Here is a 60,948-nt window from a genome sequence, read left to right on the forward strand (position 1 = left end):
TATTTCAGTAGGAGCTACATTAGTTATCTGCATGTAATTTCCAGAATATTTTATTCATATCTTGTTTGTAGAAAGACTGAAAAAAGAGGTCTATATGCACTTTGATGGCTTTCTCTTTAAAAAGTAAGAATATTTACATGCCATATCTGATTTAAAATGTACCCATTAGTAATATTGAATTGGGAAAATTTAAATATCGTTTCAAGGCAAGATACATGAGGAATACATAGAGGTAAGTTAAGAGCAAACCTGTTGCAAGCAAAATCAATAAAAAATATTCATTAAAAGCCTTGGCTGCTAATGGTTCTCTTAGAAGGCTCTCAAACACCTTAAGGGGAAGATAATGCACAACGAAGACATTTAATTAACCTTAACTCTGACCCCCTTAGCAATAGTATTCACATATCTTGCAATCATTATTTCTTCCCTACCTGATATGCGCCTCTGAGAGCACACTTTCTCATCACCTCCTCATCACATGGATCTTTCTTTGCTCTTCTAAATTTCTCCAAGATAAGCATAAGGGACACTTAATGAAATCACAAAAGGAATCATAGGCAGTGGAATGAGATTAACGATAAGCATAGCTGGAGATCATCTCTTCTGCTGGGAAGGGAAAATCTTCAAGATATGAGAAGATGATCTGTATTGATGCAAATGCAGCTGTTCCTCTCTCCTGGCTGCATCACAACAGGAGTTCCATGAAGAGAGGGGAAGACTTATAGGGAGAGACAATCTTCTTTTTGACAGAAAAAAAGAAACTACATGATTCTGGGAGTGAGGAATGCTGCCAAACCACCCTGTTATCTTGATTCCCTGTTTGTAAGAAATAATAATCATGGCTTTCTCATGGGCACCAAAGCAGCAAGCCCTTTGGAGGTAAGATGAAGGATGGGAGGAAGAGACTGGTCCAGGTTCCTTCTCAGAAAACTTCCCAGGTCTCTGCTAACACTGTGGGATTCCCCCTCCCTCAACACTGTAAGCAAGATTAGGACCTCAGACTGCAAATTGTTAGAGACTTACTCTCGAAAACTTTTTAACGCAGTTTCCAAATGCACAGCTAATTCACAGAAGAGTGTAAAGACCTCCTGAAAAAAAAAAACATTTGGAAAAAGGAAAAGACTGAGGATTTTAAAGATGTGAATAAGAAACACCTGATTTACACACAGACCTCTCAGTTTTCAGGGGGTCTATGAGGGCACACAGGTTTAATGGAAAAGGGAAAGAAACCCCATACTTTACAGAAATCCCTGCTGTGGGGGGTGATATAAGAAAAGCGTCATTTCCTTGCCCCACAGAGAATAGTCACAAAGGAAGTCAAGCAGATCTTAAAAAGGCAGATCTGCTAAAGGTCAACGTACATTAAGCCTTCAGCTGCGCTGGATGAGGAGCAAAAAACACAACTGAAAGATGTATTTGAAAGTTATTTGAGAAGAAAAGAACTATCTGTTCTGCACAATTACAAAATAGACATCCTAATATAGCAGTTATTTGAAATAGTTCCAAAAAAACAAGAATGCAGACTATTTAGGAAAGTAAAATTCAGTCTAATATGGGTTATTTTTCCTTGACTTGTAAAGGCAGTAGACTTTAACTATATCAAGTATTAACTGTGAACCCAAAAATCCTCTTAAGTCAACAAAGAGCCTGCCATTTCCTTTATCAGACCATAAATCCAGTCCCAAAGAAGATAAGTGCAATGTGTCATTGACAAATGATGGAAGTGAGGAGAGTTATTTTCCTGCCATAACCAGTTCCTTCAATCCTGAAAGCCTTGTCCTCTGAAGCACAGCCTCTGCCAGGGCAGCACACGGGCCTTTTAAACAGAGCAGCATAACCCACTGTGGAGAGGAAAGCAGCTCAGGCACTCACACATGGGCCAGGAGCAGGTACCATGCTCTAGGAACCCTGGTGCATCCCCTAGCTAGCCCATGGCTGCCCAGAAGTGTACGGGCATGTTTTAACAGCTGGAAATATCGGAACAAATGTGCTTGCCTAGCCCCTCCCAGGCTGCTCAGGACCAGGAATTTGGTCTCAGGAGAGATTATATGGCTCCGGCAACCACCAGACCCACTTCCTTGGAAGATGCTAAGATGAAGTCAGCCTAGAGGGATGTGGACAGGCTGGGACAAGGTCAACTGTGTGAGGTTCAACAAAGGGAAGTGAAGGGTCCTGCACCTGGGTCACACAACCCCACACAGCAGAGTGGGGGGCAGAGTGGCTGGAAATCAGCCCAGGGGAAAAGGACCTGGAGGAGCTGGTCAACAGCAGCAGAACATGAGCCAGGTGTGCCCAGGTGGCCAAGAAGACCACAGGCACTGGGTCTGTATCAGAAGTGGAGTGCCCAGCAGGAGCAGGGCAGTGATTGCCCACTATGCTCAGCACCAGTGAGGCCAGACCTTGAATACTGCGTTCAGTTTTGGGCTCCTGGCTGCAAGAAAGACACTGAGGTGCTGGAGAGTGTCCAGAGAAGGGCAGCAGAGCTGGTGAAGGGTCTGGAGCACAAGTCCTGTGAGGAGCAGCTGGGGGAGCTGGGGTTGTTTAGCCTGCAGAAAAGAAAATTCAGAGTAGACCTTACAACTCTCAGAAAAAGGAGGGTGTAGTGAAGCCTAGTTCAGTCCCTTCTCCCAAGTAACAAGCAATAGACAAGGTCTTAAGATTGTCAGGGTAGGCTTAGATTGGATATTAGGAAAAAAATTCTTCACCAAAAGGGTTGTGAGGCACTGGAACAGGCTGCCAAGGGAAATGGTGGAGTCAACACCCCTGGAGTTATTTAAAAGAAATATAGATGTGGCACTTAGGGACAAGTCAATTGTGGACCCGGCAGTGCTGGGTTAGTGGTTGGACATGACTGTCTTAGAGGTCTTCTTCAATCTAAACAACTGCTGATTCTATGATTCAATCCTGTTTCATTTATGAGATTTGATGAAGATAGGCCAACTTAGCCAACCTGAGGACAGTGGCCTTTTGCACCCATATGCAAAGCAAAATATCTGAAGTCATTACCTGCTGGAGCAGACAGCCTCTGTTATGCTATGCCATCGTACAGATTGTCAAAATAAATGGCTTTGAAAGATCTCGTAAGAGATACCAGGGGAGAGGCAGACAGATGGCTGAGATGGGAAAAGACAAACTTCATCAGAGCTCTGATTTGAGCTCACAGTGTCTTGATTGTTCCCTTGGACCTGGCTTTTCAAGGGCTTGCAGACCCTGCATAGACAGCCTGACCTGCCTGCAGGTGAGCTGAGATAGCATGAACAGAGTTCCAGACCCTGTCTGAGAAAGCTGCTACATCACTACTCTTGTTTCCCTGGTAGAAACTCAGCCCTAGGTGTAGCTCCAGCACCCAGGCTTTCACTGTGCCTGCTAAGAGTGAGTCTGGTGGCACCTTGCAGCAGCAAGCTTAGTCTTTTATTTTGAACCAGATATGGAAGGGACAGGAAACACCCTTGGCCTGGATAATCCCCACTTGAGCACCATCCATGTGTCCTGGGTGTTAGATCAAAACACAGGGACTTTTTGTTTGAACTGCAGAAGAAACTCTCTGGCAGCAGATATGAATGACTTTGTGATAAATAATTCCTTCCCTGCCCTTTGAAATCCATATGCTGCTGATAACTCAGCTATTGAGTCATATCGGAAAAGAGTGGAGACCTTTTGCTCTGTCAGCTCTTGTTTTAAGCCTAACTGCTAGTTCAATGCAGCCATGAATTTTTGCCTCCTTGCATACAATATTTTCCTATCTAAAGCAGGAAAGGCGTGAGGGGAAAAATAACCCCTCAACCTAGAAGGAAATTGGCATCCAGCAGCCTAATAACCCATTCTCTGCATCACATGCAGGGTGGTGTAATTAAAGCCATAAAATATTCAGAATTGATCTCCCCATTTGGAAGATACACTTGCAACAAAACTAATGATGGCTGCTGCTGTATGCCTAGGAGAGGATATCTTCCCCAAAAGGCTGCTCCCTCTGGGAAGCCTGCTGCTTCTGTCCTGCCTTTCCCAGGGGAGATGAAGCTTGGGTAACCCAGGCAGCGAAATCCATTCAGTTCCTGCCCAGCCCCAGCTCAAGGAGTCACAGCTCAATGCTTCAAAGTTTGAGGTGGGCTGTTCTTCTGCACAAAGCTCCTGGAGCACAAAGCTCCCAGTGCACACCCAAGGCCAGCAGCACATCCTGCACAGCACAAAGCTCCCAGTGCACACCAAAGCCCAACAGCACGTCCTGCACAGCACAAAGCTCCCAGTGCACACCAAAGCCCAGCAGCACGTCCTGCACAGCACAAAGCTCCCAGTGCACACCAAAGCCCAGCAGAACATCCTGCACAGCACAAAGCTCCCAGTGCACACCAAAGCCCAACAGCACGTCCTGCACAGCACAAAGCTCCCAGTGCACACCCAAGGCCAGCAGCACGTCCTGCACAGCACAAAGCTCCTATTGCACACCAAAGCCCAGCAGCACATCCTGCACAGCACAAAGCTCCTATTGCACACCAAAGCCCAGCAGAACATCCTGCACAGCACAAAGCTCCTATTGCACACCCAAGGCCAGCAGCACGTCCTGCACAGCACAAAGCTCCCAGTGCACACCAAAGCCCAGCAGCACGTCCTGCACAGCACAAAGCTCCCAGTGCACACCCAAGGCCAGCAGAATGTCCTGCACAGCACAAAGCTCCTATTGCACACAAAGCCCAACAGCAAGTCCTGCACAGCACAAAGCTCCCAGTGCACACCCAAGGCCAGAAGAACATCCTGCACAGCACAAAGCTCCCAGTGCGCACCAAAGCCCAGCAGCACATCCTGCACAGCACAAAGCTCCCAGTGCACACCAAAGCCCAGCAGAACATCCTGCACAGCACAAAGCTCCTATTGCACACCAAAGCCCAGCAGAACATCCTGCACAGCACAAAGCTCCTATTGCACACCAAAGCCCAGCAGAACATCCTGCGCAGCACAAAGCTCCTATTGCACACCAAAGCCCAGCAGAACATCCTGCACAGCACAAAGCTCCCAGTGCACACCAAAGCCCAGCAGAACATCCTGCACAGCAGTCACCAGCCCCTGCTCACCCCTCAGCAGTGACAGAACCTGTCATCAAAGCAAGGGGCACCCAGGCCTGGCAGGTTAGTGACTCCTGCCCACAGATCTGCAGTGCTTGTGGAATTGGCCCCAGTTCTCACGAGGCTGATGATTTACCAGTGCACCCCACAGCACAGTGACATTTGCAGGTCTCCTCTCACCCTGCCAGCACCAGGGCTGCATTAAAATTCCTGCCTGTGACTTCTGCTAGACAAAAAAACACTGCCCCAATCAAGGATTTTGGTTTGATGGTCTTGGTTTCATTCTGTAAGTGCAAAGGTCTCTTCAAGCCTGTTATGTTCCCTTTAGAAGCAGGACAAATTTCCTAATTTAGAAAGTTTTAAAAGAAGGATGAGAAGTCAAGACAAAAATCCTTTTAAGCAGAGTTCATTGATAATAGTGGTTTCAACAGAACAGTAAACAGAAAGTATCTGATCTGCTTTAAGAAGACATCTTGAAAGTCTGTATTACATTTTTGTTCTCTGCTTTCTACCCCTCTTTCAGCCACTGCAGTGACAGCTTTGCCATGTCTCTTCATGCTTCAGAGGAGGGTTGTGAAACCAGTGCTCTCCTTGTAAAACCAAGTGTCTCAGAACCCTTTGGTAGGACATCTCCACACTGATGCCTCCTGCCAAGTCTCCATCCACCTCATCCCAAGAAATAAGCTGAGGAGTCCTGTATCCAAGCCCATCTCTGCTGCACTAGACCTGCTGCAAAATAGCACTTATCCCAACCTATTACATGGAACAAAACCCATTACTAAAACCCTGGACATCAGAGCCAGTAACTGCATGAATTTACATTATAACCCAGTAGCTTCTCCCACTGCATTCCATTCTGAGAACCAGATATTCTTCTGGCATGTGTAGCTAAGGGAGAAGATGCAGCCTGAGATCCACCCTGCAGCCAGCTCTGAGCTAGAAGAAAACTATTCCCACAATTCAGCTTAATTTTTCTTCTTGTCTCTTTCAAAAAAATAAAAACCTCTCTTGTAGAAAACGTCAGATGACTCCCCTTGATTTTCAGCTGGAGCCTTTAGGAGATGTAAGAAGTAATTATGATGTACTTCTTAAATGTCTTGCTTCTGAAAGCCAAAAGCAATCTGAATAAAAAATTAATTGATCAATATTCTCCCACCATTTTTCGCCAATTAAGCCTGTAAGTGAGTGCACCTTAAATAATGTGCCAGAGCAAAGGTTTCATGGGCTCAGCCTTGGTTGATCACCTCTAAAAATTAAATATGCTCAATTTTTATGTGATAACAAATATGTAACTTATTTTTGGAAGTAAATAATTCAGCACAGATGGGAGTCACAACACAGAAGAAGGGACTGTGCCTGAGTTTTGCCTACTGATAAGGGACAGTTTTGCTGTCCCTTTGAATGCCTGCAGGACCAGCATTAAGCTCTGCAAGCATCTTGAGAGAGAAATATAAAATAGCCCTCCCAGCAAAGCTAAATTCCACGGCCAACTGACATTTGTTTCTTTTTTATCTATACATTTGTCTAATTAAGAAGATACAGTGCCGTTTTAATTTTCATATAAACTCTTAACTTCAATGGGGATGCATTCTGCAAACCAAACAAGGATTTATTAAGATAATAAAGCAAGCACTTCATAAAAATTTTAATGCCTGCTCTGAGCATCTCTTTTTTGTGGAGCTGAGAGGCCAAACTGGGGGAAGGATCTGCAGCAAACCACTTCAGCGAGCTCATGGCCAGGCGCATGTGTGAAGTCTGTGTGTGCAAGGTGGCTTCCCATATCCGAGGCCACTTGCCCCCACAATACCTAGACTTCAGCAAGACTTTTAGCTGTGCATCAGCTTTGCACCTTTTCAAGCACAGGGGTGCCCTGGTTGAAATTAATAGATCCATTTACAGGACCTTGGCTGGGGGGAAGGCATATTAGTTTCCCTTGCTTGTGCTGCATCGTCTGTTTATAACAACACAGTTAATCAAAGGAAGGGGAGATGAAGATCTTTTTTTGCCAGTGTGGCAGGAAAGACCGTGAAGCTTTAATTGACCCCTCGAGAGACAAAGTGAAAAGCTTGTGGAATGAGTTGAATTTTTAACACAAGGGCATGTTTTCCTTCCAGTTCTGCTCTAGAGACTAAAAGGAAGGGTCGTGCTCCCAGCTCCCTGCTGCCCTGGGTGCAGCTGCTGCACCACCTCCTTACCTGAATCGTTTCAGAAGCAATGCAGCTATTAATACCTCAGGGTAATGACTCACAGTAATCCCTTAAACCCCGTAATTGAAAAAAAAATGGCCACTGCCGACTAATGATTTTGAGGCTGGGGTGTAATTAATTGACTTCTGGATAAGGTGCCTGAGGATTTTAGAGTGATTGGTAGCTCTGCCTCACTTGTCTGGGCTCTGCAAGCTGTTCCCAAAGGCAACGTGCCCTGGATCAGCCAGGCAAAATGGTATCCAGGTCCTTTGAGACCCGAGTTGGGGGGGACAAGGCTCTTCCATGTGCTGTGTCCTCCACCCCTCCAATACATGGAGGCACCAAGGTGGATTTAGAAGTCACAGCAGGCTCCTAGCAGGGTGGGTGAGGAGGGATCATGGTCATCGTGACTGAATCAAGACTCTGCAAAATTAAAGAGAGACGGGACCATACAGCGCATTTGATTGTTTGGGGTTTTGTTAAGGAGGGCTGAAAAATTCCAAACTCAGCATTTGGAAAGATGGGGGAAGAGGAAAGGACTCTCAGAAATACTCAAAATGTGATGAGATGTTCCTGCAGAGAACCGGTGAAGTGTGCCTGCTCTTCCACAGGCTTTTACCTGGCAAACTCTTCCAGTTACCTCTACAAAATCAGGTTTTCCCCCCCTCCACTTTATTTCTGGATGGGCAGAGAGACCAAGAGGATGAAAATACATGTTACAACACAGGGAATAAAAGGACAAGCTTCCTACTCTCTCCTCCTTTCCTGGCCGTGACTTACAGCAAGACTGAACAAAACTGAGGACAGGCAGGGATTAGCTGGCTGGCCAGATGAGGAAAGATGTGCTCAGGGGTTGTTTGTTATAGCAAGACCTGACCATGTTGGCCCTCAGCAAAATGGACAGCAGGTTCCAGTGGTGAAGGTCACTGAGGATTGCTACAATTTGTTCCCAGTTCTGCATGTGAGCTCTGCATCTTCTTTCTTTCCACTCTCCTGGTAAATCTGGAGTGCAGAATCAGCATTTTCCTCAGGGGACCCAGCAGTCAATAGGCTACCACAAGTTCCAGCTGATAATTGATGTTTTAACACATGGAAATCCCTGGAGGAGATAAGCCTATAGCTTTCAAATGCTATATTGAGGAATCACTCTAGCCAAAAAAAGCAGATGATCCGCTTGCAATTTGCACAATCACTCTGCAGATGTGGACATCTATGTGAAAACAATGAAAAAAAGTGGGTTTAGATAGAGTCAATGGCTTCTTTACAACTAAAACCTTTTACTTCTTCTAAAAATCTGCTCTTCTCTCCATACCACTGCAGCTCCAACAGTACTATCATAAATAATAAACATCATAAGCCATGTGGCAAGAAAATCTAAACAGCACCATAACTGCTCATCACTTCACTTAAAGTATTCTAGATGGATTTTCTTTCTGCTGTAACAAAAATTATATTTTTCCTCTTCTTCTCGAATAACTGTGACAAGACCACAATGCAAAAAAGTTCCCTGCAAGCCCCCAGCATTATGCAGCCTCGTTAGGAGCTTTGATTATTTATTTGGCACATCTCCAGCTAGCCCGAGTGGCTGTGAGTCTGTCAGTCCTGCGAGCTGATTCACATCGCCAGTGGTTAATGCAGTTCAAGTGCCAAAGGCAAGCCAAAGGGCAAAGTCAAAATAGGCAATAGCATCAGCTGGGAAAAGTAACCAATGCATGTAATGTCAGTGACCTCATGATGACCCCACTGAGCTGTTTTTTTATTTAATGGGAGGCACTGAAAATAAAGATTTCATTCCTAGGGATGTATTGATAACTTCATGGAAATGACCACAGCCCCACACTCTTCTTCTGTCTGTTGTCCTTTTAATGATTGCTAATCTTGTTTTAAGACCAAGGAAAACTGCAATTTGCTTGAATGCTCTGGGTCTACAGGGAGGTTTCATTTCATTCTTCTCTTCCTTCCTCTGAAGCACCAGATGCTACACAGGATTAGACAGCAGTTTGAATTAGAATGTAAAAAGATAGCCTTAAGAAACATTCGCATTGCCTTAAAAGTCCTCTTGGAACCAGACATCCAGATTTTGGTCCTCATTTGAACCAGCCATTTTTTCCTTCACTGCAGCAGTGTTAAGGAGGTTGACTGAAAGTCAGTAAAGTTCTCTTACATATAATGATAATGCCCCTGGGACAACTGACCAATGACCCATTGACCATCTCCAGGTTTGAGTGAGCAGGACAGAAACATACCTTCAGCCTCGTCTGGAAATGCCCAGTTTTGATCTCTTTATCTTACACTAGAGGAAAAAGAAATCCCAGTCTTCATTTTGTAGGAATCAGTTTTTGTAGAGGCATTCCCTCTGACTTTTCAGATCAAATCCTCACCTAGAAATTCTTCCCAGTATGCCAAAATATAAGTGATGAATATTATTGCCAAAGGAAGCAACAGAGGAATAAATAATAGCTTTATTTTCAACAGATCCTTAATAAAAAAAAAAAAAAAGCTGTCCCACAGGAGTTATACTTTACCACCACTGGGTAAATAGAGATTTTTCTAGAGGTTTGTGAACCCCAAATCATTCATATTCATGTCAAACACACAGAGTTCCTGTCAAAAAGGCTTCAATCAGACACAAAGGAGAATGTAGGTTACTCTTCCACCAATAGCTCTTGATACGGTGATCTAAAAAATGTCATAGCAACCAGTCCTGCAATGGGCTGGATTTTCCCCGAGTTCTGTCAACAACTCAAATCATGTCTTGGGCTTCAGGGCCAGAGCAAGGAACCAGCCCCAGGCACTGCTAGCACCCTTCTCTTCAAGCTGATAAGTTCCTCAGTTGTCTTATAAGAGGAGAAAAAAGACATGAAGTAAGAAAAAACCCAGGAGGAATTTGGACTCAAAATGTTCTTTCTACGGGTGTTAAGAAGTACTTGAAAGCTGGAGCATTATGTTCAGGATCCAGCCTTTGAGAAGCCAAGTTCTCCACTCCATGGGGTTTGCTGGGTGGGATTTGGCTCCAGGTACAACATCCTTCCTAGCTGTCAGACTGCCTAGCACACTTAAAGACTAGCTGGCTGTGCTGTGACCTTCCCAACATACCAGCTTGTAACGGGAGAGACATACCCAGACCAAGCTACACTCCTCCAGCCCACCAAAGCCTTTGAGGGATCAGCACCAGAGAAATCTCCACCTGGAGGGTCATGACCTGGACATTTCAGTAGTGCTAGAAATGTTTGTGCTTCATACAGCCCACGATGTGGCCTCAGACGGAGAAGCCCAGGTGCTCTCCAGCCACAGAGCATCCCACAGCAAGGAGCAGTGTTATGGCTCCCACCACGTCTTCAAGAAGCACTCTGGGGCTCCACTGCCCTTCAGCTGGCAGCTCCAGCACCCAGGCAAAGCAGCTTTTCCCACACTGAGTTTCCCTGTGTTTCCTCCCAAGTCTCCTTCACACTGCGATCAGCCTTCAGACACCCCTCATCTCCTTGAAACTCAGATTCCCGTCTCTTCACATGCACACCATGTACTCCTTGTACTCTGCTGGGGACAAGGAGAAAAGCGGAAGGGGTCCTATCCCCCTTCAGGAAATGCTAATTAGATTATTTCAACATGCTCCCTTCAAAATGTACTGTTATGGACCAATAAATTGCACACCCAGAGGTGACATTCCCCAAATAAACGATTACTTAAGGATTAGTCACGCAGCTGTACCGAAGGCATATGGCTGGCTTTGCAGGAAGGATTATTGCAGCACAGATGAATACAGATGACTCAAGCAGCCAGGGCAGGGACCTGTCCTTCCACTTCAGCTGGGTGTAAAACTTCAGGTTTCAGGTTTGTCTGCCTGTATTTGGCATCTCCTAGGCACACCTACAACACTGCAGCCGGTAATTGTGAAAGAAAGGAAATCCTTCACAAAAAGAAAGAGTGACAAAGTGAAAAAAGTGTTTGGCTTCCTGAAAAGATCTTGATCAATGCACTTAAAATTCTTCCCCCTCCAGCTGGCAGTTTCTGAAGGACAGTGGAAAGACAAGAACTTTCTGAAGCATTTTCAGAAGCAGAATTCACAGGGATACCCAGGGAGCTCTTGGAGCAGCCTGAGCACACGGCCCTCAGGCTGCACAGCAAACTCCTCTCCAAAGGGCCATTCTCAGAGAGAGCTGGAGCTGGGGAGTTTGTGTTCTCCTTCAAAACCAGGAGCTGCACTCCCTCTAAGAAAACGCTGCTTTCTGCAAGTGCATAATTCATATTTTAACCTTGATGGTGTGAAAGAAAATGCTACAGCTGACTTCACTGAAGGTTTCAAATCCACCCCATTAACTGTTACATTAATAATTGCAGTTTTTAGCATAGCGAAGCCCAGGAGTTTCTTAGGATGCAGCAGATGCCCTTTGATTGCCCTGCTTTTCTTCCTATTGCTAATTTAGGGTAATGGTTGGACTTGAAGATCTTAGAAATCATTTCCAGCCTTAATGATTTTATGATTCTATTTATTACATCCAGGACATTGATGGGACATTTCTTCCCTTTTTTTGGAGGGACAGGTTGGAGACAGGTACGACACTCGCTGAGACACCAGCATAGCAGAGGCAGATGCTGTTCTCCAAGCAAAGAGACCTACCCCTTGCATCCACCTAAACCCACAATCACTCCCTACTTGTGTCTTAGGGCCCACAAAATCATTAATAAGTCTTACAGAACAAGCTTGGTAGCAACAGGCCTTAGCCTTATCAAGACTATCCTACCGTCATAATTTCAAACACTTCGTCAACAAAAACTGCTGAAAAACCAGCAGGTGACGGGGGAAACTTGATTATTCGCCGTTTCCTTTCTGCCTCATCTGTTTTTCCTTCGTCCACAGGTCTTTCCCACATTGGCTCGCTCCCGCAGGACACGGGTGATGCTTCCCCGGCCGGCAGCTCCCCATGGCCGATCCGAGGGGTCCCTCTGCCGATGGGAAGCGGCGCCGGCCGGAGCGGAGCGGAGCGGGGATGCTCCTGAGCTTCCCCTGCCCGGAGCTGCCCCGCCAGCCCGGGATGGGCTGGATCTCAGACAGCTCCGGGTACCCCGCACCCTGCCCGGGATGCTCTGGATCTCAGACAGCCCCGGGTACCCCGCACCCTTCCCGGGATGCGCTGGATCTCAGACAGCCCCGGGCACCCCGCACCCTGCTCGGGATGCGCTGGATCTCAGACAGCCCCGGCACCCCGCACCCTGCCCGGGATGCGCTGGATCTCAGACAGCCCCGGGTACCCCGCACCCTTCCCGGGATGCGCTGGATCTCAGACAGCCCCGGGTACCCCGCACCCTGCTCGGGATGCGCTGGATCTCAGACAGCTCCGGGCACCCCGCACCCTGCTCGGGATGCGCTGGGTTCCGGACAGCCCCGGGCACCCGCACCCTGCCCGGGATGCGCTGGGTTCCGGACAGCCCCGGGTACCCCGCACCCTGCCCGGGATGCGCTGGATCTCAGACAGCCCCGGGCACCCCGCACCCTGCCCGGGATGCTCTGGATCTCAGACAGCCCCGGGTACCCCGCACCCTGCCCGGGATGCGCTGGATCTCAGACAGCCCCGGGCACCCCGCACCCTGCCCGGGATGCTCTGGATCTCAGACAGCCCCGGGCACCCCGCACCCTGCCCGGGATGCTCTGGATCTCAGACAGCCCCGGGTACCCCGCACCCTGCCCGGGATGCGCTGGATCTCAGACAGCCCCGGGTACCCCGCACCCTGCCCGGGATACGCTGGATCTCAGACAGCCCCGGGTACCCCGCACCCTGCCCGGGATGCGCTGGATCTCAGACAGCCCCGGGTACCCCGCACCCTGCCCGGGATGCTCTGGATCTCAGACAGCTCCGGGCACCCCGCACCCTGCCCGGGATGCGCTGGATCTCAGACAGCCCCGGGTACCCCGCACCCTGCTCGGGATGCGCTGGATCTCAGACAGCCCCGGGCACCCCGCACCCTGCCCGGGATGCGCTGGATCCCGGACAGCCCCGGGCACCCCGCACCCTGCCCGGGATGCGCTGGATCTCAGACAGCCCCGGGTACCCCGCACCCTGCCCGGGATGCGCTGGATCTCAGACAGCCCGGGTACCCTGCACCCTGCCCGGGATGCGCTGGATCCCGGACAGCCCCGGGCACCCCGCACCCTGCTCGGGATGCGCTGGATCTCAGACAGCTCCGGGCACCCCGCACCCTGCTCGGGATGCGCTGGATCTCAGACAGCCCCGGGTACCCCGCACCCTGCCCAGGATGCGCTCGGATACCCCGATCAGCCCAGCAACGCCGGACCCCATTCTCTACTCTGGGTTTTGTACTTGTTTTCAGTACTAGAAGAACATTGAGGTGTTGGAGTGTGTGCAGAGGACAGCGAAGCTGGTGAAGGGTCTAGAGCACACATCATATGAGGAGTGGCTGAGGGAGCTGGGGGTGCTTCGCCTGGAGAAAATGAGGCTCGGGGGAGACCATGCAGGTCTCTACAACTCCCAGAAAGGAGGGCGTAGCCAGACGAAGATCAGCTTCCTCTCCCAGGTAACAAGTGGACAGGGTGAGAGGAAACAGCTTCTGGTTGCACCAGGCAAGATTTAGATTGGATATTAGGAAGAATTTCTCTGCCGAAGGGGTGGTCAGGCATTGGAGTAAGAGCCCAGGGAAGTGGTGGTGTCACCATCCCCGGAGGCGTTTAAAAGAAGTGTAGATGTGGTGATTAGGGTCAGGGTGTAGATGCGGTGATTATGGTCATGGTGTAGTGGTGGTCTTGGCAGTGATGGATAAATGGTTGGACCCAATGATCTCAGAGGTTTTCTCCAACCTGAACAGTTTTATGATTCTACGATTTTAGGATGGGGTTTTTACCCGTGGCTGTCTGGGATCTGATCCCATGGTGGTGCACAGCCCACTGGAGCAGGCAGAAAAAGTACCAAGACAGTGCTGATACTCCTCATATCCAGGGCCATAGGATTACTTGTTCCTACAGTAATGCAGGTGTGGCCCCACAGCACCCTTTCCTCCACCTCAGAGCAGGGAGGGGATCAGCAGGTCACAACCCAAACACAAAACAAGGCACTGCCTGCACTCCGGTATTCAAACTGCCAAATAATCTGAACTTTCATGAATGGAAAACACTATTCCTCCCCAGCCTTAGGGAAATGACTGTGTAAGTCCTCCCCTCAACAGGGACATGAACACAAATCCCAAATTCCCACACAGGAAGAGAAGGCAGAATGGGGGAAGGATGAATGATCTTAGTGCAGAGAGCGGAGGATGGACCAACAGCAATTTTCATGAGTTCAGCAGCTCATACCCAACAAATTGTCTTCAAATACTTTTCTCACAAATCATTTACAGCACATTCCCACCGACGTAGTCCAAAATAATGAAATCTTACTTAGAACACTATTTACATTCTAAGTGCCCCAAATCACTGTACTGAAGATATGGATGATCCACCATCTCTAATGACCTGTCAAACCTGGGGGAAGGAGGTCAGAACCAAGGAGGTTTTTCTAAACTCCCCCGGCTTAGTGGAAACCATAGCAATTCTGCTAAGTGGAAAATAATTTGGTGCTGGTCCCAATCCTTCTTTCACACTCATTTAGCCAGGTGCAAAGCTGTCAATAGCAGTGGCAATACACTGCTCTAACACCGGTATAATTTAGCAGAGGGTCATGTCTGCTTTTTTCCCTGAAGAGCCTTTAGAAAAAGCAATCTGTCAGACCTTCCTATTCAGGTCATTCCCAAGTCGTGTTCTGCAATGCAGTTCATAGAGTATAATGTAGAGTGTTTTCACTTTAAAGTGTGATTATAAAAGAATACCTGGTTGCCAGTGGGAAAGGGGTGAGAGGAGTTCTTCCAACTCCTCTGGGGGTCTGACATTACATACTCCTGAGACAAGTAAGTCATTAAGTTGCTTTGTTGACATCCTTTAGTGGGGAGCAGAACTAAGTGCAAACCCAAGTCCCAAGTATTTCAGATTTCATTCCTTGGTTTGCCATATTAGCTTTTTCCAGCTCTCATAACAGGTGTTTATCACCTGAGTAGCTCAGCTTTAATGGACGAATAAAAGTCCTCACGTTTGCTGAATACAGATGTTTGCAGCTGCACCTTTCCTAGGGGCAGTGTGCCAGCTTTCTGCCAGTGCTCTAAGGCAGCAGTAAGACATAAACCAGGGAGGATGGCAGCTCAGGAAACTCAGGCCACACAAACAGAGCTGCTGTGTTCCAGGAGTGACACACTCCAGAAAGGTCCCATCTTAATATCCTGATGGTGGCAGTGACCCCTCATTCCCACTGACACCTGGACTGTCTAAGAGCTCAGTCTTAGCCCCTGGTGTGGGACTGGATGCTTTGCTCCACCATAGCTCTTTGCAGTATGTTCACAGCTAATGGGCAGAACTGGCCTCGTGACCAGGTCTGCTGCAGAACACAGACATCTCTGCACACAAGCAGTTTCCTTTGCAAAGGCACTTACACATCCCTAAGCCATTTTTAGCCTAACAGAGAGGAGTTACAGGTGCCATCCTGAGAATGCTTTGCTCTTCTTATTACTTATCAGCAGAAGGTATTACTGCAGTCTTACAGTGCACTCATGCTTAGTGCTTCCTCTGCCTGGAAAAAGAGCACTAAGAGGAAATTTTACACTGCAATTTATTCCTATTTTACCTTCTTCTCATCAAAACTGCTCCAGGTCCAGCTTATAATGACAGTCTTATTCCCCAGCAAGGCAATCCTCCTACCCTCAGAGATGCACTTCCCTCCACAATTCTCACAGTTAGTAATGAAACTCCACTTTCTTGCCACCCTTCACCACCGAGCACTTTGGAGGCGTGCCTGTGCCCTGCTGAAGTGTGTTTGTTGAACTGACAAACACGCTCCCTCTGATTCTGATGGGCTCAGGTTAGCCTACAGGTTCAGCCCCAAGTAGCTCCATCTGCAATGGACTCAAGTTCTTTGCCTGATTTGCAGAGGGCAAAAGCATTCAATAAGCTTCTTGCAAGAAGATTTGAAGATTCAAATGTGAAATCAGTATTATGGATTGATACCAGGTTTTACACAACAATGTTTTAATTGCCTGTTGTCCCTTTTCGCGACCCAGGCTGGGAAAGAAAAATAGGTTTGTTTCACAAGCAGTACCATGCCAAAGAAGAAGCAGTGAGGACCTGGCACTTCAGAAGCTGTCTGTCAGCTTTGGCGCTGCCAAGAAATTTTGAGGGATTTCAAGACTTTGCAAGTTCAGCACATTGCAGTGCATTGCACAAAGAAGCCATAAGCTCTTTTCTGCATCCAGCCCTGAGACAAGGATCCATTTCCTTTTGAGGTCCACCAAAACTTTCCCATTAGCTCGGATGAGGTTTGAGTTGCACCCAGAAAATATTTCCTAAAGAGTCACCCAGATTTTGATAAGGTCCAGCATGTAAGGATGTGAGGTATTTCTTCCTGTTTTGTGGATTTAAGATGTGTCTATTGTATAAATACCAGGGACATCCAAACCTTTAATTTTTAACTGCCAGGAGTGGGAGGACAGGGGTGGAAGGCAGGAGAGCAGTGGCTGGATGCAGCTTCCCAACCCAAATGGCAGAGAGAGCTCACCATCCCCTGGCCTTGCCAAATGAAGCTCTATTTTGGCACCTAGGTAAAGGACAAACTTTCCAAAATCACACCCTACTGTGGCTCTTGAAGAAAGAGAATATGCCCAAAGCAAAACCAGGATACAGACACGTGTAATGTGACACTGAAGGCTTATGGTACATTTATGATGTCTCAAACTCCATTAACAAGTTGATTTCTTTTCCAGAAGGGTTCAGTCCTGTTTCATACTTAGGGAAAGGGACAGGGGATGAGAGTTCACAGTACCTAACTTCAAGCTTCCCTAAGAAACCCCTCTCTTTTTCCCCCAACAGGAAGCGAGGGCAGGCAAGGTCTCCCACTTCTCTAGCACAGGTGGATAAATTAGTGCCCAGGTGTCTAAAGGTGCAATTATCACAGATTTCATGAGCTTCAAGACTTAAAGATGTTAAATTTAACTCTGACTGGTTTTGGTAGACTATGTATACAGGGATATACTCATCCTGTCCAGAAAAAAACAAAGCCAAGAACATATCAGGACAACCCAGCCTTAGCACACCCATGGCAGGAAAAATTAGTGGGTGGTGCACGATATTAATTCAGCTCCTTACCCCTGTGTGCCAGGATGCTGCCTTTAATTAAATTAGCATAAGCTATCTCTTTGACATTCTGATTTAATATTATAGACTCGAGGTTTTATCCCGGCAAATGCATACAATGTGAATGCATCCCTGGGTCATTTTTTCATGTTTCTCTCTACGCTCGCTGTTTTTGTTTTCTTAATGACCTAGTTTGTCTTTGCCAGCTGGAATCTGTGTGTTACAGACCAAGCCAAGGTTTGCTCCTCAGAAGTGGAGGGCGAAACACTACAGTGGTTTCTTTATTGCAGCCAGGGTGGAGGGGGTCCCCAATGGGATGGAGGAGACATCTGCCTGCCACCTTCCCAAAAATCACGCTGAGCCTGAGGAACAAGCAGTAACTGAGACCAGTTTGTGCCTGGCTTGAATCTCCTGCTGCCCCATTCACCAGGGCAGAGCTCACAGACACCCCTTGATCACTCCCCAGCAAATTATGAGGGCTATGGGGAGGCTCCTCTCCTCGGGCTGCTTCCTCTCTTTTAAGAGCACTTTGGCACTGTCACATCCCAGATAGCTGAGAGTCACGTTCAATATGCAATATACACAGCAGGGCTGGCTCACTCTGCCCTCCTCCTCCAAGGAGATCCCCTGCACTCTGTTTGGGTAGGATTTGCTTCAGGCCCCTGTGCACAAAGTCTCTGCACCACCGTGTCCCACCTGGCCAGGCTAAATCCAGCTCACAGCCCAGCACCCTCCTGGATGGGTTTTTGCCACCCAGGGGCCAACCCAAACCCCATCCTGGACTCCCCCTTGGTATCAGCACTTTTCCTTTGGGCTGTGTTCTCTATCCCTGAGTGCAGGAGGTTTGCTCTGGGGTGGTGAACCCAGGGGAACCAAGGAACCGAACTCTGGCTCTGCAGCACGTGATCTGTTGCTTCCACACAGCCTTCACCTTTGCTTGTTACTGAATTAATCACTTTAAATTAATGCTTGCTGGTTTTCTCATCTCAATAAACGTTCTGAATGCAAAGCAGTGTCATCCTTACGGGGACTATTTCTAGCTCTACAGCAGATTAAAACTAAATTAGCTGATGTTTCAAAACTGGCAAAACCATGTATCTGCTGTGCAATTTGTAATGCTGGCAGACTGTTATTAATGGTGGGATGGCTTGTATTAAAAATTCCATGTTTATGAAATGCACTTTTCTGTTCTGTAGCAGCAGAACACTCCCTTGCTTTGTTCTTTAAAGGTAAAGGGAACTTGCTCTACTCAGGGTCATTACCAGGTAGGTTGTGACTCTGCTGCTTCTCTGGTGCCATTGCATGTCTCCTCTTGATTCAGCAGCTGGAATTCATCTGAATTTTTACAGTTTTTCCACTCTATGTTGGGAACTCTTTTCTCCTGCTACAGGTCAAACTTAATCCCTGATATTTCACCCTGCAAAGAATATCTGAGCTGTGATTGAGTGATGCTCCTCTCCACACAGAGAACTGAATAAATGGAGCTGGAACACCTTCTAGACAGCCTCCTCTGTCCTAGTATTTGGACTTTTCTCTTGAAAGAAAGCCTCCTACTTTTTCAGGAGCTTTCACATTTATCCAGATCTTACATGACAGCCTGTGATCACACACATCGCATGATTAATTTCATATCTTCAGGCTCAAGGGAAAGATGGGTGTCTCAACCATTGTTATGATGGCTTTCACAGCTCAGGAGGAAGAACACAGGCAGGAGAGGATGGGTGAGCCCTGCCCTGGAGCTCGTCCTCCATCCCAGAGCAGGAGTGGCAGGACATAGCAGGTCACGTTGATAAAACTGGGAATGCTCCTGGACAAGGCTGTTCCCTGGGGACAGCCCATATTTGCACAGTGTCAACAGCATTTCCTAGAGTGCTGAATTCACATTATCTCCACTTTTTGTTAAATGAGACAGACGGGCACTGTGCCATCCTCCCCGAGACCGCAGCAGAGAGCTCAGGGTGCTCAGCTGGAGATTAAAGCGAGATCCATGCAATTTTACAGCTGGGAGGATTCAAGGTTTATTTTTACTGAGAGCTGACACTCAAAAGCAACATTAATTTAAGGCTGTCAGCTTTTCCTGCCAGTTGCCATCGCTGCTCTCCACCCTGGTGTCGGGGCCCACACTGCCCCCTCTTTAATGCTGGCATCTCCCTGGTGCTCAGCTGGGGCTGCTCGCAGGATCCAGAGCTGATAAGAAATTATAGCCTGTGCTGCAGGAGCAGGAGAGAGCAGGCAGAAAAGCTGCCTCTACTGATATTTCACAAAGAAAAATTGAGTCCCACAGAGCCTCCCTGTAGCTATGCAGAACCTTTAATATAAAATGGGTTTGCAACTTTTGGTGGAAAGACCCTATGAGGCAAAGGTGAGGGAGCTGGATATCTCTCATCAGGCTGCTCACATTAGCACAATGCTTTCTGAGGAGTTTTTGCAGGAGATACTGTATTTCAGCCTGCTGACATGAGGGGCTAGTTGTCCCAAAATAGCCACAGTCTTGCCTGTTGCTTCCTGCCCAGGAGGAGGTTTGTGTCACTGAGTCTCTGATTATTGGGGTTGAACACGAGTTCACCCTTCTCGGTGGTATGGAAACACACAGCTTTGCTCCTGTGGTAATAATAAAACCAGTGCACTTGTGAAGAGGGGCTATTTTGTAAACAGTGGCCCAGACACCTGCCTCCCACCACCTCCACTCTGCAGCAGAAGCAAAGCAAACTACATGAGACATCTCCATCCCCTGCCCTGCACCAGGAGGTGTGCAGGTACCCACGGCCTTCAGCAAGGGAAATGCACAAGCACCAGCGCCCAGGGTTATTTGTGTCGCCAAGCAGAAACATTTGGCCTTACTCCCCTCTGGGAAACCCAAAGACAGTAACAGCACCTGCTGCCTCTGCCCCTTTGAAAGGGTGGGGAGCCCTTTCAAGCTGCCTCGCCGTAACCTGGGCGAGAGCTCAGACAAAACACCTGCTGCCATAGCTCAGGGGTGCAGTTTGCTCGCGGGTCTGGGCTGGCACAGGGTGCTGGATGCTCACAGATCCCACAGCAGCTCCCAGCATCAGCAGGGATGCCCAAAGTGCTGCTGGCCACAAGCACGGTGCAGCCAGCTGCTCTCCTGGTGAGCTGCTCCTCGTGCAAACACAGGGTCACAGCCCCGACAGGATGAACCCGCACTCGGACGTCCCGGCTCATGCTCCTCTTCCTCAGCAATGCAATCCCTCCAGCAGTTTTTCAGCAAAATGTTTTACTTCAGGGGCTTCTTTTTTTTTATGCTTTTGTGTTTCTTATCTGAGAAGTTCAAGTTCTGCAGAATTCAGCCCGCACAGGAGTTTAGGGCCAGGTTTCATCAGGTTCATGTCAAAAAGTATTTTAGCACTGTTTCAAAAAATGTCAGACTACCTTGTTCCAACAAATTCTAAATGGAAAACCTCTAACTAAATTTTTTTTTCTATTGCTTCAAAAACTAATCCAATCTTTTCAGTTTGGTTAGAATAGTCAGTATTTACAAAACATCTTTATAACATTAAAAATTAAAATATTTGATGGATGTGACTCTTTCAGCTCAATAATTTTTCCATTTTTCTGGTTTTTGTAAGCAAAATTTTTAACATTCATCTCAGAACAGAACAGACCAACAAAATATTTTTCAAACGGCAGGAAAATAAGAAAGATTTTCTGTTTGTCCCTTGTTTTGACCAACCCTGCAATAGCTGCGGTGTTGAGTTCCCATAAACACTCAGCCTTCTGAAGGGAGAAAGGGAATGCTAATTTCATGGTTGGCTTTACTTTATGAAATAAAAATATTCTTGCCCAAATGTTGTGCAAATACGGCAGAATTCTTCCCAGACCCTGCCCTGATCAGGCTGCGCTCAGAAACGTGTGATCTGATTATCCTCATCTGAGCAAACCGACTGTCAGGCTTTGTGCCCCAGCAGGAAGATGGGCTGCTAACAAGTCAGGTATTTACAGCACAGATGTCAACAATTTGGAGTATTTAATCACAGCACACTTCAATTTGTCCACAGCTCAGACAAACGAGCTGCCGGTGCCAAGGGCTGTGGGTGGAACTGGTCTGGGTCTATCCAATATCATTATGTGTATCCTCGGTTTTGTACTAAAAAAGAAATAATCTCTAACCAACAAGTGCTGGATTAGCCCATCCCCAGCCAAGGCCATCTCCTGTATATGTACTGAGCCTGAGCTCTGTGTGGGCTTAAAAAGGCTCGGGGTGGGGATGAGGAAGATTTGCTTTTCCTGACTAATGGCATGGCATACATTTTGCTTGGAAAAGGCCTCTCAGATAGGAGATTTCACAAATATTATGAAAAGGTCTTTTTGGAGTGCCCAGAGACAGTGCACAAGCTAATGCTGTAGCACTGAGATGATAAAAGCACACCCTGAAAGAATGAATCATTGAAGCTCAGCCCTAAATATTAATAGAATACAAGGAGAAGAGGACACATTCCTCAACTTTGCACTTACCGAGCTGCCTGTTTGGATCTGAAGCACAGATATTCTCGCAAGCACTCTAAGCTCCTTAAATCCCCTCCTGGAAGACCACGGTGCTCCAAACTAATGCTACCTTTGTCTGAAACTCCCCAGCTCATTTTGCATTCAGACCTCAGGAGGAATGTGGCAGTGTTTACTGGAAGATGTGTTCCAGAAGCAGATGGAAGCAAAGGACACAGCCTGTTCCCACAGAGGGGACAGCAGCATTTGTGCAGGGGAGAGGATGCACACAGGGACAACTTGCAGCGAGTGGGGGCTTCCTCCAGCTCCAGAGATGCCCAGCCAGGGAAGCCTGACGTGGTGCTGGAGGGACAGAGGGATATCACAGGCACACCCCTTCAGCTGGGTGATGTTCTGTTTTGGGAGATGTTTACGACATGCTGGCCCCAGCCTGGGTTCTGAACAGGATCAGCCCGACGCAGGTTTGCGCATGGCAGTCGCAGGCTCTGAGCGCTGCAAGAAAGGGCTCACAGCCAAGAAAGCACATGGGAGGCCACCCACCTTCAGGCTCTGTGGGCAAAACCCTGCCCTGGCACCCGGCACCAGAGCGAGCCATCCATCCGCAGGGACACGAGAAATGGATGGAAATGGATTTTTTTAAATTCAAATGCCATCTGAACATGGAGGTTGCTGTGCACATGGTGTCTCGTGGGAGCAGGGTAACTGTTCCTCAGCAGCCCATGGCAGCGGGCAGCCCTGATAAACCAACGCCCCTGCAACCTTCACAAGCCCTCAGGGCAGTAAAATACAAGCAATTTAAATTAAATTTTTAAAAACCACCTTTCTCTCTGTCTGTTGATATGTCTTCGGCTGATGTCTGCTGGCACTAAAATAGCCTTAAGTGTCTTTGGGCTGTAAATCAGAGCCATCTTAGGCATCAGAGCAGCCACACTCTGACCACCTCACACAAGACTGGAGGGGGAACTCCCGTCCCTGTGGCTTCAGTCAGGGGGAAGCTCCTGAAAGGTGGTGTGACACAGTGGTGGGACAACCAGGGAGCAGGCAGGATAACCTGGCACAGCCAGATGTCCAGGTTGGATGTGCCAAAGCAGCACACCCCTCTGTCATTGCGGAGCTGCCCAAGGCTGCCAGCCCCCTCCTCCTCCTGCAGCAACTCGGAGGAGCCCTAAGAAACAGGAGGGGGTTTATGGGCTCAGACAGCATTACAGCCCTGCTTTTTTACCAGATGAATCCCCATCAGACAGACATCACTCTGCTGCCTCGTGGAACCAAAGACATCCACAGGCATCCACCACTTCCCAAATTTAGAACAATTTTTAACAAGCTGGAAGCAACAAAATAAACAACACTTGATCTGCAAGCTCCCGGCTCTTGACAGCGTCCCCAGAGGTGGTGGAAAGCTGAGGAGATGGCTCCTTGCTTTAATTGGTACATTAAAATTCTTCCAGGCCACTACACAACTGTTAATAGGCAACTTAATTAAGCACTAACACAGTTCATATTTCTACCCTCCAGAGGCTTTTGTTTCATTTTTTTTTTTCCTATTACATCCGAAGCCATGGGGAGTTTTGTCCTAATCATGTAAAACAAGCTGAGGGCAGTGACACCATGCAAGTTATTTAACTCCTGATCTCCAGACACCGTTGCCATATGTCCAGGCCTGCAGTTTCTTCTCCAAAAACAAGCCAGAGGACTCCAGGAACAAGGTGTGAATTGCTACAAGTCAACAAAAGTAAATGTCAACAATCCTTAGCAGCAGCAGCCGAGTCGCCCCACTGAGTGCCAAAAGGAGATGGTGTTGGGCAGACAGGTTCTCTGCAGGTATCAAGTGACAACAAACAGCTGGGGGTGTTATCCACCGCCTGAATGGCCAAGGAGCCTTATTCAGCATACCCTGAATATCTTCCAAAATGCTCCATGCTGTCCTCTCCTCATACCACCCAAAGGAGACTCCTGAGGAGGAGAAGTGGCAAAGGAAAAAGAAAGCATCTCCAGATTCCCAGGGCATCTTCGATATTCAGCTGCTCCCACCACCAGGCTCTCACTGCCACCTGCTGAAGGAAGCACAGGAAAAAGCACCAATGCCTCACAACACACCCCAACCCCACTGAAGAGTGTTTCTGGGCAATTATTTCCCTGTGTGCAGCCTGCACGTCAGGCACCTTTGATGGATTTGCTGGTGAGGCACTCAGCAGCCGTGTTCTCAAATATTTTCTTCTTTCTAATGCTGGGCTGGGCTAAATCAAACCTTGCTCCAACAGCTGTTGTGGGAAGTGACCAGTTTAATAGTCACGCAGACAATAGTGGGGTTTCCACTATAGGTTAGTTACAAGCCATTTAAGTTAGAGAAAAACTGGATTTTACTGCTGCCAAGCACACTTAAGGTAATACACAGAGAAGATCGAGAAAGAAAGGGTGACTGGAGAAGCCAAGCAGACACCTGGCCTATGGAGGGAAGAAGAACAAATTCCTGGTGATGAATGAATATTAATCCCTCTGCTCAAGGAGAAATGGTTGATTTGCCTCAAAAGCCTTGTACACCAACAGGCACATTGCCAATGTGTGCATCATGATCTGTGATGGAACCGTGAAGCCGAGGTGGCATTTCCTGCACTGGTAAATAAGGTCTGTCTCCCGCTGTAACATTTTTAGTCCAAGGGAACAAAGAATTCCAGCTCCTCTAAACACAGAAATAGCGTAGTTGGAGATTTCTAGCACAAACATTAACAGCTGGGAAGGGGACAGAGAGGGAAGTGCTCTGGTGACATAAAGGGGGGTGGCCACGATGCTATCTCACATCACAGAAGTGTGCTTTGCATGACCTAAAACTACAAGATGTCCACTAGGTTAAAAGTACTGCAAAACAAAATGGTTTGAAAATAGACCATTAAGTATGTTGTTATTGAAAATGCCCCTTCCTTCCTTCCTTCCTTCCTGCTTTCCCACAACAACAACAAAAGCCTCTATGGATTTTTTTTTTTCAGAATTAAATAAATTTTTTCACTTGAAGAACATAATTTTGTGGCTATGTCTGTGGATGGTTCATACAAAAATAAAATCGAAATCTGGCATTGGTCTCCATTCAATTTTTTTCCTTGTTCCTCTCTTCGTTAACTTTTTCCTTCCGCCAGGAGAGGGGAAGGAGGAGATCACTCTGGGAAAGCAGGCACTAATGGAATAAAGCAAAACCTGAAAAAAGGAAACAAAAATGAATCCAAATTTAATTTCCATTGGAAGCCTAAAGTTCAGACAGGACAGGATACAAAACGTAGTTGTGTTTTCAAGGAGTGAACAGGGCCTTAGTTAGGAATGCGTGTCAGCAGCCCTGCCCTACAGAGCACCGTGTCCCCCTGCTGAGGTGCCAAATCTGAGAAAGAGGCAAAGATCTCCAAGCTGTGACCAAGAGCTGGAGTCAGAATCCCTGCAAGGAAAGCCCACAGGGCTGTGTGGCATGGGAGGATGAGCTGGGAAGTGAATGGCAGGAGGGATCTCCTGAGACTCCCAGGACTGGTGCCTAGAGAAATCATGCAGGGGTTGCCCCACCTCTGGCCCTGTGCAGTGGAGACTTTGGGATGGGAATGAGCCATGAATTTCTGTGATCTGCGTGGGCATGGTCCCAGGGTGGCATCTGGCTCTAAGGAAGGTATTGAGGTGGGGGAAAGGTCTAATAAGGGTATTCAAACCTAGAAAATTGCTTTTGGTGTTGTTCTCCCCCTTCACACCTAAGTGTCCAAGCCAGCCACACTGGCTTAGGCTACAGGGACAAAAGCATCCTTGGCTTCTGTGTTTCTCTGTTTGGTAGAAATCCTCATCCACCTTCCTGCGGGAAACACCTGCCCTTACATTTGAAGAGACCTTTCCAGGTGGGTCCTTGCCAGGAGATCCGGGATGCTGAATCACCTTGGGAACACCTGGGTGAGCAGTGCAGTGTCCCACAGGTCTGCAGCGAGCAGCAGTCAGCTGGAGCTCCCAGCACTGCCCTGCAGAGCAGCTGCCCTCCTTCAGCTCCACAGCGCCGGGCTGCCAGCGTGCGAGTTCAGCCTCACTGAACACACGGGGGCTTTCTGGGAAACACACCTGTGCCTTGTCATAGCGCTCTGTGTAGAGATCCCTCACGTGTCCTTTGAGCCTCTACCCATAGGGGTAACAGGCTCCTTGGGCCTGGTTTGCCTGCTCTAAGAAACAGCACATACTCATGACACACTTGGGTGTGGCTGAGGTGTGACCTGTGTTTCCACAGGCACAGCTTCCAGCAGGAGGTGAGAAACCACTTGAATATTTAAATACATGTACCTGTCTGTAGTGACTGGGGGGGGTGAAAATGACCTTTTAAAGCACTTACTGCACTTGTTTTATCACCTCCTTGAAAAAAAAAAACAGCTAGGAGGCCAGGAACTCTGTTGCTCTTCCCAGTCTTTTTTTTTTTTTTTTTTTCATTTGACTGCGTTATACTGCTTTTGATTTCCAGGACGTGAGAGAAATAACTAATTTCATACCATCTAACACTATTTCCCTTAGAAATTCTGCAGGCGGGGAAAGTGGGAAAGAAAACTATTTCCATTTTCTCAAACAATTTCTTTGAAATCTCAGGACCTGGAGCTGCTGTTACCCGATTGCTCCTTCAACACCTGATACTCAAGCTTTGCTCAAACCCTCGCAGCGGCGGAGCAAAGCGCCGGGCCCGCAGTACCCCGCTCGGCCACCAGGGGTCCCTGCGCCCCGCCCGGCCCGGCCGCGCCGAGCCCGTCCTTTGTCCATTGTGGGCACATTTATTTATTTAAACTTACTAATTGCTTTGTGTCCAGGAAGAGCTGCAATTCCACGATACTGCCCACGCATCCTGCACTGCCGAGGGCTATACAAGTGCTCAGTAAGACGTGACAATAGACAGAAGTAGCGGCCTGGGCGCTCTGCACACACAAACCTCTGCCGAGTGTCTCCGGATCCTTCCAGGACCTGTCACAATTCAGAACTGACTGCTCCTGCCAGCTCTCTCCATAACCTCTGCCCAGCACCTGGCACCAGGCAGTCCCAAACATACTTGTTCCCTGTCTGAGTCAGATGCACACATAAGGGTGGAAAGATGAGGTTCCTGTCCTTCTTCAAGCTGCCAAACCCAACACGTCACTGAGTGCAAGAGAAGACAGATGGAGCAAGCAGCGGATTGGAATCTTTTATTCAGTAATCAGTCCTGCTGTGTGGGTAACATCTTAGCAACTGGAACCCAAGTATGCAAAAATACTGAGTTTTCACAGTGAAAAACCAGACAGTATAAAATATTCCAGTATTGCCTCTTAGAACCATTATTGAAGTAAGACCCCTGTTTCAAAGGCAACGTGCTTATTTGTTTGTTTTCTACGCTCAACCCCTCCCCCCTAAACACTTATTCAGACGTAACCCTCCTCAGCCCCACATTACCCACACGTGTTGTGGGGCAAAAAACACCACATGAAATCCCTTCCTGATTTCCAAATGCTCATTGAAAAACCTCCTCCCAGCGGTGCCGAGCTCCAGGAAGACGCAGCTGATGGGAACACGGAGCTGTCCCGATGTCCTGCACACCGCAGACGGTGGTGGTGCTACTGAACTCTGGCCAGAGGCTCCGTCTCCCGGAGGAGCCACCGAAGAGCTTCGTGCCGGCCTTGTCTCTCCAGCTCTGCTCCAACCACTTCCCTGCACTTCTGATGGTACTCGTTCACCCAGCGACACTGCAGAAAGGGAGGGGTAGGACATTCAGAACAGAGACATAAACACAGAACGGAGTTCAGGACCTTACAAGTTATGCACAGCCAAAAACATTTGTAGGGCCTTGTGCTCTTTGGGTCTGAGCTGTTAGGCTGGGCTGCAGTCTTGTCCTGAAGTGACTTGTAAATTTGATGAGGGTAGGAACTGAAGCAATCCGTCCTGGGTTTTCAGAGGAGCCAAGGGTCAATTCAGCTGACAAATAAAGTCTCTGCAAATCACTGCCTCCAGCAAATCTGAATAGTTACCTTGGCACAGTTTAGTAAGCAGCTTTGCAAAATTCTAAGTGGACAATGCACTCCTGAGGCATAAGCTGCCCTATTGATCTGCACAGGTAACCCTAGGGCAGATCTTGGTACCCTTCACAACCCTATTCAGCAAATGGAAATGCAAAACAGGGTTATCATTCCAAAAAGGAGGATGTGCTGAGGTAAAATAAGGAGTACAGTGAAAAAACAGGATGAAATATGTCATGGAGAAGGTAGTGGGAGACTTAAACAGAAAAATTTGCAGGAGTATGAAACTGTTCAGGAAATAAATGCTGCTGAGCAGGAATCAGAGAAGTCTGCTCAGAGCTCCTATGCACTGAGCAATGGGGTGTGCCTGAATGGGACCGGTCACAAGCAGAGGCAGACAAGAAGACAGGACAATCATCACTATAGTCCTTGGGGAGACAGCACAGTAAGACAGACACTTGCCAGAACCAAATTAAGGCATGAGCAAGAAAAGAGATGACAGCAGCAAGTATCATATTGAGGGAACTACCAAAACAACACCATTGGTGGGATCCTCACTGTCCTCATGTAGATTGGAAGGATGTCTGAAAAGCTTGCTTAGCTCACCCCCTCACTTCAGAGTGGGTCAAGCTTAAAAATAAGTCAGAATGCTCAGGATTGCTCTCTGGATCTATGAAAAGGAACAAAGACCAGTGGTTCTTGCAAACAGAAGAGAATAAGCTGGTTCTAGTGCAGAGAAAGCAATGCAAACCTGTTTTACTCACCTCCTTTTCTGTCAGCAAATTAACATCAATCATTTTTGTCTGGATTGGAACCAGGGTTAAGGGTTCAAAGGTCAGGCTCCCTCTATTTTTGAAATTGTACTGCAGCAGAAAGACAAAGGGATTGTACAGTTTTAGAAACAGCTCCACCCAGATCACACTTACTCCTTGGTTATGTCATCACTACAGAATAACCAAGGTAACATTCAGCTAAGAGGGTAGCAACTTACAGTAACGTTTTTCTTACAGCTCAAGCAAAGAATCTCGATATAAAGCTTCATTACTTCTTTCAATGGTCCCTTTCTAAAGGTCACCATTGTACAGGACTTCAGCTTGATGACTATATGATCACTTTCAGTCTGGCATTTCTAAAAGCATAACCCAGTCAGACTGGCAGTCGTAATGTCAAAATCTGTCTGGAGTTTCGTTTCTACTGCCACTGAGGGCTCCCTACCAGAGAGGGAAATCCCAACCGGAGATCAACCAGTTCTATAGCAATGACTCCAGGGGCTCAATGAAGTTGCTCCAACACACAGTCAGAAAACAATTTAAAACAACTCTCACACACACATTTCAACCCATGGAAACTCTGCAGAAGCAAAACTGTCTTCTATGCTCTCATTATCAAGGGAGACTTGGAAACAGTGTTCATCAATAAGGAGTTTTGGAGACCAGGAGTCTTGAGTAGGATTTAACTCTCTGCAGCATGGTCCCCCCTCAAGTTCCAGTACTTTTATGTTTTATAACCAGCAAGTCATGGAGGAAGGTGCATCTTGAGCAGATCATTCACCTTGGTTTCAGCAGGGATCACGAGGACGACGTTTTCTATTCGGATCCCAAAGGACCCATCTTCGTAATAGCCAGGCTCTGCAGAAACAGACAGTAATTAACTAAGCCACATTGCTGCACTCTGCAAGTACTTATCCCCCATGGCCAAACTTCCCCTCTATGTTTTCAGTCCACTGAAGTCACTAAGCAATCTTGACATCAGGCAACCACAGAGGCAAACAAATTTCTGATGCTACTAAATGTGCACAGAAGCCCCGAGCAAGGTGACAGCAGAAGTTCTCAAAGAGAGAAGAAACAGACAGCCCTCAAGCTTCAGAATCTCCTTGGAAAAGAGAGCACAGAATACTTGTGTCCAAATACTAGAAACTCTGAAAATATTAATGTCTTCACGCAAGGCAGGTGGGTAACCCCTTCCTCAAAACACTTTTAGAAACTGTTCCCCTGACTTCCTGAGAGGACTTTGCAGCTCTGAAGAGATATAAGTCTCTCAGCAAACCCCAGCAGGTTGTTCGTTTACTGCTGGAAGAATAAGGGATGCAAAGATTTAACAGCTGCCTCAAATAGCCCATGGCAAAGACAGAATTAGCTCCTGAAAGCTTGGTATCCACCTTGCACTGCAGCCAGTTCTGCCACAGTGTGCCAGAGCCAGCTGGTCAGCACAGCTCTTCTGAGGCCTGGGCTGTAGAGAGCAGGAAGCAGTCCTGCAGCACCCCACTGCAAAGGTGCTTCATGGAAGGTGAAAAGCTAACGTGAGGGTCTTTACCTGGAGAGCTAAAATGACAACTTAAACAGCAAACTGAGGAAGCAGGCCCAGAGCTTTTGATCCAGCCTTTCCTTTGCATCACTGTCACATGTACTCCCTCTGCATCTTTAAGAGCTTGGTCCCTCCCCAGTGACCAGAGAGTGCTAAATACCATCAGAGACAATCATGCCAGCCTCCAAGGGCTCGTCTGCAAAGGTTTTGTAGCTAATGCCGCAAGGACCCTCATGTACATTTAGGAAAGAGCCAACTCCATGTCCTGTCCCGTGCAGGTAATCCAAGCCACAGTCCCACAAGGCAGAGCGGGCAAAGGAGTCTAGAAGGTGACCTGCAGACAGACAAGGAGAAAGAATTCAATCAAGTCAGGCTCAGAGACACTGATAATCACACTGTAGGTTCAAACCTGGAAAACACACACACACAAAAAAAAAAAAAAAAAAAAAAAAAAAAAAAACAGGCTTCTTGCCTGGAAGGCCACTCATTTCACACAGTTTCAACCAGAGGGCACAGAATTTCTGTTGCCTGCACGTGAACACCAAGCCCATGTATCCAAGTTCAGATACCCTTCCATTTCAGTCTGGGTTCTCATAGCGCTGTGCAGTTGCTTTTAACTTGCCTACCCAAGAATGCAAACTGAAGAAATCTCTAAAAAGAGCTGGGTTTTTATAGGGTGTGACCAGGGAGAAAATAACTGTTACAAATTCATCAGAGGTGGATCATATGTCACAGCTTCTCCTGCATAAAATATAACACCTCCTTTGTGTGTCATTTCCCCATGTATTTTCCCACTGATAACAAGAGACTTAGCCAGTCCTTATGAAGCTGGAAAGTGACCTCTCGCTTTGGTAGGGCCATTAGTAAAGAATAAAGACAACCTCCAAGCACATGAGTTAGAGTGCCACTGACTGATGAAAGTCACTATCACCCTCGAGCCAGAGCACTTCCAACATCCTTCAGACTGCTCCCCTCAGAAATTTCAGCACTGGCTGATGCTGAGAGAGAAGGCATCAGTAATCCAGAATCCAAACTGCTGTGATGGAAATAGAGAGTTACATCAACATCTGCCTACTCTGCCTAGAGCTGTCAGTCATAGCATTCTCAGACCACTTACTTAATGGTCCTTCAGAGATCCAAACAACCCACTCACCAACCCACCTTTGGTTCCATTTGGGAAGATGGCTGCACTCACAGCTATGTGTCCCTTCAGGACATACGTGAAGCACTCCTGTCAAAGAAATGTGTGCTGTAAGTAAAGAGGGAAAGGAAAAGCTTTGTACTCCCCAAGAAAGGAAAGGAAGGATGCATCATGTAGCAAATTGTGGAGGATATGGAAGAACTTGGTCATGCTCTCCTGTGGCTGGTAATGCCAAAGTAAACCACGAGCAGAAGGAGTTTAAGTCACTCTCAAGATCCCTCTCCAGTAATTACAGAGAGACTGTCACAACCTCAGACTACAGGTTTAGCAGCAGCATTCACCTGATCTACATGACTGATTTTCTTTGTGGCTGTACTTTTACCTCCTGGGCATACCCTACAGCATATTTTTGCAACTAAGTGAACTATAATAATGAAATTAGTTTTAGTTAAGACTAATAAAAAGTTAAAGAAGCAATTTAAAATGAACAAAATGACATAGTTAGATTTCCAACACAGACCTTTTCAGGTAAGTCTGAGACTGATTTTTTATTTCATACATAGGCACAATCTAACTGAAGCCTTGCAGCAGACACTGAGCTTTGCACTAAATTAGACCCCCCTGGCTCCCTTATTGGACAAACCAGTAATGTTTATCCTCAGTCTGCTGATTTTCTTATTTCTTAGAGGAAATATGTAATTTTGCAGATGAGAACTGTGCATTTTAAGATAGAAAGGTGTCATTTCTCTAAAACACTTTATATTTTGGAAGTCTGAAGTATGGCAGTCTCCTTTTCAGTCCTTATCCAAATGCTGCCACATACTGGTAAATAAATGGTAACTCAACAGAAAACTTTGACTGCATAGCAATAAGGGTCAGACCACAAACCATACTGTGAGCCCAACTTACCTTTTCATAGGCTGATGGTGTGCCAAAATGCATTGTCCTGGTCACATCTGTTGTACCATCTCTTCAGAGGCAAACAAAGATGTAGCAACCAAAGGGATGGAGAAAAAAGAAAGATCAAAGTGAGAATACACAGAAAATCCAGTCACAGTGCAGCAAACCAACCAAGCTCATAAATGGATAAAGGCATCTGCTCTGTGCTACACAAAACTGATGATGTAACCACTCCTAATCCCAAAAAATCCTGAACACAATGCCCCAGATGCAGCAATAATTATTTATAATTCAAACCATTATCTTTCAACCATAAGCATCCCAAAGCTCTTCCCAAATTAGAATCTAAACTGCTCATAAAAATGATGCTAATTTGAGGTTTAGCAACTGGTACCTGTCCATTGAGAACAGGCCAAATTTAGCCTATTTGTATGGTAGTCGATTTATTCAGCTTTAAAACACACACTTTTGCAAAAATGACAGCTTCCAGCTCAGAAAAGGGAAGTGTAAGGGGGGGGAAGGTATCCCTTTCATCCTCAGCATGTCTTGTGCCAAGATTTCTGTAAACCATCCTGCATGTGGATAGGGGTTAATCCAATACGTCAGAAACTGGCTCTAAGTTCCTTCTGCAGACAACATTTTGAGCCTGCTGTCAAAAACACAATGGCTCTTGAAATAACGAGTTCCCTTTGAAACGCTCGCTCCTGTCCCTGTGCTCTTCCCCAGCACACACAGGCTGTGGTCACAAAGAACTCACGGTTTAACTTCTCAGCAGGGACAAGCAAAGCATCCCTGTCACAATGCTGTGGTAAGTGCCATTGATGTCCAGCTTACATTGTGTCCAAAGGGCTGCTTTTCATAGTGGCACTAAGGAAATCGTTAATTAGGCCATCAGAGGGGAGGAAAAAAGATCTCCTTGTAAAAATCTTATCAAAGGATGTCTGTATGGTTCTTTTTCAAAGCTCTTCCTGACTGACAACAAAAAGGCATAGCTCTAAAGACAAAGATCATCTCAAAGGAGCAGCCAGGCTTGTCTTGTGCCTTCCTGAACAAGCCACTTCTCATCTATTTACACTGGTTAAAAACACCCCTTCTTTCATTTTCCATGGAGTCAAGAGTTCCACAGTAAAGGAACTGAGGCCACTGAATGGCACTGTCAAAACAGCATTGAGTGAGTTTTCAGACATGATGCCTTCCCAAAAACAAGACCCAAGTGGCTACTGGGATGAGGAGCCCTGACTCTGAGTCTCCCTGAAAAGGCAGAGAGCACCACAAGGCAGTGCTGTCCTGCTTCTTCACTCCACCTTGTTCTGACCTTAGTAGCAGTCAAATCCATCCACAGGGCAGATCCTGGCAGGGTAGGTGCCTCACCCAGCTTGCAGGCTGCTGAGTAAGCAGCCCAAGGCTAAGCCGGGGAAGTCAGGCCTGCCCCCTGTTCCTGCAACTTTACATCAAAACAACCAGCTAGACAGCACCCATCACACTGGGCATGGATGGGACTCAGATGGGAACTGTACTTTGACATCTTGTCCCCGACCCCAGCAAGGCCTGTCAGCAGCCCTGATCTGCTGGGGACTCAAAACTTGCTTGCAAAGGCAAATGTGAGCTGACTCTGCAGGGCTCAAGGGGAAAAGAACTCATGGCAGTTCAGCACCATTCATCCACTCACTTGTACTGTGCTCCTGAGTCCAGGAGGAAGATCTCGTTCACTGACAGCGTTCTGTTGGTCTCAGGAACTGGCCTGTTCAGGTAAACACAAAGGGTTTGTTTCCACTGTTTTAAGGTCTCCAGCCCATGTCTGCAGTCCAGAAACCATATTAAGTGCAAGCTTAGATGTGTCAGCTCTGATTTCTTGTGGCAGTGATGGAAATCCCACACATGCTGAGCCAGGGATCATACCAAGGAGAGGATGTGGATACAGTAAACAGCACTACAGTACAGAACTTTGCTGCTTCCAGCAAAACCCTCAACATCTGTTTCTGGATGTACTTCAGAACAGTTGTGGCACTTCATACTCATCCTTCCAAGGCTTCCAGCCCTGAAATAGCCCTTTTCTATGGCCCTGAGCAGATCAGCATCGTAACACATGCATGCTGCCAGCAGGGAAAGACCTTGACTTAGTGTGGAATAAAGAAAGATAGCAAGCAACATCTCCCTGGAGTACTCTGTTGTGACTCCATGAAGAAGCAAGACAGCTCATTCCAACTATGTTTGCTGCAGGATGAAAGGAGAAGCTGTTTCTCTTACTTGTAGTGAATGATGGCTCCATTTGGACCTGTGCTTGATATGGTAGCAAAACTCAATTCAACAAAGTCTTTCTGCTGACTGAAAGAAAAGATTGTGATCACTACAGCACAAATGAGAGGACCTCCTAGGGCACCTGGAGTGCCCCATCCCCAATTTCACATCACTTCAGCCTTCCCCTTGGCCTTGAAAACCACCTGGACAAGCAAACTTGTGTAGAAGAAACGTACAATTTGAAGCCCTCTTCTCCCAGCCATGTGGAAACCTCTTTTCCCAATCTACTCCTTCCTTAAAGAAGAAAATTCACTACCCAAATCACCCAGGAAAACATGAGCTGAACAATTTCTACTTCGTTACTTATTTACCAAAGGCATTTTAGAGGTCCTGCTGATGTACACATGGGAGTAACTCTCAAAATAAATGGGGTTCCCTCTCTATCAGAAGAGGAAGAAATCTAACTTTTACATACATTTCCCTGTGGTAAGGAAGCAACTGTCTCGTATTTAAGTGCTCTAACCTGCAGCACTCCTCACTGCTATCTCAAAAGGAAAGTGGACAGGATCCAGTGGGCTGGGATTTTTATCTCCCAAGAGACCCAATTCTTCCAAACTCTTTCAAGTTTTCAAAGAAATCCATTAGTAAAGATTTGTCCTCAGGTAAAATATATCTGAAAGTGATATGCATTTCTAAAGAATAAAATAAAAACATCGGATATAAAAATGCCACCCAGAAAACCTCCCCTGAACAGATTTATTTTTTACCTGCGGAACTCCTCTGCTTTGTCTGCAGCAACTATTTCTGTCACTGTTCCCTTTGGAACCTGGTGGACGAGGACATGGGTTGGATTAGTGCAGCAACAAGCAAAGAAAACGCTGCCTGCTTAAACACTGGGTCTTGTCTGTGCCTTGTGAAAGCCTGGAAGTGGCTTCTTTCCAGGTTTTCTGTCCTCATTCCTCAGTAATGACAAACACAAACCCAGCAATATTGTGCAGGGCATTTGAGAAGAAGGAAGTGGAGATGGCCACAGCAAGATCTCTGAACCATGACAAGGGAGCAGTCAGTGCAGCACTAACTTCACTGAGAAGTTATGCTTTGTTATGTTATGTTATGCTTTTAAATCAGGAATGCAAGCAGTTGCAGAAAAAAATAAAAGTGTGTTAAATTTTACTTCAGGCATTTAATAAATTCAAACCTGTGACACAGCTTCCCCTGGACTGGAAAACAGGCGAAGCAGGGCAAGAGCTAGGTTTCATAACCCCTGAGGCTGACTTCTTGAGGTACTCAGACATGTAAAATGGCACCTTCTGGAAGTCATCAAGCCTTCTCCATAAATAAAATTAATAGACTCAGACATGCAGTGGCATGACTTAGGAAGTTGCTGTATAACACTTGGCACTCTGCACAATCCACTGTGTACTTCTAACACAGTGAATACACAAGCAATTTGTTTTTACCCCATTTTCACTGCACCTCCCATTCATAAATGCCAAATTTGTTCAAACTGGCTGATTATCATGAGAATAATTCCAAATTATTGTATGTAGCTGAATATTATTTCATGGTTTACACTACAAAACCAGCACAAGACAGCATTAACACTACGCTAAGCCTGCTCAGGTAATTTCTCACTTGTTCGAGCTTTGGTCTGTGTAAAATGAATGGGAGAATGTTTTAAAAAAAAATTAATTCAGCCTTGGAAAAAAGCATGTTTGAAATCCTCACAAAAAAATCCAAACCACCAGATAAACCCCCAACTACTTCCCCACTTTCAGTAACGACACTATAGAGACCAACAAAAAGTTTATGCCAATGAAGAATTGTACACAGGAATAGAACCTCCAAGTTAAAAAAAAACCATACAATACCTCCTTTTCCAGCCAGTTAAAGAGCTCACACAGGGCAACAGCATCTTTAATCTATGTTAAAATAGGCACAAGAAAAGAGAAGTGAGGAAAAAGATTTATCAAGCCTCAGTACAAACAGGTTTTGATGCAAAAGACTCCAACCTGTAAGTTTCAGAAACATAAACTAAGAGATGATCCAAGAGGTATTTTCAGGTTTTGCACCCTGTAATTAATAGAAACACTGGAAACGTATCTGGAGAGTTAAATGAATGTTAAATAATCACTGCTGGGACATATCTTACTGCGTGAAGTCTGCCTTTACCCCACACATCACTTTCAAGGCTATTTTGTTTTAACAGCCAAGATCTTGCATCTCATATCACAGAAGGCAATCACACGACACATCTGGTGATGTGACAGGGGAACATGTCCTTTGGGCACATGGCCATCACACAGTCTCTGTCACACAGCTTCTGGCTGCCTTGCCTTATGATCCCCTTTTCTGTTCCTGTTTTTTTTTTTCTACATGCCTGCAGCATGTAGGGGCAAGAAGCAGGAGATGCGTACAAGAACAAGGCACAATTCTCTTCTCAGGTGGCAGGTGACAAAGTGCCTCTCCCCAGTATAACTCTTTTTACTTCCCCTTAACTAATAGGGAGAAAAGGCATTGGAATAGAAAGTATTGGTTCCCAAAAAGCTGCAGAAAATATGGGACAAGCCCACAATTGCCAGCTCTGCTTCAACTGGCACATTTCTCTTATTGTGAAAACTGCTGCTTGAAAACTAACAGGAAATAAATAAGAGAAAAGTTTAGCCCCAGCATGAACCTGTTTCACAGGCAGCTTCTTTGCTTGAAATTATGAACCCTCCTGGGAAATCAGCCTCATTTCCAGTGTCATGATGACAAGACTAAAAGAGTGTTTTGAGGACACCGGCTGATTCTGAACATCTTGGCTTGCACTTTGCACCATGTGTTGAAGAATTTTTCTGTGTTCTTTAGGCTGTGTTTATTCAAGTGATAACAATATGGAAACTCCACTGACTAAGACAACAGAACCAGCAAAGGGGAAAGAAAATCCCTTTAAGGGGCCACACTGCAAATAACATTTCTCAAGTCTACACAGTCTTCCCACAGAGCAAGGCTGTTTCCTCACACCATTGCAAATGTTGTTCTTCAAGGGAATGCAAAACAAGCAATAAACCTGCTTCAAGAGCAGTAAATGTCTGACAGAAAATCTTTTTCATCCTGCTATCCAAATTCTTATTTGCTTTTTATCCAAAACATTAAAACTGAAAGGAAAATGTTATTTCTTTCCCTAAAGGTAAAACAAACCTGTTGCCATGTGCAAGGAGACATTCAAGGCTTCACTTACATGTGCTCTTCTCATGCCTTCTGTCTCTGCTGCATTCTTCACAGCTTTTGCAATGCAGATGGGGGTATATGGGGTGAGGTACCGGTAAGCCTGCAGCAGAAGGACAGGGATTACTTGTGGATTAGTCAGACTACATAATCCTACAGATTTAATAACTCAGCCTGGCCACAATTTGTACCTTGGCAGCCTCTGTCAACCTTCAGCACTGTGAGATGCTGGTTGCCAACAGTCAGCTAAGTGCACTGGGGAACAGAGAGGAGAAAAAGACCCTGACTGAAGGAAGAACAGCCACAGGGAAATCCAAAGAACTGAACAACAGCTTGTCATGGAGCAGGGTGAAGACCTGGATATCCTAAATACCATGTATCTATATCAATGTCTGAGCCACAGATTCCTATTGCTGATGGACACTGAAGGCCCAGAGGCCAATGAGAAACACCAACCCTTGATGCTATGGTGGAACTTAGGTTGTGGAAACAGACCTAAAAGCCACCTTGGCTTGTCACCTGACAGTCACCATCAAGTAGCAGGGAGTAAAGGGCACCCAGCCCAGGCACCAAGCACTGAGCATCACCGCTGTTAATGATCAGCAGCTCTGACAAGCACATCAAGGCCCAAGGAAACATGAAAGGCCTTTGCAAAGCCCAGCTTTACACACTGCCAGCTCTGAGAGGAGCTTACGTCGCTGGTTTGAGAAAAAGCTTTCCAGTGCTTGGATGAGGTGACCCTGCATTAAGAACTAGTAACTGATCCCTTGCTACTGCACACTTCCTCAAACACCAGATGTCCTTAGATTGGCAGGAATGCTTGGCTGGTTCAGCACATCTCCAGAAATTCACCAGCTGAGGTGACTTGCCCAAATCTCATCACATCTGAAGAAGGAAGAAGACAGAAGAAGAACCCAGTCTTTTGCCCGGTTTTCTGCTCTACCCACTTATATCAGGAGATGGGCACCTAGAGAAGCACAGCCCAAGCAACATGTTGTTTCCTACTTTAACTGCATTAGCGTACAAATAAATATCACTCAAATTCAAGGAAAGGCCCAGCAGACCTTCTGCAAATATTATTAAATTCACATAAATCCTACAGGCTTACAGTTTCCAAATTCTTAAAAACAGCAAAACAATTACACTACATAATGCAGAAACTAAATTACAGAAGTGACAAGAAAATCAGAAAAGTCCTTTTATCAGTCAGGATAAATAGCTTCTTAGCCTGGCTTACCCTTTGTAGATACTGGTAAGTACTATTAATCTTCTGTGAAAAGTATATTTACATGCAGCTGTAAACAAATCTATAAAGGGTTTACAGATCTGTGTTTAATAATGGAATGGATTTTTGCCAGTGTCAATACTTGGCTCTGATGGAGACAGACGTAGATGGACTTCCAGCACTGGGGCTCTTCACACCAGCTGAGCAACTGGCCTGGAGTGCTTTGAAGTGGTGGAGAGCCAGGAAGGAACTAGAAAAATTCTGGCTCTTTCAGTGACTCTCTAAGTGGCTTTTAATCAAGGCATTTCAGTCCTCCTTGCCTGCTTTCTATTGCACAGAGTTCCTCGAGGCCTCAGGGACTCTCCCCACTGCACACAGAGGGCATGCAGCACTGCAATGACTCAATATCAGCCAAAACTTCCAGTGCTCCCGGGGTAAATAATGCCACTCCAACTCATTATATTCCTTTCTTTAGGTCAGACCTTCTGTACTTCTCCTTATGGATACTCTAAATAAATCAACTACAGCAGCTTAACCAAAGTGGGGACAGACCACTGACTACAACTACAGTAAGGGGCTTTCTGCTCTGATGTCAAAAGAACAACAATTTATCCCGAATGCCCCACAGACACTATGCTGTCAGTATTCTGTATTAGGAGGCCTAGAAATTGATGGTGTCTGAAGATTTAACCCTGGACAGGGACAAAAACAGGTGTGTTTACTCGCAGTGTCTGTTAGTTACTAGACATCACTGTAAACCAGATGGTATTCCAGAGAATGTGATCTCTAGCAAACAAGAGATCTACACAAGATGCATGGAAACCAGCTTATTTGTTCACAGTTGCTGTGTCCTTCCCCAGGTATCTGTCATGCTACTAGAATCTTAGGTGGACAGTGGGAGTCCCAGACAGCCAAGTTCAAAAGGATAGCAAGATAAGCATGTATGGCTGTACAGAAATTATTCTGATGCTACAACTGTCCCTTGGCAGCTGCACTAAGTGCCTGGACAACCAGGGCCTGCAGATTATCTGTGTCCTCACAAGGTTCTCTGCTACAACTCTGTCATCTTCTCCCTCCTGCCTTCAGTAAAAGACATCACATATTGCCTGACATCCTCAGGCCACTGAACTATAAATAAGGACAACCAGTCTCAGACACTCAGATCAAGCCAAATGCACCCTCCCAGAAGTCCTGCTCAACTTTCCTGCTTCAACTTCTGCAAGTTTCCAGTTCTTGCTGCTCATCCACATGAGGCTGATGCTCCACCCATGGGCAGAATGACCTGAGTTCACCCTGCTGCCTCTTCCCTCCCCTCTCTCACTGTACTTGTTTTATCTTAAGCTGACAATTCTTTGGCTAAATCAGCTTAGCAGGTTGGAAGGGCAGCTCCAGCAGGAGCAACCCCAGGATTAACAAGCCCTTGATACCTCAGCATGGCTGGATCCCTTCTGCACAAGCTCCAGCCTGCACTGGGCTTTGCAGAGGGGAAACTGAGGCCAGCTGCCCTCATTAACACCCTTCCAAACCACAGTGAGCAGAGAAGAGAAAAGCATTTTCCCTTGCCAGGGCCACTGACCTTGGGAATGGCCTCAGTCAGAGCATAGCTGGCTTTGTCACTGAGCCATACTTTCTCCTTGGGTGAGAGGCCTGCACCAACAGCCTGCAACTCTGACAGGATGGATCCATAGGGCATCACCTGGATTTTGAACTCAGGTTCCAGGGTGGAGTCAAGCTGCAAGTGCTCCCTCACAGCCGGGTCCATCATCCGGTCACCATCAATGAAGAGCCTGAGAAACAAATTGGAGAGATCAAATAGGTGAGACCACATCTGACAGTGGCTGGGCTAAAGGAGGGAAGGAAAAACCATTTTGGCAACATTTCAGGGAGAAAGGAGATCATGAATTATGCACTCTACTTTGTCTTATGTCATTTCAACCACCAGCTTTCACAAAGTTTAAATCACAGAAATTAAGATGTGTCACTCCACTGAGAGGAAAGAACTGAGAGCATTTCGATTTGCAGGACACAGTCAAAATGGCTACATCCCATCACTGTGCTTGAAACAGGAAAGTAACTGAGGCAATAACAGCCACTCTCTAACTTTTAAGAGCAATATCTGGAAAGAGAAAAGCTACTGTAGTTCTAAGTATCACATTGCTCTCGCTTTCACTGAGTTGAAAAGCTCAGCTCAACCTTCACACGCAACCTGTACTCACTCACCCAGCCAGGTTTTATGGATGGATCTAGGTAGCAGCTTACAGATGCCTCCAAAAGAACTGTGCTTGTTGAGGCTCAATATGTGGGGCAGTCACAGGAAAGAAGCCTTCTGTTACAAGCCAGCCCTGAAACTTTCCTGCACAGTCCCTGCAGTTTTGAAGTGCCTCAGTAATTAGACTTTTCCCTAAAGTTTGTAATGTCCAGGCCAGCCTTGGCTCTTAGCCACATTTCACCCAGAGCTCCCAGGGCCCTGCACATTATCTCAGGGTGACAGACAGAGGGCTGAGCCATCGTGCCCAAGGTCACCCAGCAAGCCAGCCAAGGTGCTGAGGAGAGCAGCAGAGCTCTTGGCTCTAGCTCTGATCAGGGGAGGAGAGTAACTAATGCTGGAGACAAAAGAGCTCAGAGAGGACACTAAAGTACCCAAGCACAGGTGTTTTTGAAAAGACAAAGACTTCGCTGGAGCAGCTCTCCCCCAGAAAACTGCATCTTGGGGAACAGAGGAAAGGAATATAGGCACCTGATTGTGTTCATTCCTATGATGGCGTAGGCAAAAAACACAGGATTGTACTCAACATCAGAGCCTCGAAGGTTGAAAAGCCCTGAAAAATAAGAACACAAAGAACCACAGTCCTGGTTCATCTTCTGCAACATTAGAGAAAGCCAAAAATAATCTCAGAAAAACACAGGCAAGCAATGAGACATCATGGGTGTGGGCCATGAGCCCAGCTCCAGCTCAGCTGTCCCACGGCCTGCTGCATTGCTGGCAATCCTAAGTTTTTGCCAGGAGATGGCAACAGAACCACAGTATGAACACTCCCGGGTGTTTAAACTCGTGTTTAACTTGTAAAGGAGCACCGGCTTGGGAAAAAGCAGGTACAGGCAAGGAAAGGCAAGGACACATGTACAGAAAGTAAGGTCTGCCCTTTCTGGTCTGTGCAATGCAATAAAAGCTCACTTCTTAACAGCCACAAAACTTCAAAGCTACAAACTATCATTTCATTCCAATCCTTTTGACATTTGAGGTAAGAGGAAGACACAACAGGCAAGACTTCAAATACGCCAAAAAGGCCTCTCATTTGGGCCCCTCCAATATCTCAGATTCAGACTATACAGTCTTAGCTATTTTTTACAAATACTTTATCCCACACAATTCCAGACAAATTCAAGAGGGGAAGTAGATGTTCAGCATCCCTAAAATCCCGATTTTAGGGTCAGAGAAAAACTCCAGGGTATCCAATTAGCTGAAATGAGTTACTCAAGCCAATAAGGTCAGCCAGCAGGACAGCTGGGAAAAGAACCAACATGTCCTAAATTACAACCCAGCACTGTATTCATCGAACTGTGCAAATTCTGCCATGGAAGTAAAAATAGAGCTTAATTCTCCCCAGGGAAACAGTAGGTCACTTGAATGCAGGGAAGAGCCACAAAGAACTTTTTACTGCATGGGGACAAACTTCCTCACTCAGCCAACTCCCAATGCTGTAAGAAGGCAACAATCTCCTTTGTGGCTCTTTTTCTGCCCCCAGAAAGTTGTCTGGAGTTTAATACAGTTAATTGAATATAAAATTAAAACAACTTCTCCCCTTCAGGATAAGAAATCAACCAGGCACCTGAAAATGAGCTTCTCACATGACCTTCTCTGGTTCATCTTAACACTCTTGATTCATAACCAAACTTCACTTTGCTGGAGACATTTAATCTGAAACCACCTCAGGGCACTAATTTATCATTAATTTAATTGGAGATGCGCCTGAAAAGGTGAGACATACAATCTCTGCTCATGCAGGCCTCCCCAGGGAGGAGTCATATTCACCATTCTCAGAAGTTCTTCTTTCACAAAAAAAGCTCTTTGCTCAGTGTCCCAGATCCAGAACAGCCCACAGACCGCATCAAGCTGGCTTCACCCAGTGCCAGAGACACTGTGCTGGCGTGAGGAAAACAGCACCTCCATTTCTACCTTTCCAGATCAGAATGGGGCACAGGATGAGCAGCACTCACACCCTGCCAGTGTTACATGCTCCCTACACCAAAGTGTGCACTGGTGATTTCTGTAAAAAGGACACGCAGTACTAGGAACAGCAGTCCTGGGGAAACCACTGCTGTTTCTGGCCATTCCCCCTTCCTACACACTGGGCTGGGAGCCAGGGTGTGGAGACCTGGGGCCCCAAACACAGAGGGGACTCTGGTGAGACCCTGGGTTGAAATGATCTGGAAAAACAAGTTGAGCCCTGACATACTTGTTTTAACCAAAGCATTGGCTGAACACTGGAGAGGTAGAGACTGATTTAAGAAGTTGTGACAATTAGGAAGATTACTGTGAATGTGGTGTACCCCACCCCTGCTTTATGTATACAAAGCCACACGTTGCACTGCTTTGTTTATAGCCCAGACTCCACAGCAGAAAACAGTCTCCATCTTTCCAATGGGTGAGGCAGAATCAGGATATTTTACAGCCAGAAAATCTCACAGGTCTCTTTTTTTACATCACACCCCCTGAGGCTATTTATGTGACCTTCCTCTCCCTTTGCCTGGTTTTTTTTTCAAAGGTGATGATTTACTGCATTTCCTGGGCCAAAAATGTACTCAAGAGTTGCACTGGTGTAATGAGGCACTGTGCAGAAACATAGGCTTGCTGTTTGTGACCTGTTACCACCACTGCACTTGATAAGAAGTTAATTGACATCTAACAAACAGGCTGTCATAAGGGCCTCTCCCCCTGGCATGTAAGATTCTTCCCTTCCAAGGCAGAAAGAATATTTATTTTGTAGAAAGACCTGAGAAAGGAGATGCAAAGACTTACATGCTACTTCATCCAAGGCCGTTACCACAAACCACATGACTTTCCTCTCAGCCATTTTTGAACGGAGCGCTACAATTTTGTCTCTCCAACTGACTCCTGCAAAACACAACAGGAAAAGCTACAGTCCATAGCTTTGCTGGGGATGATGATGTAAACACAGACCAACACATAGTGCTTGTGCTTCTCACTCCTTTCTAATAACTGATATGAACCATCTCAAATGAGCTGCCCTCAGATTTGTTTCAAAGTCACACAATTTCTAGAAAATGGTTATTTGAAGTTTTGAGGACAGAGGCATCATTAGCTAAGGTTTGATCACCTTCTTGACTTCACGCAGTGACCACATTGTGCTGGGGTACTGTTTTTCCCTCTCCTTTGTAAGAGAAAAGCAACAGGGGGACAGGGCAATAGGAACAACTCATGTCTATTGGGAGTTAAGCTTCTCACCTGTGTAACTCAGGTCAAGCGTGATGAGAGGCTTGCAGGGGCGTTGAGGACAATCTGTCCAGATTGTATTGATCAGGTTTTCTTTGACAGGCACTAGGTCATGGCCAGCACTTCTCAAGACTTTGGACATTCTCTTCCACTGGTCTGCCAAACAGAAGAAAGTAAAGAATGGTGGCTTTGAGCAACACACATATGTTCAACAACAGCTCTGTTCACAAAGCTCAACTCAAGAATCAGAGTCTTCTCCTTCCCTTCCAGCCTCCCCTTCTTCTCATTCCATTAAGAAAGACAGCAAAATCTACTGCAGTTACAATTCCACAAACACACCACGGTAGCCAGTGGCAGGTACAGAACCTCACAGTTCTGAAGCATCACGCTTGAGCTGAAGAAGAACTGCTCCAGCTGAGAGACAGAAGTCTCTGGAAGAAGCCACAGCAGAAGCTCCCCTAAGGGTGTCCTCTCCCCCAGTGCAGAACCATGCTAATCTAAGCTAGACAAGAGCTGTGTTGCTCCCACACAGCCATGAGATAGGTCCTTAATCCATCTGAACAAGCAAATATCTGCCCTTGCCTCCAGTGACCTTTGCACTGTGCCTCACGTTTTGAAGCATGAATAGATGGATACTCTGATGGACACTCTCCCTGTGCTTCCTACAGGGAAAGCTGCAGAGAACCCAAGACCACCAAGCAGGAGGAGCAGCATGAATTGTGCCTGGGTGCTCTTATTCACATGCTGACCAAGGCGTTCAGCACCTTTGTACTGAAGTGCCCATGACAAGCCAAAGCACAAACAAAAAGAGGTGATCAGGATTCTGCTTTTCAGGTAAAGTCACTGCAGGCTTAGAAAGCAGTTCTCATCCCTTGTGCTTTGGAGTCAATGCACTGCTGTGGAACTCTTGTGATGCATGGCTAAACCTAAATCCAACATGTTTTGCATAACAGTTCAACAGTTTAACCACCACTACACCTGAAACGTGGTTAGCTGCACACCGTCACACAACAGCTCAGCCAGAGAAGCAAGAAAGCAAAATCCAGTGGCCCAACGCAGAGTAATAAAGTAAAACCAACCTGCTGGAATAATGAAAGGGTCCACTCCCACCTTCGAGCCTTCTGGGAGCACACTCACTAGCCAATCCTCCTGAGTTGGTGTATCTTTCAGACCTTCAAGGATGAAAAAAAAAGTTCAAAGAAGCAGTCACATTGAAACATACCCACACTATGCAAAAAGTCCAAGCTAATGCATCAGCTATGTCTACTAATGAACGTCTAGACCCACAGGCAAGAGTTGTCAGAGGACGCTAAAGCAGAAGCCATGTATCCAATATGTCCCTAAGTCCCCACATGATGGGATATCCCTACAGCTCAAGCTGTACTTGTGTGAAGTGACTGTTCTCCGTTGATCAGTGGAGCAGTATTCCAGGCTCCTGCATACCCATCTTCATGAGTGTCCAGTTGCTGTCCATTTGATGTGCAGCTTGCAGGAAGTAGCGTCCATCAGTCCACATGGCTGCGTGCTGCTCGGTGACTATGGCTGTACCTAGGCAGGGAGGCAGAAAGGTGATTTGGGGGAGGCAGAGACACAGACAGCAGGGACAGTGTTTGAAATTCACCCTAATCCCTTAAAAGGCACCTCTGATCACTATTCAGTAGTTATTCCTGTTTCAATGGAGATATTCACTGTTTCCCCTGCACTGTGACCTTCCAAATCCTATTGAAGACAGTATGCACAAGGATGCACCTTAATGAATTGCCTCAGATGAACTCAACTTAAGCAAATCTCAGCCAGCCAGTGGAACTGGATAAGCGGGGCTTTCCAAACCTTCTGTAACAGAGACCATGGTCTACACCTGGCTGTTGTCACAGTAATATATACTGTACATCCCTGAACTCCACCCCATCCTCTTTTGGAGAGGAAGCCTGGGCTCTGGACACCCACAAAACGCAGCTGCTACCAAGCATGTAGACATGGGTATCACTCCCAGCTGTCAGCTGCACTCCTTTCTCAAATGTTACAGCTTTAGCAGAGATGGCTGAACGGGAAACAAGAACATAAACTTCTGTTGGTTTCATTGTCTGTCCCATTCCACTGACTCCAGATGGAGGGATGCAAGCAGACAGCTGAGTGGCAGTGACATCCCAGCCAGGCACTCAAGCTGCCTTGCCCTTGACAATATAAAACAAAACAAACCTTGGCACAAACTGAAACTGAATTCAAGTCTTTGGAGTCTGCATCTTGACCATACTCTCTGTGACAAAAAACTGATGCTCAGAATAGCAGAGCAGAGCTTCCAATTATTAACTCATTGTCTTCTATCAAATTCCCCCAACACAAACCCCGTTTTAAGTCGATTCAACCCAAAAAGGTGAAGCAAGAAACACAAAAAGAGCCCCTGTGTGAAACCTCACTGATTTGCTGCACGTTAGGCTGGGAACAGACCTTCCAAGTACATAACAAGGGCACAGATTAGAGAGGAAGGTTATGAAGAGGTCACGCAGAAGGGGTAAAATTAATACAGGATTCATCTTAAGCCATTATCAGCAGCCCAGAGCCCTGGATTTATCACCTTCCAAATGAGGTCCCAGAGCTCACAGGAAGTGATGAATAGACCCTCCAAACATAGGTATCAGTATTTATTAAACTGATATACAATTAGAGGGGAAAAAAACTTCAGTAGGCTAAAGTGGCTTTTCAACAACCACAGAGCAGAGTAATTTGCACAGCTTAGGGTACAGCTAGGGTAAAAACGAAGTCTCTTGAAACACAGACCTATCCTACAGCCAAGAAAACATCCTGTCTCGGCAAGATAAGCAAACTTTTCCACAGTGCTCGGTTTCCAAATGCAGAGTTTCTGGCCCTGGCTCTGTTTAAACAGAAAGGCCAGCTAAAGTCCATCCACTGTTCACCCAGCCCAAACGGGCAACGTAAAAATCTGTTCATACTGGCTGCACATCAAAAGAAATGACCACAGGTTACAGGCGCCACATTAAAGAGTTAACAGGATTTTATTTTATGAGAGGTTCATTTAGGGGTCAAACATTTTCTGAAAACTTGTTATTCCGCTATATTACATAATTCCAGCGGGTAGCCAAGACATAATTCTGCAGATGCTGAAATGGGAATAAAACAGTCCAAACAAGCAGGATAGATTTTCTTTTCCATCCTGCCTCTATGCCATGAAAGGAACTATTTCTTTAGAGGAGAATTATGCAAGAACCCAAGCTCTGGAAAGGTACCTGCAGAGCCATCAAATCCAGAGATGAACGCCCTTCTGCAATCACAGGGTGCAATGTACTCGCTCTAGAAAACAAAAGAGGCAGCAATTATTTATAGCAGCAGGGGAAAAAACCAATCAGCTGATGACACATACTTTGATAAGCTTTTTCTCCTAAAGGACAGAGAGAACAAAATGAGTTAAAAGTTCCTGGGCTCTACTCCACTGTGATTATACTGTATTTATGTTCAACTGGTGGGGTTTTTTAAACTGCAGCACTTTTCTCCCACAAACATCTGTAAACACTGAAGTGCTTCAGAGTTTGCAGACGTTTATTTCACACTCAGCCTCCCCTTTGGGCAACAAACAAATCATGCCTTTGAAGCTGCAACATGAAGGCAAAGGAAACCAGAAGCACCCCTTGATCTTGGGGTAATCAGCACATAAACTCTGTAAAATTCACTATCTCCACTGAAGTTCCCTCACTGGCATTTGTAAGAATTCCTTTAAGACTTTTTTCCTGCAATAGTGACATTGAAAGAAAATCATCAAGGTGGTAAGACTGCAAAAAAATTAACCCTTGGGACCCTTCATAAATAGATACTGATCCTTTCACTTCTTTGCCTACTCAAAATCAGACCACAGCCAAAACCACCACACCACGGTTTGATGGATGAGAGGGAATCAAAGGCTATTAGTCCATCCTCATCCTAAACCTGTCACAACCTGTGTTTCTGGACACATCTTTTCAGAATGTTGTAGAACAGCCTGAAAATGCACAGACACCTGATATTAACAGGAATTGCTAAAATTAAAAGAACAACTGACATATCACATGGCCCACATGACTTTTTTATGGGATTCCATTCTGGCAAGTTTGTAGGTCAGAACTGCTGAGTAGGCCTGTTAATGAACAAGTGCAAATCAGCTTAATCCAGGCTGACAGCACTGACGTTGGAGCTGTAAAACCCCTGGATTTGTACCTTACAAATGGTCTAAAATCCAAGTCTGTTTCTCTGCCCCCAGCTGTGCTGGGGCAAAAGAAACATCTTAGGAACTGAGCTGAGAAATCACAGCCCAATTCTCAGGTACTTTTAGTCCCTACTGTGATAGAATCACCTGATTGTTAAAAAATACTCCCTTCAAATCTGTTACTCTTCACTGTTCTAAGGAAGACATTGGGTTCAAAGCACAGGAGTGAGGGAGTAAGCAGCACAAATTACAGCACCTGGGAGCAGCTCCCTTTCTGCTCCAAATCACGTCATGATCAAACCCCTTCCACAACAGCCATGTCTCTGCCCTCCTGGGAGAAGCCAACCAACCATTCACCACTAACATTTTGAAACTGAACCCTGGGACAGCAAATCTCATGGCCCAATAGAGGATCTTGTTGAGTGGCTTTTGCTCTCAATTGCCAGGGAAGATTCCTGGAAACCCAAAGAAATCCTCCTTTTATCCAAACACTAGTGAAAGTTGGCAGAAAGGGGGAGGGGTGTGGAGACCATGTGTGCCCTCCTCTCCGACCCAGTTAGTTTCCTGTGCTTTTTCTTGTCCAGCCCCACAGGGCTGTGACACGTTCAGCAGCTGTGGGGAGAAGGGAGGCCAGGAAAGGACGACTGCCCCCAGCACAGCTCCATCTGATGGGGTGGATCCCACAACCCCACACAGCACATTATCACCACTGAGCCCCTTTAAAATAACGGCAAAGGCATCAGCAGACAGAGTGGACAAAGCTGTTGAAGGAACAGAATCAAGTGTCTGTTTCCCCACTGCCTGCCCCAGAGCAGCAGACAGAACATGAAGGCAGAGCCATGACAGACCTGATTCCTCATTTCAACACTCCCCAGAGACTGTTCGGCCTGTTGACTGCTATGACTCTCCTACACTTTCCAGCTCAAAGGTGGGACACCATCTCCCAGTGTCCAAAGCCAACAGGAGATACTGGAAATTTCCCATCATGGATCACATCACTTAAGTACATCCCAAATGATGTACTTAAGCACAAATGAGAGCAGCGATTTTTCCATTTCTCTTGACCAACACAGCAGAGATTACAGGCTAGTTTGCTTGTGAAGACAAGCAACTTCACATTCATAGCATGGGTTAACACCACAAAATGATGACAAGGACGAAAACAATTTTAAAAAATACAAAAGGAAAGGAAGTATATGCATTTTAGATCTGGTAAAAGGTGGCCCCAATAAGCAAAGGCCTTGACTGCATGGACATATCTCATGCTACCCCATTCACAGACAAATCCAGGGGGTGTTTTGAGAGTTTACAATGAGGCAGAAGGGCTTTAAAAGGGAGTATCAGGGATCTGGAGGGAAAGACAGTTCATTCATCTGTCAGTCTGAATTCTTGCACACCCACCTGTTCTGTTCCATGCAGCAACCCCCACTGTGCAAAGATGAGCCCATGTTTTGCACAAGCTAAAATTACATGGGGAACACCTGTGTATGCCACACAAAACACAGACCACAGCACAGTGAGAGCAAGGTATTTCCCTATTTTTCTTGCAGCTCTGATGGCCTTCAACCTGGCCCTCCTCAGTCCTTTTGCATCTGCTTCTCACCACACCTGTCAGTCACACAGACAAAACTGGGGGCTACATCACAAAAGCCCCTCATCTAAGCCAGGCAGAACCCCCAAAAATCACTGCTGCTTATCCCCAGAGCCTGCATGGCTGTGCTGTAAACATGTTGAAGCTCATTCTACTCTAATGTGAACCAAGATCAGCAATGCAAAGTGCATCTGGCTGCCCTTAGAACCACAACACTGGTGTCATTAAAGAACAAACACTGCAGTGTGCCTGGAGAGAGGGAGGTATTCAGTTCCAAAAACCTAACTGCATTGGTAAGATCCGGAACACGCCAGAGCAACCTGTGCACAACCCATCTCTTGCTTTATCACTCAGCTGATTCCTCAGCTCAGCACAAGTGTGAGTCAGAGGAGCCAGCCCTCAGCAGAGGACAGCACCTCTGCCAACCCAAACACAGGGCCCTAAGCTGGGCAGGTGCTTCCTTCATGGGGATGACCGGCCAAACCTGACCAAATTTGTTTTGAGTCAAGGCCTGGAGGGTGAAGCCAGCCACAGTTAAGCTCTGACTGGCTCCAAACCCAAGCTCTAATCCAAACATCATTCCCTCCCATTAAGAAGCAACTCTTCCAGTCTCTGAATAGTCCCATATGGGCCAGCTCCAGATTTAATGTAAACACACAGTGACTCGACATAAAAATGGATCCTGCTTTTACCACTGCAACATGCCAAAAGCTATGACATTTTTAACCAAACCACAAGGGGTTTAGGTGCCTCTTTCCTAAAAGCATGGCTTTTCATCCCTTTATGATCCTCAGGCACCTGTAGCCAGCCAGCACACATGAAAAGAAGTGGGACTCTTTCGGCTTCATTCCACTTTTGGCTGGGCTTGTCCTCCTTTCTCATCAGCCTCTGGACCACCCAGATCCCCAAGGAAAGTCTGTTTCTCTGACTTCTTATCACCAGCATCAAAGTTTTCAAAACTTAAAGCAGCCAGCCAGCATCCAGGGCTGAGTGCAAGAGCCACGAATACAAGGCAGCCTTGGTTAAGTCTGAGTCAGAGCCAGCTGTGTTTGAGAAGCTCTGCAAGTCTTTCAGTTCCTTGCACAACTAAACAGGGAAAACAAAGGATACAACTGGTAGTAAGACTCCTGGCAGTATGATAATCTAAGCCACCTAGCCTTGCAGGAAAACAAATACTAAAAGCATCACAGAACTCAGAGCTCATCAACATTCCCACTGTTACAAAAAGAAATTTGTCAGCAAGTTGCAGCATCAGGGTGTATTCAGCATCAGTCCAACCCAGGGGTTCCTTTGCAACCCAGAAGGGAATAAAGTGTCCCCCAATCTAAACCCTGTGACAACACCACAGGAGGGAAAGCCCTATTTGTTAACAAGTTCTGTGATGCAGATGCCAGGACAGCCTCAGGAATAGCTGAGAGAGGCAAGGACAACAATACATAGCTTGCTTGGGCTGTGGGGAGGAAATGGCTTAGGCCACCAAACACCTGGCTATCATTAAACCCCAGTATTCTGAGTCATGGAGGGAGCTGCATGAGAACAAAATCTGATTGCAAGGCTGTAAAGTTCCTGCCTGCAGACAGGAAACAAACTCTTGCTTGGAACATGGCAAAGTTTCAAATCATAGGTCATCAAATTTTACCTGGAATCAGTAAGGCTGTTCTGGGATCAATAGGTTTCTGTCATTGGCAAAAACTGCATCAATTCCCAGCCCTTACAGAAAAAACTCCTGCACCAGCTATTTAGGAGGCACCAGAATCAGCAGTTCTTGGTAATCGTTTCTATTCAGATAGATTCCCTCTGCACAGAAACCTGACCAACTCGCCTGGCAGGAAATAGCAACATGGGGTTCTCTGCTTAACTGCACTCTGTCAAGGAAAAGAAAGCAACAGAAAAACCCAGAAGTCCTGAGGGTCACATTCTTCAACTCACATGACAGCATTTAATGTCTAGTGAAATGAAACCAGAGTTATATATGGACAGAGGCAGCTTGAGGCAGGAATGCAGCAGACAATAGCAGCTGCAGAAAACGCCTTCCCCCTACCTGCCCAAGTTTGGATCTCCCTATGAGGAAACACGATGCTGCACATATGGTCCCAGGGCACAGGCAAGTCTGAACCCAGCTCACCCCAGTGCCAAGTCAAGGGTAAAGGTTCTGAATCAGTTGCATTTTGCTCTTGTGCACCCTGGGGTAAAAGGGAGCTTTGGGTGTGAGCCAGTAAAGCTTCAGGTCTTTTGTTTCCTGAAAATGGCTGAGGAGGGGAAAACCCTCAGCAGCTCTTGGGTCTCCTAACAGAGCGAGCAGAAGAGTGGAGCTTGCACATAAGCAAGCAGGGGAGGTAAAAAGCAGCTCAGCAATTTAAAACGTATGTCATGGTCTACAAAACTCTTAACGGTAGAAGCAGCACACAAGAGTTACCACCCTGGGCCCAGTCTTGCCTCCTGTCTTTAGTGGACAGCACATGATGCAGAGCAGCATGGAAAGAGAAGTGTCACTGTGGTCTGTTCCTTCCCTGCCTCTCCTAAGGCCCCTCCATGTGGGATCTGGAGGGCTCTAGCACCAGGCAACAAATTCCACCAAGAACTGGATCTAGCAAAGAGAAAATTCTGCAGCTAAACCTTTGCTACCTTGCTTGAGAGTATGTATCTGGGGAAAGTGGAGCCCAGATAAGGCCTGTTCCATTCTTCCCAACAGCCAGGATGGGCACAGCAAGTGCCCTGGCAAGCTCCCTTTTCTGCAGTGTGAGCTCCCTGAAGACAATCTGACGAAAAGCTATTGGTGGAACATCCACTCTGATTTTGTTACACGAACATAAAAACCTCAGTCTCCTGAACAGACCCCAGAAACATTTTCCAACACAATATTTCTCAGGTGTCCAGACTTTTATGCTAGAATCATTAAAGCAAATGAACGAAGGATGATTTTAATCATGCCTTTTATTTTTTGCAGGGAAGGAAGTGTGACCATTTCCATAATGCATTCATCCATACCTGGTGGGCATCTCCAGAGGGCACTATGTAGGCTTGGACAGGCTCCTGTACATATCTGGGATTCTTCATCACCTGCCGCAGTTGCTTCAGCAGCTCTGTTGTAATTTTTGGACTCATCTTCCCACCTGCAAATAAAACCAAGCATGAAATTTTAGTGTTTCTCCAGCCATCCCAGGTCACCCACATGCACAGACTGGAGGAAGCTGTCTCCACTGGAAACTCCCCTTGAGGGCAACTGTGCCAACATCATCCCTCTCAGACCAGAATTTCACCTGTCTTGTCCCTTCATTCATGTTCCTTGGGAACAAGAAATCAGGTTAAGCCAGAGAGTCCAAGCTGCCCTGTCCTGGAAAGGATCTTTCCCACCTGGTGAAGGATGGCATGCCCTGTGGTGATACACAGAAATTTAACACACTGGTCAACCCCTTCTTGCACGTGGACAGCACCAGGAACAAACATACATCAGACAAACCCTATGAGAGCCAGGAAAGGTCTTGGCATGGAAGCCAAGTACCCACAGATCAGAACCAGCCACACCTAGGAAGTGCACTGAGAGAAACTTTCAGTCTTTTCACTCTAGGGCCAGGGATGCTGTGGCTTATACACCACAGAGAGGAAGAGGTGTACATCAGGAGGGAGAAGACATGCACAGAGGAAGACATGCACATCAGGAACTCTGAAATGGACCAATTATAAATGTAACTTTTAGAAGTTTTACTGTAACCCAGAGTTTCATGGTGAACTGGTATCTGAATTAACTCAGACAAAAGAAATCTGCTCCCAAGGACATCAGAAGGATGCATTCACTGGCCACATTGACCTCAGGGCTGCATACTAGTTCACCTAGCAAGAACACAACTGTAGCAGGAGGAGCAGCCCACTGAGCTCTCACAAGTGACTGCCAGAGGACAACTAAGGATGCTCATGGGAAATGTTCTCTAAAGACCTTTGGCAAATGCTCTGCAGATCTCAGCTGGTGTCAGGCAGGGCTGGGGCACATCCTGGATGGCACACAGCAGAGGAGGATAAACAAGGGCACAGGCCAGTCACCCTGCCTGGCTGTGTTTTTGCAATGGATGTGTCTTTGGCGCTGCAGTGAACACCAGCCTCTCACAGTGCTCCCCAAAACCCTCACCAGGCAGCCCCCGCTGTGAGTGCCCGGCACAGCGATGCGTCAGGCCCTGCTGCTGTGCTGGCACCAGAGGTGGCTGCAGCGGCAGGAACACGCTGGCTGCAGAGGATGACTGGCCAGAAAAACTGAAAATCAAGTAGCCTGAACATTTTAAGAGGTTCTCCAGCTTTTTCTTCACTCTTCACGCACTTCCAAAGCATGCCCAAAGTGGGATAATCCCCTTCCTAACTTTATCCACACTCCTTTCACATTTTAAAGAACTCTTATAACTTTAATGCTGTCACTTTCTAGGGCAAGGTGGGTTATGCGTTGCTTGAAGGCTATGCTATAAAGTACTTTATTCTGACCAGTTAATTTCACAGCTCATTTCACAGCCATGTCTACAAATAGGTCATAGATGGGAGAAGCAAAACAGCATGCAAGTCTCAAACATTTTTTGCTTATCCAGGCACTTATTCTATTTACACCTGAGTAGCTACCAGGAGTCCCAGATGACATTACAGTCTTATGGCAAAACACAATAAGGCACAGTCCCTGCCCTGTGATGTCTGCCATCTGAACAGGAAGGCAGAGAAGATGCCTCCCTTCCACAAGGTTTGATGTGACCAAGGTCACATAGCAGCGCTTGTGGCCAAATCACAAACTGAACCAAGATCTGATGCATTCAGGTGTAAACAAAACCCAAGATCACCACTCACATGTCTCATCACAGGAAGTTTAGAGCACGCCAGATTTGTGTGAGACTAACTCTGCCCACAGGTACACTGTCTTTTAAAACCCAGACCACAATAAGCAAATGAAGCTCAAATGGCACCATACACTATATCCTCAAACTGGTACCTCATCCCTTTGCTGGGGACTACACCTCAGATTTATTTTTAGGACAAGTTTCATTGTTTTATACAGTGTTTGCAAGCCGCACTGAACTTTACAATACTGTGATTGTTTCTGTTTGTCCTCCACAGTGAACTGCTGTAACACTCTATAATATTGCTGCTGATTTATGTTCAGATAGAGTGAAACACAGGGGAGAGAGCAACAACATAGCGACTAGCCAGCAGAAAAGAATCTCCTTCCACAAACTCATAAGGACACAGCTTCCTTTCTTGGCCTGTGCTTTGTCTCCAGGAGTCTAGAAGTCTCATATAAATACGCAAGGCATGACAAGGCTTTGCCTTTTAATAAAGCTCCTTGCTGACAAGCCATGGTTTTCTTAGCAAGATGAGATTCTCTCAAGGACAAAAAAAAAAAAAAAATTTAAAAAGTACTCTCACTGTTGAAAGATTTGCTGGTGATATTAAAAACACAACTAAGGTAGATTAGCAACAAAGCCCATATTAAGGAGGACTTCTATTTTGGATAACCCCCACATTATAAGAAATGGCTTTCAAAATATCCTCCACAAACTTTGCAGAAAAAATTGTCTTCACTTCCCAGAGAAACAGATGCTGTTTCCTCAGAGATAGTTGATAACCATTTACTCTGGGCACCCCCATCAGTCTAAACAAGTGATTTTTCTCCCTTGGCCATAATTACAAGTCTCTACAAAGTTAAAACAGCTTCTGTCATTATTTGTATCATTATTTAATCAGTCCAGTGATTAAAACAAAACACAGCTGAAATTAAGGCAGTGGCTGCAGCAGTGCAAGAACCAGTCCCATTCCCTGCCCTAACTTTTTCAAAGGTATCAGGCTCCCTCGTTACCTGTCTCTGCAGTTCCCCACGTCTGGATGCCACTTGTCTCTGCTCACACAAAATACCATCCAGTTCTTTGCTCGGCCTTCATAAGCTCCACTGTGCCTGAGAAAGCAAAGGGCAAAACTGGGCAAAGGGCTAACAAACTTTGCCCTCCCATAAACATTGTCATACCCCAGCAATGAGCTGAAAATGCATTAACACTACGTTCTTGGTGGTAAGATTAGAGATGCACTGAGGGTGAACCATGAGGGAACAGGGAACATCAAGAGTCAGGCATTTGCTTGTCAAGGTTTATGATTAAATCTTGCAAGCGTGCGCAGATTTATGTCAATTTGTTTTCTCAGTCACTCTGTCAGGGGCCACTCCCCATATTACAGACGGGGAAGTTAAGGCAGAGCAGGAGTAACATGCAAAGTACCACTGCAGCATGACAAAAGTCAGAGCTGGATCCCAAAATCTGTCACTGTCTAGACGTATATTATCTACACCTCACTCAGACTGCAGGAGGCAGTTCTCCAAGAGCCCAGACCAGATCCTGCCTGGACAGCATCTCCATCAGACACATGGAACAAAGAGCAACCACAAAAATGCTGCCAGAGGAACCAGACACGTCCTCCTGCCTCCCACATGCAGGCACAGCGATGGGCTGCTGCAAGCCTCGGACCCACCAATGGCCAGGGCCACCAGGGCCACTGCGTCAGGGCACGTGACAGTGCCACGGTGGGGAAGCGAGATGAGGCCAGGAGGTCTGGCTGCAACTGGGTCTGTCTGTGGCTGCTGGGTTAGACCACCCTGAGTGTTTATCTCATGTTTTCTTCAGATATGCTTGACCTTGTAACAATTTCCTCTCCGCTTTCTCCTTTATGAATAGTCTTGTTCAAAATAAGCACACTGGCTTGAATATTTGGGAGCCAGCAGCATCACCTCAAAGCCAGGCTTCTCTGGCCTGGACTGGCTGCACAAGCACTCACTGCTCAAGCAGTCACACTGAGGCACAAGCCCCATTGCCTGTTCCCTCTCCACAGTACCTGCAGCACCTCTAACTCACCAAACAGAATAGCTGAACTGTTAGGGTTGAAAAGGACCTCTGGTCCAGTGCAAGCCCTCTGCCAAGGCAGGGTCACCTGAAACAGGTGACACAGGAACGCATCCAGGTAGGTTTTGAATATCTCCACGGAAGAAGACACCAAGGCATCCCTGGGCAGCCTGTTCAGTGCTCTGCTACTCTCAATGTAAAGTTCTTCCTCACGTTGAGGTGGAACTCCTCGTGTTTTAGTTTATGGCCATTGTTCCTTGTCCTGTCGCTGGGCACCACCTCCAAGGGCCGGGCACCATCTTCCTGTACCCGCCTTTAAACCACCATTTATATGCACTGAGATCCCCTCTCAGTCTTCTCTGTTCTCCTAGACTGAACAGGCCCAGCTCCCACCGTATCTCCTCGAAAGTGAGATGTTCCTGCCTACCTGGGCTAAAAGCCTCCCCCAGCCCTCCACAGGACTGACGGAGCCGTCCGGGCCTGGCCACCCCGGCCGGGCCCGGCTGTCAGCGTTGGATCCCCTGCAGGGCCTGGGCGCCCGGACTGGGCCTGGAGACCCGCCGGGGACCGGCCTGAGGGGAAAGCCGGGGCCGGGCCGAGCCGGGGCGAGCCCCCTCAGCCGGGCCCCGGGCACAGATCCCGCTCTCCGCCTTCGGCCCGGGGCACCCACCCGGGGCTGCCCGCGCTCGCCGCGCCTCACCTGCCGCCGGCCCGCCCGCCGCCGTGACGTCAGCGCACACGTAGCCGCCGGGGCCGCCCCCATGGCGTCACTGCTGTCGTCACGGGGCGCGCGGGCGGCACCGGCAGCGGGATCGGCTCCGGCAGCGACCCCGGGATCGGCCCCGGGATCTGCAGCGCCAGCGCCGAGCCCTGCCTGGGCCGTCCCGTCCCGTCCCGTCCGGCGCTCTCCGCTCCCGGGTGTCCGGACAGAGCGCGGGGCTCCGTGACCCGTGTGAGGGAAGGCGCTGTGGAGCCCGGGGCACCGGAGCGCGCTGCAGCCGGCAGGGAGGCACCGGAGCGGAGCGCCTGTCCCACAGCTCGCTCTGCGCTCTCCTCCGCGTTCCCTCCGCTCTTGAACTTCCAAAAATCCAGCGTGGAGGAGCGACTGAGGCGGCTCAGCGAGCGCGCCCCGGGCCGCGGTGTGTGCGGGCCGCGCAAGGCGGGCGGGGAAGGGCCGGGGCAGCACAGGCGGGGGGCTCACGCCTGCTGCCCCCGCACCACACTGCCGGACAGGTTGAAATCACATACTGTGAAGGAACTCTGTGCTGTGGGGGTGGTGAAGCACTGAAATAGGCTCCCCAGAGAAGTTTTGGATGCTCCGACCCTGGAAATATCAAGGCCGGGCTGGATGGGACTTTGAGCAACCTGGTCCAGTGCCCGTGGTTGACACTAGATGATCTTTAAGGTCCCTTCTAACCCAAACTACTCTACGGTTCTATGAAAATCTGGTCATTTGCTATGTGTGCTTCCTAACAAAAATACCTTCCACTGCCCTGCTCTGCCCTGGCAGTTTTTCATAGGTGGGCTATAAGTGAACCCTACTGACAGAAACAGGAGGCTGTTAGGAAAATGCAGACATGAGAAGATCACCACCAAGAAAAGCTACAACAAAATAAAAAGCTCTGCTTTGTGACTGTGTCCAGGCAAGAGGGGTTTGCCTGCAGCAATGGGCTTTTGGAGGTCTCCAGTCCAACCCTCTGCTAAAACAAGGCCAACTTCAAAGCTAGAGCGGGCTGTGTAGGGACTGTCCTGCTGGGTTTTGAGTATCTCCAAGGAAGGAGAAGCACAGCCACTCTGGGCAGCTGGTGACCTTGGGGCAAAAAGGTTTATTTCTGATACCCAAGCAGATTTCCCTCATTGCAGCTTGCCCCGTGACCTTTTGCTGTACACATCTGGAAAGGGTCTGGCTCCTTTTTCTTTCAGACTATTCTCCAGGCTCAGCAATTCCAGCTCCCCTGCTGTCAGGCCTGGCCAGCAACTGCGGTGTTCTCCACACTGCAAATCCCTGGAATACAACACAGCACAGCAAAACTTGTAATCTGACAGAAGAGAATGAAAGGTCTGTCCTGCAACCAGCATCCCAGCATTGGGAAGGATTGTTGGATGGGGCTGGAATTGCAGACTGTCCCTGAGGAGGGACAGGAGAGAGGGGAGGGAGAGCCTGGCGACCAGGACTGTTATAACAGGAGCATTTCTTTCCTCATTAACCTCCTTGGGTGAAGCTAATTGCTGTTTCCCGATTATTCTCACCTTATCTTCCAGTCTTGCCCACAAGGGACTCCTCTAATCCTGGCAGTCTGGGCCAAAATGGCCCATTTAGTTCATCACACATCAGTGTCCCCCTCGGGCTAAACTACAGCCATGTTTTGCATTTGTTTTACAGACCACGTTATGCTCACCCTGCAGAATATTTGCTGAGAAGATTCATTTCTTGGAAACCAGCCAGAATCCAGCGATGCTCACACTAAAGCACGTGTCAGGACATTCTAAAAGCACTGCAACATTGGCACGATGATCACAGAGATCATTTGCCGATGGTGAACTCTGCAGCTGAATCCAATCAGGGTTGTGAAATGGTCCTTTCAGCCTCCTCTGACTCACAATAACAGTAATAATAATAATTTGGGGTTAGATTTTGAATTTGGCAGTGGGTCTTATTAGAGGGTTGTGGAAAGCTGCACCTGCTGGAGCTGTGCACCAGCCCAGGGAAGGGAGAAGGATCAGTCTGAAACATTTCAAATGTTTGTCATGTGCCTTTCCAGCTCACCAAGTGGGGATGCCTTTTTCTCTCCTGTTCTGCAGCATTTTCAGTTTGTTTGAATTTAGGACAGTGGCTAAACACAAGGTAATCAGCCTGTGCCAGTGAAATTGTTTGATTATTTTTTGCCAGCAAATCATTATTATATCACTTTGGGCTAGCTGATGGACCGTGGGAGCAGTGGCAATCAAATACAGGGAGGAAAGAAAATACTTCTGCTATGTGGGAGTGTGACTTGGGAAGCGTGCACAGTGTGAAATAATCAAGCTGCTGGCAGATCCCAGTGTACCAGGGGGAGGACAGGGAAGAGGAAAGCTCAGCATTTTCACAGAACTTCCCCCAGCTGCTTCAGGTCTAGAGATGCCATTCTGCCTGTCCACAGCCAGTCCAAGGAAAACTACAACTACAGTGCGAAAGCAGGTCTGTCCTCCCTCCTTCAGCTATCCTACAACCCCAGCGTAAGAGGAGAACAAACCAGGAGGATTGAATTTGATTAACTTTCTCTTCTTTGGACCCAGCTCAGGGCAGAAATAACAAGCATCACTGTGGACAGACTATCAATGTGATATTGATGTCTCTATGTAATTTAAAGTTAATTAAGCCACCACTCGAAAACACCTTACTGCATTGTCTGGTGGCCAAAATGTGCCCCCTTTCTGTCTTCCTCATCAAGTTCTTTATTTAATAAAGGTAAAAAAAGTCTGCATTCCCATCTCCTAAAATGTGCTAAAGGAAGCAGAAAACAGAAGGGAAAATATTGATGCCTGGAGGAGTTTCTATGTTGTTACTGAGTGCCTGGTATTGCAGACACATGGTTAAGGTTTCTGTACCCAGAGGTGACTTCTAACTTGTTCTGACTCATTGAGCACTAAAATTTAGATTAATTTGCTTTCCTTCCTGATAGAATTAATAATGACGAACTGATGGGTATTCTGCATAGGAACCTCGTTCCGGAAGAGTAATGATTTTGTGAGAAAGGAAATTTTCAGCTCTGGAAGCATTTTGCAGACATCTCCTGCCTATGCTGGTGACAAGTCCTCTGCAGTGACCAGCCATGTCACAGGTGGAGGTGTGGCTGTGGAGGTGTGGCTGTGCCATGTGAGCTGCTGTCCTGCCTGTCTGCAGGGAGCTGGGTCAAAACCCTTGGAGCATCCCTGTACACGTGAGCCAGCAGGAGCAGTGTTAAACCCCTGGACGAGCCCGGAGGGGGTCTGGATTGCATGGGGGGGGTTG

At 46.9% G+C, this 60,948-nt stretch overlaps 1 protein-coding gene across 2 annotated transcripts; it reads right to left on the bottom strand.

Annotated features, from left to right (window-relative positions):
• Window positions 1–27,015: 27,015 nt before the first annotated feature.
• XPNPEP1 (X-prolyl aminopeptidase 1) lies at window positions 27,016–57,695 on the bottom strand. Of its 2 annotated transcripts, XM_058421594.1 has the most exons (21): window positions 57,658–57,695; window positions 55,928–56,023; window positions 53,092–53,216; window positions 47,559–47,626; window positions 45,761–45,861; window positions 45,397–45,489; window positions 44,330–44,473; window positions 43,883–43,978; window positions 41,600–41,681; window positions 40,439–40,649; window positions 37,651–37,740; window positions 36,299–36,349; window positions 35,195–35,253; window positions 34,437–34,514; window positions 33,859–33,930; window positions 32,199–32,259; window positions 31,310–31,379; window positions 30,309–30,482; window positions 29,396–29,472; window positions 28,609–28,707; window positions 27,016–27,574 (listed from the first exon to the last, which is right to left on the bottom strand). In XM_058421594.1, exons 3-21 carry the CDS (start codon window positions 53,206–53,208, stop codon window positions 27,446–27,448), a joined length of 1,872 nt encoding a protein of 623 aa, XP_058277577.1. In that variant the 5' UTR covers window positions 53,209–53,216; window positions 55,928–56,023; window positions 57,658–57,695; the 3' UTR covers window positions 27,016–27,445. The 2 variants fall into 2 exon arrangements, with proteins under 2 accessions (XP_058277577.1, XP_039927626.1); XM_040071692.2 differs by lacking the exon at window positions 55,928–56,023 and having other exon boundaries at window positions 45,761–45,865; window positions 47,563–47,626; window positions 57,658–57,693.
• Between the last annotated feature and the right edge of the window lie 3,253 nt (window positions 57,696–60,948).

This window comes from Hirundo rustica, chromosome 8 (assembly GCF_015227805.2).
Source record: "Hirundo rustica isolate bHirRus1 chromosome 8, bHirRus1.pri.v3, whole genome shotgun sequence".
Lineage (NCBI taxonomy): Eukaryota > Metazoa > Chordata > Aves > Passeriformes > Hirundinidae > Hirundo > Hirundo rustica.

Excerpts from the sequence above, each read along its gene's own strand:
- XPNPEP1 (XM_058421594.1), bottom strand. The coding sequence starts at position 53,208 with ATGAGTCCAAAAATTACAACAGAGCTGCTGAAGCAACTGCGGCAGGTG. Across the intron at positions 45,862-47,558 it reads TTTGATGGCTCTGCAGGTAC|AGCCATAGTCACCGAGCAGC; the intron begins CTTTCCAGAGCT and ends CTGCCTAGGTAC. Across the intron at positions 45,490-45,760 it reads CTGGACACTCATGAAGATGG|GTCTGAAAGATACACCAACT; the intron begins GTATGCAGGAGC and ends TCATCCTTGAAG.